General features: G+C 45.3%; 2 protein-coding genes across 4 annotated transcripts; one reads left to right on the top strand and one right to left on the bottom strand.

Moving 5' to 3' along the window:
- Window positions 1-17,570: 17,570 nt before the first annotated feature.
- Window positions 17,571-35,804, bottom strand: LOC139052755 (ankyrin repeat domain-containing protein 16-like). The gene is made up of 5 exons (XM_070529814.1): window positions 35,466-35,804; window positions 35,246-35,404; window positions 34,700-34,822; window positions 34,539-34,636; window positions 17,571-17,650 (listed from the first exon to the last, which is right to left on the bottom strand). The coding sequence occupies exons 1-5, from the start codon at window positions 35,672-35,674 to the stop codon at window positions 17,610-17,612; spliced, it is 630 nt and encodes a 209-aa protein (XP_070385915.1). The 5' UTR covers window positions 35,675-35,804; the 3' UTR covers window positions 17,571-17,609.
- A 4,672-nt stretch (window positions 35,805-40,476) lies between these two features.
- Window positions 40,477-53,109, top strand: LOC139046770 (uncharacterized). Of its 3 annotated transcripts, none has more exons than XM_070529815.1 (11): window positions 40,477-40,638; window positions 44,107-44,295; window positions 44,395-44,592; window positions 45,487-45,539; window positions 46,897-46,969; window positions 47,125-47,195; window positions 47,868-47,925; window positions 48,137-48,351; window positions 49,690-49,849; window positions 50,602-50,728; window positions 51,590-53,109. In XM_070529815.1, the coding sequence occupies exons 1-11, from the start codon at window positions 40,623-40,625 to the stop codon at window positions 51,699-51,701; spliced, it is 1,272 nt and encodes a 423-aa protein (XP_070385916.1). In that variant the 5' UTR covers window positions 40,477-40,622; the 3' UTR covers window positions 51,702-53,109. The 3 variants fall into 3 exon arrangements, with proteins under 3 accessions (XP_070385916.1, XP_070385917.1, XP_070385919.1); XM_070529818.1 differs by lacking the exon at window positions 40,477-40,638 and adding an exon at window positions 40,742-40,763; XM_070529816.1 differs by lacking the exon at window positions 40,477-40,638 and having other exon boundaries at window positions 40,679-44,295.
- Window positions 53,110-63,162: the final 10,053 nt, after the last annotated feature.

The following is a 63,162-nucleotide window of genomic DNA, read 5'->3' as shown; positions in this document are numbered from 1 at the left end:
TTGGTGGAGAGGACAGCTACCAGACTGCCCCATGTGTGGCAGCAAAAGTCAGTTCCTTGCTATATAGTGCTGGAAAAAGTGGTTGTCCAAGAATTTCAGGCCCCTATCTACTCTGATTGCAATCTTATGAGTTATGTGTGGGGTGTGGTGAAGCAGATAACCAACCATCATCGTGCTAGTAACACAAAGGCCCTGCTTATCACGAAGATTCGGGCAGCCTTTGCAGCTCTCCCTGGAGACAATGTGAAGGTAGCATGCACCAAATCCCGCAGTCACCTCATAGCAAATGTGGATGCTGAGGGTGACTTCTTTGAGTGATTTCACTTTGTCATCTTTATGTCCCCTTTTCATGCGTCCAATAAATTTCCTTATGTGGAATTTATGGCTCCTTTTCATCTTTCACCTACACTGTCAAATTTACCCCGAATGGATGCGAGCTCCAACACCGACACGCTGTCGTCACTTCATCTCCTTCATGCCACTGTGATCACTCCTTTTTTGTCATGTCATTGTCACCCTTCCACCGTCTTCACTCTGTTACCACTGCATTGTCATATCAGCACCAAACCGGCATCAGTGAGCCATCGTAATTGTGTCATCTTCATATAGTTGTCATCATGCTGTCGTGGTCCTTCTATGCAGTACTGACATTCTGTTGTAGCGATTCCAGGGTCGTCATGCCATTGTAGTCATGGCCTCATTGTCACACCGCCATCATTAAATTATTGTATTGTTTTCTCCTGTTAAGAGACAAAGCCGGAAATATCATTACTAATATGGATGAGATAGTTCAAGTGGCTGAGGAGTTCTATAGAGATTTGTACAGTACCAGTGGCACCCACGACAATAATCAAAGAGAGAACAGTCCAGAGGAAATTGAAATCCCACAAGTAACGCTTGAAGAAGTAAAGAAAGCCTTGGGAGCTATGCAAAAGGGGAAGGCAGCTGGGGAAGATCAGGTAACAGCAGATTTGTTCAAGGATGGTGGGCAGATTGTTCTAGAAAAACTGGCCACCCTGTATACGCAATGCCTCACGACTTCGAGCGTACCGGAATCTTGGAATGCTAACATAATCCTAATCCATAAGAAAGAGGACGCCAAAGACTTGAAAAATTATAGACCGATCAGCTTACTGTCCGTTGCCTACAAAGTATTTACTAAGGTAATCGCAAATACAATCAGGAACACCTTAGACTTCTGTCAACCAAAGGACCAGGCAGGATTCTGTAAAGGCTACTCAAAAATAGACCATATTCACACTATCAATCAGGTGATAGAGAAATGTGTGGAATATAACCAACCCTTATATATAGCTTTCATTGATTACAAAAAAGCGTTTGATTCAGTCGAAAACTCAGAAGTCATGGAGGCATTACGGAATCAGGGTGTAGACGAGCCATATGTAAAAATTCTGAAAGATATCTATAGCGGCTCCACAGCAACCGTAGTCCTCCATAAATGAAGCAACAAAATCCCATTAAAGAAAGGTGTCAGGCAAGGAGATACGATTTCTCCCATGCTATTCACAGCATGTTCACAGGAGGTATTCAGAAACCTGGATTGGGAAGAATTGGGGATAAGAGTTAATGGAGAATACCTTAGTAACTTGCGATTCGCTAATGATAGTGCCTTGCTTAATAACTCAGGGGACCAACTGCAATGCATGCTCGCTGACCTGGAGAGGCAAAGCAGAAGGGTTGGTCTAAAAATTAATCTGCAGAAAACTAAAGTAATGTTTAACAGTCTCGGAAGAGAAGAGCAGTTAAGAGGAATAAGAATTAGTGGGGGCGCATTTGGCAGGCATTCTCAGATCATGAACAGCAGGTTGCCATTATACCTCAAGAGAAAAGTGTACATTATGCAAAATAGAAGTGAGGCGTGCAGACATGACACAAGAGTAGAGAAGTGGACAACACGAACGCCGACTATCAACTGAAGAGAGCACTGAGGCGAAAAATGAAAGAAGACACTAACTCATCTGCGCATGCTCAGGAATGGTAACACCACGTGTCAATCGGGTACACATGCTGGTCTACGTGAGAGATAACTGTTAAGGCACTTAATCTCTTCCTTATGTAAAGTAATCGAAGGCTGACTCACGCACGCACTTCCACCATTATAGATATGCCATGCCTCTACCATAAGACGTGTATCTTCATTCTTATGCCTGTACAATATTGCGCATTCATCTAACTCTGGCTTGCAGTTACAATCTCGACAATGTAGCGAAAGATTAGAAGGCGATCCACCAGTTAACGACCTTTTATGCTCCATTAGCCTCTGATTGATACCCCGTCCCGTTTGCCCTACGTAGAACTGGCCACAGCTAAGGGGAATTTTATAAACCACACCCATACGACATTCAGTATAACTGTTGTTCTATGTGCTTCACTGGACAAATATCTGTTCGTTTTTTGCCTTTTAGCCGCTCCTTTTTATTCCGTACGGCAGCACATATCTTACCTAGCTTATTGGGAGCAGTGAAAGCAACATTAACATCATATCTACTAGCAACTTTTTTAAGCCTGTGCGACACTGAATGAATATACGGAATAGCCACTACTCTTTTTTTGCGATTACTGCTTTCTGTAATCACGTCCGTCCCTCTCGAAACCGACTTCTTTAGGCGCTCAGCCACAGTGGCCACCGCTACACTAGGATAACCTGCTTCTACTAGGCGCTGGACCGGCGCATTGAAACTGGCACTAATTTTGTGCATGCAAGATCTTGTGAGGGAAGACTTAAGGCACGACATGGCAATTCCGTTTTTCACTAATTTAGAATGCTTGCATTGAAAGTTTAGCAACGGCTTCGAAGATCTTGGGGAGTACTGCCAACAAACATGATTTTGTTCGAAGATCAAGAAAATGTCAAGAAACTGAATTACGCATCGCTGAGGAAATTCCTTGGTAAACTTTAATCCTCCCCCATAAAGTTTAAATTGCTCACTTACTGAGGTAGCAGCAGAATCTAATTCTTCCCTATTGCAGAAAGTCAGGTAATCATCAACGTAACGAAATATCTTGATGACACAATCACCTAAGGCAGAATTTCTCTAAGCAGTTGTCAACCTTACTTAGGTAAATGTTGCTAAGAATAGGGGCAACCTTTGAGCCAATGCAAATGCCTGATTTCTGCAGAAAAACGCCATCTCTCCACCCAATCAGCGTCGACTTCAAGTACATTGAAATCATTTCTAGAAAAGCTCCCATGGAAACACCGCATCTGTCACTAAAAGCCGACTCTTGCACTTGTTCTTTAATGTACTCATTTACGGAATTTATCAACCCGTCATGCGGCAAGGAATAATACAGGTCTTCGATATCCATACTAAAAGCTGTACAATCACCAGGATTTTCCTCTCTCAAATACTGAACTGGTGCCTGAGAATTACGTAGGCAAAAGGGATCTGAAAAAATTTGTAAGCTAGGCAGTTCTGTATTTAACTAGCGACACAGACCTGCCATGTCCCTTTCTCTGACACTATAGCACGAAAAGGAATTTCTTGTTTATGGGTCTTGGCCGAGAAAAACAGTTCTAAGGTGAGGGATTTAGCTTTCTTGACATTACAAACAAGCCTTTTAAGATTATGTCTTGACAAGAGGTCAGCCGCACGTTGCTTAACTACCGAAGGCTTGAGTTTGACTGGCTGCAAATTCTTTTCTATGGCTGAAATTGCTTTTTCTGAAAACATGTCATCTGGCATAATTACGAAATAACCTTCCTTGTCAGATATTACTGGTCTAAGTTTATGCTCCACAAGGTAATCAACTAACAGTCAGACAGGGTCAGGCGTCTTAAAATGAGAATTACATTGTTTAATGCTAGCAATGCAATCCGAAATACAGCATGAGCGTTCTTCTTTTGGGACGAACCTGATTATGCAGCACGGTATGCTTAAAACGTCAACGGGTTTTATGTTAGGCTTAAAACAGTGCTTAGGACCTAAAGCAAGGGTTCTTCTATGGTTATCACTTACGATGGCGTCTCCAAGAACCAGTACGTTATTTGACGGTGAATTATTAGAAAGGTGTTTCCTCTTACTTTGTTGAAGCTCTGGAAGTTTCATCCTCCATAGGAAGTCCGCGTGTTGCACGGCCAACTTATTCCAAACATTGTAGGGGCGGTTCCAAAGGCGACCGTCTCCCATCCTCCTGGGCATGCCAGGAGGATTGGAGCTATTCTTTCCGCTGAATCATGGCGCCAAGTTAGGTTCTACCAGGAGTGTCTAAGGGTCCGTTGCGCGGCCCTGGGAGATGGTCGCCTGGGAGACGGTCGAGACGGAAGTCCGTTGGCTTGCGAATTATCCGCAGTCATTTTGACGTGTGTATGCCGAGGCGGTTAGTAAGTTGTCAGAAGAGTGCACTCTTGAACTGTCGGCCTCTATCAGTTGTAATCTCTGATGGGACACCAAATTGTGACACCCATGCGCTTATAAGAGCATCTGCAACAGTTTATGTCAGAATGTTTGGAAGTGGTGTGACTTCAGGACACCGAGTAAAACGGTCGACCATAGTTAAGGCGTAGCAATTTTGTTTTGATGAAGGAACAGGTCCAATGATATCAATGTGAATCTTCTGGAAACAATAAGTGGGCGGGAGGAATGACTGTAGGGAACTTCGGATGTGGTGATGTATCTTAGCTCTTTGGCCAGCCAGACAAAAGCGTGCCCATGCTTGCCTGTCGACATTCATGCCTGGCCAGATGTAGCGCTCAGTGACAAGCCTTTCGAAAGCCTCGATTCCAGGGTGAGTGAGAGAATGTAAATGTCCAAAGAGGCGTCGTCTGAGATGATGCGAAATGAAGGGACGATAGTGACCAGTGGACACTTTGCAAGTGAGAAGAGCGTCGCCTTGAATGGAAAATGTCGCAGGTCTAAGCTGTTTGGTGTTCATCTTAGGTGCTGAAGTTCTTTGTGCTTTTGCTGCGCGATGGCCAATTCATGCAAAGCACCTATCGTTGCAATGGCTTTGACTCGGCTGAGCGCGTCTGCTGGAATATTTAATGCTCCTTTGACGTGTTGAAATTGTACCGAGAACTCAGTGAGGTAAGCCAGTTTTGTTATTTCACGAGGGGAGTATGTTATTCTTTGAGCCAGAATCATGGATGAGGGGCTTGTGGACTGTAAACAGGGTGAAACAGTGGCCTTCGAGAAAGTCGCGGAAGTGCTTGATGGATAAGTAAGCTGCCAAAAGCCCCCAGCCGAAAGCGCTGTACTTTGTCTCTGCTAACTGATTTTTTTTTTTTAGAAGAAAGCGAATGGATGCCAAATGCCAGCATCGACAGCAATGCTGGAAGCATCCACCATGAGCGCAGTGGGGGCCTCAGGTGCTGGGTGTACAAGCAAAGTCGTATTTTCCAGCTGCGTTTTAACCTCAATGAAGGCTTTGTCTCTTGGCTTTAAGGTGATGTGGGCTTGGTGGCATTGAGAGCTTCCAAAGGTTTGACTGTAGCAGCGCAAGATGGAATAAAACGTCTGTAAAAGTTCACCAAACCGAGGAAATGTCATAACTGCCACATTGAAGTGGGGCGAGGACAGTTGGTGATGGCCTCGACTTTGGAAGGAAGTGGTCTGATGCCTTCGTCATTCAAGAGATGGCCGAGGAACTCGACAGAAGAAGCACTAAAGTCGCAATTGGTGACGTTGATGACAAGGCTGTGAGACTAAAGGCGATGGAAGAGAAGCCATAGGTGCTCAATGTGTGTCTCTAATAAGGCACTGGCCACGAGGATGTCATCAACATAGGCGAAAATGAACAGCCATTCACAGACTACCTCATCAATGAAACGTTGAAATGTTTGTGCAGCATTCTTCAGGACGAACGACATCTGCAGGAACTCGAAGACCTCAAACAGCATCGTGATGGCTGTTCTGACACGAAAGTGTTTTATGTCAGGGTCCACGCTTGACTTTCTTTATCGAATGTAACATCAGCGCCAAGTAGTAAAATAGCTGGTTGGATGTAGCACTGTGGAAGCTACATGGATTCTTAGCCAATAAGAAGGCCGAATGCCCCTCGCGATGTGCTCATCCATGCTGTGTCATCTGCTCAGCATCTGCTTGTCATCATGTTACATGTTCCATGGTTGGTGGATTGGCAAAAAAAAAATGTTTTGACACCATAAACGTAAGCTATGTTTACATGCATACGACAGCAAGGCTTTGTTTTCCCTGTATGCTTTTCCTGCAGTTATCTTGCACCCTCCTTCACAAGTAGTACGGGCAAATGCCCTTACAAGTATTCATTTGCGCCAGAGCATCTGCTCGCTGTCTACTTGGCATTTGCTCGCTACTGTCACCACATACCATGATAGAGTGGGGTAGTAAATTAATGATGCAGTGAACAATTACACTTTTATAGCGTTCGGCACCATCAACGCATCACCCGTGCTAATGCTGTAGCGCCATCTAGAAATCTAAAGTTCTAAAATCTAAATAGAAATCAAACAAGTTTTACAGCTTGGTTCCCCGTCTGTAGTTCTAGCAGCATGAAAACAAACAGTCGATCTCAATAATTAAGACAAAACATGTCTAATGATTCGAACTTAGCTTGAGATGAGATGAGATGACGGATTTTGCCGCTTGTTTCTTGCTGACAGGACAGAGAGCCAGTAACAAGCACGAATTCGGATCGTAGTGGGTGGTCTGGGCTGAATTGGTGCTGCCATGTTGGCTGCATAATGATGGTTAGGGTGGCTAGTACGGTTAATGGCAGAAAGTGCCACAGTAATTGTCATTATACAATGTGCATTTGCATACGTAGTAACATGTCATGTATCACTGTACCATACCATGTAGCAATCAAAAATAAAACTCTCTGGTGTATACCCAATAATCAGCCAGTTATGCCAGGAACTATATACCGCAGCACAACGATATTACCTGTGTGTGCCTCGTACCTTCGGCAGTGCTGCAACCAGCTTGTGAGATGGAGATCGCAGTGTTGAAGTTCTGGATCGTGACACTTACGAGCGCCAAGAGGGAGCGCTGGTAGTCACAGCGCACTGGAGGCTCCAACGCGGTATAGCCTGGTGCTGGCACTTGCAGCAGATGGTTTCTCTTTCACGTTGGATTAGCCTGTGGCACTATGCTGCCTACAGAGTGCTGCTTCAACATGCATCAACAGTGCTTACATGCCAACTACTGCTTCACTTGTGATGGCAGCAACTAAGAAAACTGCTGCACTAGGCGGCACAGAAAGACAACGGCGTCGGCGGGCAAATCTCGCTCTGGACAGGCAAGACACGCTAGCATGAAGCAGACCGCATTCATGGCGCATGCTGCACACTCTGCCACTCGCATTCCTGAAGCTGAACGCGTTGCAACTCAACTGGCTGCCCAAGACACTATAGTCAGACCAAAATGCTCATACTGTCGCCGAAGCAACTCGGCAGCTGGGTGCTGCATGCCAAGCCAGCCTGCAACACGGTCGCTGACCCGCAAATCGTGCGCCTTTCGCTGCAGCAGACCGTGAGTTCACAAAGCAAACATGCAACAGCCTCTGTGAAGACGTGTTTCACTTTCGTGCTCCACCAATTCCTATGAAAGAGGGATCAACCCTAAATTTCGTTATTGATGTGATGTCAGCAATTCACGCACGCCAAGAGCGCATGCGTCAAGGCCTGAGTGACATGACGTCACACCAGAGTTTGGCTACTTAAACGATTAACTCAATAAACGTAAGGTTCATTCCTGTTCCTGCGTCCATTACTTCAGTGGCGACGAGGATTAACCCCCACGGCCAGGGTAAAGCATGGCGATGCAAGCCGGTCCGCCTATTTTTTACGAAGGGGACGACAAGTGGGATGCATATCAGATGCGATTAGAAGCTTTTTTCGAAGCCCACGAGATTGTCGATCTGAAAAAGCGTCGGGCCTTACTTGTTGCCGCCCTTAGTACCAAGACAGTAGATCTCCTGGCAGGCCGTTGTGCGCCTGGCAAGATTCAGGATCTGACATATGAAGCAGCAGTTCAAAAACTGGCCGAGTACTTTGCACCGAAAGGCAGTGAGATAGTGGAGTCTTATCAGTTTTTCACAAGGAATCAGCAGGCTAACGAGTTGATAAGCGACTTCATTGTCGAGCTACGGAAAATGGCTAATAGGTGCAATTTCGGCCAGGTGCTAGAGAGAATGCTGCACAACAGGCTTGTCTGCGGTCTACGGGATTCTGGAGTGCATTGTAATCTGCTAGCAAGGCACACGCTCATGCTGCAGGAAGTGGAGGATGTGGCGCTAGCTGCTGAGATGGCGGCACGCAATGTACAACAGATGGGAGATGGACCAATTGGAGAGGGCATCCACGCAGCGCAAATGAAGCAAGAGCGGCAGAAGTTCTTCAGAAGACCATAGCCAGACAGGATGGCAAAGTTGAACGATGAAGTACAGACCGGCTGCCTTTGCTGTGGAAGCGACACCCACAAGACCGCCAAATGCAGGTTCCACTGCGTTGAGTGTTTCTCATGTTGGAAGAGGGGACACCTGGCTTCAATGTGCAATTCCAAGCCACGCCAAGAAAACGTAGCTCACTGTGAGGAACCTTCGTCGGACAAGTGGACACAGGGTCACCAGTGTCAATAGTGACATGGCCAACTTATGCCCAGCAGCGCCACATGATGACAAGACAGTGAAGTCAATGTTGAAAGATGAATGGGAGTACGTGCTGCTAACAGACCATCTGAACACAGGGGTGGTGTCGTCGCACAATTTGGCCGAAATGACGGCACGTGATGGCACATGCACTCATGGCAGTTATGCGTTACGTTCGGGAAGGCTGGCCAAGGAAATTGCCGGCAACACAAGAAGCATTACGACCTATGTTCCACAAGAAAGACGAGTAGACATGCAGCCATGGTATTCTTTATTGGGGCCATCGGGCCGTGATACCTGCCGCAGCTCAAGAATCAATGCTGCAGCTGCTGCACGATACCTATCAAGGCATGTCGGCGATGAAAAATCTGGCACGAGCACTTTTCTGGTATCCCAGACTTGACAAGGATATCCAGAATATCGTACACGCATCTGCCGTGTGCCAGCAAAACTGCAGCATGCCACGCGCGCAAGAGCCAGTTCCGTGGCCGGACACATTCGAGCGATGGCCTAGAATCCACCTTAATTTCGCAGGACCAGTCGAAGGACGAATGTAGATGATCGCAGTGGATTCGCATACCAAATGGTTCGTGGTTGTTCCGCTTAAAGTAACCAGTGCAGATAACACTGTTGAAGCGTTGCAGAGCATTTTCAGCAGATCTGGGTTGCCACGAACACTTGTCTCCGACAACGGGGCCCAGTTTACAAGTAGACAGTTCTGCCAATTCGTGGTAGATAATGGCATAGTACACCTACGATCTCCTCCATATCATCCGCAATCCAACGGGCTGGCAGAAAGGGCAGTACGCACTGTTAAAGAAGGTCTGCGCAAAAACGTGCATGGTACCCTTGAAAGGCGCCTGGCCCGATGGCTACTGCGTTATCAGCGCACCCCACTCCAAAACGGAAAGACACCTGGCTTCTTGCTTCTTGGTTTCGAACCACGTACTTTGTTGGATAATGTGGTGTCACAAACTTTTTCTGCTGCAGGAGCACTTCCGCCCAGACACTCGCCCGGACAACCGGTCTGGTGCAAGGACTATAGGGCAGGTGACAGCTGGAGACCCGGAGTGATACAGAATACCAGGGGCGCCCGCCTGAGCACGGTCAAGACGGAGGATGGGGAACTATGTGAGCATCATGAAGATCAGCTACGACACCGCGCGGAGGCTCAACAACCAACATCGTTGGACGAGGAAGGCACTGAAAGAAACGGAGGGTTAGCCCCACCAAATGAAGATGCAGACCCTCTGGCGGGCTTTTCGAGTACCAGCCCCAATTCCTCGGCTAACGAAGAGCCCAAAATGGGAGCTGCCAACACTGGAGTTCCGGAAGAGCACGACACGAGTACTGCCAATGCTGGACCCCTGGCAGTTCCAATTTGCCGATCAAACCGGCGTCGCAAGGCGCCAGACCGTTTCTAGAGCTCCTCTTAAGGGGAAGGAAATGATGTGATGTCAGCAATTCATGCACACCAAGAGCACGTGCATCAAGGCCTGAGTGACATGACGTCACGCCAGAGTTTGGCTACTTAAACGACTAACTCAATAAACGTACGTTCATTCCTGTTCCTGTGTCCATTACTTCAGTTATGTCCTTTGGAGCCATAGGAATTTGATGGTAGGCTCTGGCTAGATCGATCTTGGAACAAATCTGGGCACTATAAGGAATGACAGTGAAGTTTTGGATGTTCCGTGGAGGGTACCAATCAGGAATTATAGCAGTATTCAGCATACGATAATCTCTGCAAAGGTGCCAATCACCGGTCTTCTTGGGCACCATGTGAAGGCTGGAGGGATGAGCAATTCTGATTTCTAACATATGCTCGAACTCCTTCCTGGCGATACGTAGCTTCTCTGGTTCAGTTTCAGTTCAGTTTATTTCCTTAAAGGCCCCCATTTCAGGGGGTGTTACATAAGGGGTGGGATTATATTTCGAATAACAAAAAACAAACAGCAAAGATTATTTAACATTGAAGATGATCAGTTACGCGTTCTTGAAGAATAGATGATGTAGCGATGCGAACGATGTCATAGGGTAGGCCATTCCAGTTTGTAGCTGCTCTAAAAAATAATGAAGCAGAAAACATAGTAGTGTGCGGTGGCAGATGGGCAACTTGAAATGGATGACTTGTGCAATAGGATATGCATGCTGCAGCTGTAATATACGGTGTTTGATTGAGAGAAGAATAAAAAAACTTGTGAAAAAGGGCAAGGCTAGCAATGCAGCGGCGATAGCAGAGGGACGGCAGTCCCGATTGTGCTTTCAAAGATGAAATCTGACATTGTATGAATATGAGGAATGAATGAATTGAGCGGCATGATTTTGAACGGCTTCCAATGCTGTGATTAGATACACCTGATGCGGGCTCCAGATGGCAGCTGCATATATTAATTTGGGTCTTACAAGGGCTTTATACGCAAGCAATTTAACATGTGGTGGGTCAACGCAAAGGTGGCGCTTTAGAATACCGAGTCTTTTGTTCGACGTTGAAATAATGTTACTAATATAGGGGCGCCATGATAAATTGAAAGAGAGGGGGGACTCCTAGGTATTTATATGATTGTACTAGTTCAATCAATGTGTTAGAAATTGAATAATCAGAGCGATAGGGATTGTGACGGCGAGAGAAGGACACGAGTTTACATTTTGTAGGATTGAGGGACATTAGCCAATCATTGCACCAATTTAGTACGCTGTTAAGATCTGTCTGGAGGATATGTTGGTCATAACAATTAGTAATGGTGTGGTAAATGACACAATCATTGGCAAACCTCCACTCCACTCCTCCACTCTTGCTGGCAACATGCTCACATCAGCACTTGTTTCCATGAAATGTTTCAGTCCATTGACAGAGTCAGGGATGAAGGAAAGGTGACTGGAGTTTTCTCAGGGGTCACTTGTTGCTGCTAGTGCTCCCGGAGATTGTTTCCCATCCACGAATGAAGCCGTGTACACTGGCATGCCCAAGTGGAAAAATTTCGATGGTACCAGCATAGGGATGGCAGCAAGTCAGAGGACTGCTCGTGAGAAGAGTGGTGAGCTGGAAATGGTGACCTAAAAGGAAACGTACGGCGAGCAAGCAGGTTGGTGGACATACCGTTAAATGCAGCAGGGATAAGATCTCAGAGGTGTCAAATATCCTTGTGAAGGGTTGAAAAACCATCATGCTGTGGAACCGGAGGATTGGCCGTGGAATGCTGGTTTGTAAACTTTCGCAAAGTAGTTGGTTGAACCCTGGCGCTGTCGGTTTTGGCCATGGTCACTTGGGAAGCAATGAGGTGTGGAAGCTGACACCTTGTCGAGTTTATCGGCCAAGGAAGCCAGAGCAGAAAGGCTACGATCTGATGTGCCTAGTAGCAATATTTGGATGGGAATTGGGAGGCATTGGAGGAACAGGTGCTTGAGATGTGCCTCATTGAAGATGGAGGCTTGTGGTCCAAGTAGATGCGGTATAAGTCAAAGGAGCTGGAACGGCTGACGATCCCCGAGCTCTGTGGTGGATAGGAGCTCTTGCAGGTGGCATCTCTCAGAAAGGGCTATGTGCTCCAGGATAGCAGCCTTGAGGGTGTCGTAGGGCGTTGGAGACTGAGGTGCAGACTGGAGGTCAAGCACCTGGAGGAGGGCGTCACCGGGTAGGGCAACTAGTAGGTGGGCGTAGTGGGTCTGCTGAGAGGTTACGTGCGTGGCCTGGAAGCTGGCCTCCACCTGAAGGAACCAAATGTCAGGATGCTGGTGGCTATACGGCGGCATCTTGACAGCATAGTGCGCCACAGGGATAGAATGAGGAGCAGCAATGTCATGCTGAGCAGGTGCCATTGAAACGTGTGGCTGCGTCGATAGTCCAACATCCCCAATGTTGTGAGAACAGGAAAGACCTAAGACACAATCTTCTTGCAAGGCTAACCCTTCAGACTCATTTTTATTTTATTTTGAATGCAGAGCTCACGCCTCTTCTTTTGCCGGCACCGTGCGCTCCGTGGCCAGACTTCGCCGCACCTCAATAGGTGCAGTTTACAGAATAGTGACACTGAGTAACAGAGTTGGAAACTTTATGCTTTTTCTTTTAGGTTTTGTAATTTTCAACAATTTAAAGAAAAAAAAAACTTATGGCCTCAATATAGTCAGCTCTAGTTGGTAGATTTTCTTTTAATTGCAACAAACTTAATAAAATATAGGTAGTGCAGCTGATGCAGAGCAATACAATTTCTCCAACCCTACATATTTAGATAGGAGCTCCAGAGGTAAAGCTTCCTCTTAAAGGGCCCCTCACCAGGTCTGGCCATTTTGAGCTGACAACCGCAGAGCATACATTGCATGATAACGATCACATCTGCAAAGTATTACATCGCTGCACGCCGCGCAAAGATCTGACATTTCAAACCGAAGGCCGTCTTTCCTTCTTCTCACGGCCGTCGCGCTCCAAGCCGGAGGATGACGTACTCGCGTCCCTACGCCTACATACTTGAGTCTGCAGTGTGATGTCGCTCGTGGTGACACGTGACTTCGAGAATTATTCAAGGCACCATGTGTTATTTAGAGAAATGACAAAACACACAAACGGAATGTCTGCGCGTTTCTTGCTTTACTTCGCACCGAAGCAAGAGATGTATTTCTGCTTCGTCTGCTTGTTCCCACGGTCGTGCGGTCACGTGAGCAGGTACCGAAACTATGCCATTTCCTACCGTGTTCCAGCGCATGATCACGCTCTGCGATCTGCTTGTTCTGCCTCAGTATTCGTGTAGTACTGAATTATACCGCTACTCATGTTTCCTTGTGCACAGCACGCAAAATCGTGTGCTACGCGAAATGATAACAGCTCACGCACAACTCTGCCAGCAGAAGTGCGCATCGCCGGAAAAAAAAGAGAGAAAAAAAAGTTATGGCAAGGCTCGTGACGTGTGTGTCATGTGAGCATCGAGGTCCGGCATGGGAGAATGCAGGGAAGGAATTTCGCTTGCAGAAGCTAGACGAGGCGAGTGGAGAGAGAGTCTCACTATGCAGTAGAGCCCGCCTGCTGAAATCAAGGGTTCACGGCACTGAAATATTTCTATCTCGGCTATTAATGAGCCGACTTGAAAAATTTTTGTAGCAGAATATTCCCTAGAGGACACGTAACAACTTCCAGCGTATAACCAAAATTTGCTATGGGACCTGGTGATGGGCTCTGGGCAACTCCGGCAATTTTTTTTACCATGTCAAGGTAATGGCAGTACCATGCTCCTGAGACTCTCCTGTCACGCGTCTGATAGTACAATTTCTCTGCAAATTCCGAAATAATTTTAGATACGCAAAACAGCATAAAAATGAAACTGAAACCTGGCCAAGCAATCGAGGGAATCCCTTCTTGTGACAGGTGCACAAGGCCTGCCAGTTGTGCCAGCACTGATAAAACTTGCAAAGAAGCAGAGGCCGATCTGATTTGTGACAGTGCCAGACCGTTGGCACAATGTCCTTGGGTAACAATGCGAGCTGCACCAGCTCTTTGAAGCTGTCAAACAGTGACAGCTGCGATTCCGATGAATTCAATAGTCATGAACTGCCATTCACATACAACCTGCCACCATGGGCTAGCACACAGTGCAGCATATCGCGCTGCATCATGATGACCAAGGTAGCCTTAACCACCGATTTAATATGTGGTGTTTGTTATTTTATGTGTTTTACCCCTTTTCAATGAAGAGTATCACATACTCAGTATGGCATGTCTTGGAGCACTGCTTTCCGCATTCGTAGGTTGATTTATAGAGTGCCCAATTTCCCCGGGAGAGAGAGAAAGAGATGCAAATGAGAGAAAGGCAGGGAGGTTAACCAGAGTTAAAGTCTCCGGCTTGCTACCCTGCACTAGGGGAAGGGAAGGGAAGGGAAGGGAAAGTAAAGTCGGAAAGAAGAGCAGGGACCAAAAGAAAGGCGTGAAAAAAAAGGGGAGGGGACGGTATGGGATCATATAGTCTTTCTAATAGGCCACTGCCACGTAAAAAGGTCAACAAAGCCTTGACTGACTTTCGGTGCGACGACAGTTCATGTCAGCATTCCAAGACCGTCTACTCTGAAAGTGTTCTCTCATCAAGGCATGCCAACACGGTTGCTAGTGACAGCCGGTGCACACTGTATCGAGGACAGTGGCAAAGTACGTGTTCTATAGTCTCCTCACCATCGCAGTGACTGCAAGCCGCGCTCTTGTCCATACCGACTTGGAAGGCAAAAGATCTTGTGAAAGGGACACCAAGCCACAGTCAGCAAAGTACTGCTGTCTCAAGTTGTGAGAGTCCAAATGGGGGTCGAAGTCGAAGGGATGGTTCCAGTCAGTGTAGACGTGTGTGCTTCAAGCTTGGTGTGTTCCATAAAGATCTTATGGCTACATTTGCAAGCACATAAATTTTCACTCCTGCCTCTGTTCTTGCGAATGGATACGATGTTTCTATTGACGGTCAAAGCATACCTTATGTCAGGACGCACCGATTCTTAGGCGTAATCATTGATCGTGACCTCTGCTAGAATCCTCATGTGGCCTACCTAAAGAAGCACCTGACGGATGTTTCTAATGTGTTCAAGCTTCTTGGAGGAAGAGCCTGGGTACATGCAATGATGCGACTATACAAGACGCTCTTTCTTGGGTATTTGCAATACAGCTTGCCTGTGCTGACCAACACCTGCAGAAATAATATCTGTAGATTCAAAAGCGTCCAGGTCCAGGCACTTAGAGTGTGTCTTGGATTGCTGTGGTGCTCGTCAACGGCTGAGACCAACACGATAGCACACAATTTCCCAGCCAAGAACCATATATTCATGGCAGCGCTCAGAGCACACGTAAGACATCTTGCTCGAGCCCCTGCCCATCATCAAGCCTCACTGCCAGAGGATCGACCACATGCCTCCTTTTGTCAGACAGTCCTGCCCTATTGTACATACGTTCCATCACATTATACAGCTCCAGCGAGAGTTCCATTTCCCCCATGGTGCTTGGCTCAAGCAAAAGTTCGACTAATGGTACCAGGAATATGAACAAAAGCTCAACTCTTGTCTCCAGCACTCAAGCAGCTTCAACTGCTCTTGCTGTATGTGACATACAATGAGCGTCATCATCTATATATGTACTGGCGCTTCAACCACGGTGAACGGGTCTGCAGGATCAGTGATCTTTCCTGCAAAAACCTTCACCATAAAGATTTGACTATCTCACCAGACTACATCAACTGCCAGAGAACTCACTGCTATTCATCGTGCACTTCACGTTATTTCTGATGAACTGCCCAATAAATGGAGCATGTTCAGTGACTCCAAGGCTGCTCTTCATTGTTTGGTTTCTGCCTTATGCCGCGGGTACCAAGAACAACTAGTTCTAGAAATCCAACTGCTGCTTCACCATCTCATCGAGCAAGGACACGACATCACGTTACAGTGGATTCCAAGCCACTGTGGCATAATGGGCAAAGAACATGCCGATGCAGCAGCATGATCTGCACATGAGGAGGGCTTGCAAGACTCCATACCCCGGAAGAACGCTGCTGACAGTCCAAAGCAATTACCCGTGCATTTGTTTACAAAAAACATGCAGCTAAAGCGACCACCTGTCATTTGCTTGAAATATAATGCAAGCCGCACATTGATGACATGAAATAATGTTAGAACATATCAAAATATGCTATTTTACATGTGTAAGCACTGTCACATCACTATGAGTCACGCTGGTATAAGCGACCGGACACCTTCGAAAACAGGGATTAGGTGATGTAGTACGCACTGTATACTGCCTACTTATCATTCTTTGTAGTCTCTTCACACACAAATTATGTGTTCTATAAAGTAGACATAAATGAAGACCTTTCAGCTATGATCATTCATTGAGAGAACAGGTAATTTTCTCATGGAAACACTGATGCCAATTCCAACACCATTGGCAGCTGAACAAGGTGGTTGTTTATGCTGCTGTATCAAAGGTATGAAAGCCTCTAACCCTACAGCTAGAATAGAACTGGCAGAACTTCCGAAGTTAATCAACAAGCATAAAACAGCTGACATAAGAAAGTATAATATGGATAGAATTGAACACGCTCTCAGGAACAGAGGAAGCCTAAAAGCAGTGAAGAGGAAACTAGGAATTGGCAAGAATCAAATGTATGCGTTAAGAGACAAAGCCGGCAATATCATTACTAATATGGATGAGATGGTTCAAGTGGCTGAAGAGTTCTATAGAGATCTATACAGTACCAGTGGCACCCACGATGATAATGGAAGAGAGAATAGTCTAGAGGAATTCGAAATCCCACAGGTAACGCCGGAAGAAGTAAAGAAAGCCTTCGGAGCTATGCAAAGGGGGAAGGCAGCTGCGGAGGATCAGGTAACAGCAGATTTGTTGAAGGATGGTGGGCAGATTGTTCTAGAGAAACTGGCCACCCTGTATACGCAATGCCTCATGACCTCGAGCGTACCGGAATCTTGGAAGAACGCTACCATAATCCTAATCCATAAAAAAGCGGATGCCAAAGACTTGAAAAATTATAGACCGATCAGCTTACGGTCAGTTGCCTACAAACTATTTACTAAGGTAATCGCAAATAGAATCAGGAAAACCTTAGACTTCTGTCAACCAAAGGACCAGGCAGGATTCCGTAAAGGCTACTCAACAATAGACCATATTCACACTATCAATCAAGTGATAGAGAAATGTGCGCAATATAACCAACCCTTATATATAGCTTTCATTGATTACGAGAAAGCGTTTGATTCTGTCGAAAGCTCAGCAGTCATGGAGGCATTACGGAATCAGGGTGTAGAGGAGCCATATGTAAAAATACTGAAAGATATCTATAGCGGCTCCACAGTCATCGTAGTCCTGCATAAAGAAAGCAACAAAATACCAATAAAGAAAGGTGTCAGACAGGGAGATACGATCTCTTCAATGCTATTCACAACGTGTTTACAGGAGGTATTCAGAGACCTGGATTGGGAAGAATTGGGGATAAATGTTAATGGAGAATACCTTAGTAACTTGCGATTCGCTGACGATGTTGCCTTGCTTAGTAACTCAGGGGACCAACTGCAATGCATGCTCGCTGACCTGGAGAGGCAAAGGAGAAGGGTGGGTCTAAATATTAATCTGCAGAAAACTAATGTTTAACAGTCTCGGAAGAGAACAGCAGTTTACAATAGGTAGCGAGGCACTGGAAGTAGTAAGGGAATACATCTACTTAGGACAGGTAGTGACCGCGTATCCGGATCATGAGACGGAAATAATCAGACGAATAAGAATGGGCTGGGGTGCGTTTGGCAGGCATTCTCAGATCGTGAACAGCAGGTTGCCATTATCCCTCAAGAGAAAAGTGTATAATAGCTGTGTCTTACCAGAACTCACCTATGGGGCAGAAACCTGGAGACTTACGAAAAGGGTTCTGCTTAAATTGAAGACGACGCAACAAGCTATGGAAAGAAGAATGATGGGTGTAACATTGAGGGATAAGAAAAGAGCAGATTGGGTGAGGGAACAAACGCGTGTTAATGACATCTTAGTTGAAATCAAGAAAAAGAAATGGGCATGGCATGGGCAGGACATGTAATGAGGAGGGAAGATAACCGATGGTCATTAAGGGTTACGGACTGGATTCCAAGGGAAGGGATGCGTAGCAGGGGGCGGCAGAAAGTTAGGTGGGCGGATGAGATTAAGAAGTTTGCAGGGACAACATGGCCACAATTAGTACATGACCGGGGTTGTTGGAGAAGTATGGGAGAGGCCTTTGCCCTGCAGTGGGCGTAACCAGGCTGATGATGATGATGATCGAAGGGGGAAACCGCTTGTTGCCCATTTGGTATAAGATGCTACCAGTGCATCTCGGAAGTCGAAAATAATGAGTCGGCATAAGTACACCCATGTATGTAGTCACATTTAATTAGTGTGAATTAGTGTAATTAGTTTCTGGCCTTCCGCTTGCTTCTCAAGTGCAGAAAGCCCCACAGGTCCTAAACAGGTCCGGCACAGCAGCGGTGCGGTGCAGCAGTTCCCCGCAAAAGCCTCACGCGGTAGCCGGCACTTTGGACACTCTTCCAGTATTTCACGCAAGGAGGCTTCTGTACTCGCTGACAACTTTGTGTGGCAACGAAGGGAAAGCTACGGAGGCAAAGCATGCACAAGTGAGAGCGCTTCTGAAAAAAGTCCCGTGTTTTCATCCACGTTAGTTTAAGCTGGGGAAGAGAAAACATAAACACCTTTTTAGCAACAGTTAAATAAGATAAAACATACCAATGAATCTAAAAGTTTACTTATTTTGTGGTTTTTCCCTTCCACGTCTGGGCAACCGCGAAACTGTCGCACGTGAAGCTGCGTCGATTCAGTGTCTGTTCCGAGCAGCCAAAAGTGCTGTTAAATGCTGGCGGACTACTTGGTGCTTTGACACATGTGCAGCAGCCATATGCTCGTAGCTTTCCCTTCACTGCCACAGAAGGCTGTCGGCGAGTACAGGCCACTCTAACCATACAGTTTCATACAATAATTAGTAGAGGGAACTCTGGAGCTAGTGTTTAGGGGGGCTGCAGTGGGAGCGGTTGTACCAGCATGAGTATTATGGGAAGTACATGGATTTGCCTAACCTTCGTCATTCTGGTTTCAAACGGCTTTGTGACTTTGTAAGCTCGTAATTTTCAACAATGTAGTGCGGAATAAATAATAAAATGAACATTATTAAAATTGACCGATGGCACGATTCGAACACAGGACCTCTAAGCACACAAGCCTGATACTGAAACCATTAAGCAACGGGTGCTTTCTTTTTCTTTATTTCCAGCTTGGCTAGAAACCTCAAAGGAGTTTGTGATCACAGGTCACACTTGTTTTATATGTGTTAAGGTATCCAGCATTGACACCACATCTTCATCACAGTCGATCGTTTTGTACACGTTACATACTTTCACAACCATTCCCATGATATATTCATACACAGATCGACCTTTAACATCACAGTATCTATATGCTAGCAGACTATGCCAGACTGTGTGCAGCCCGAGTAAAAACAAAACGTCCATCCGTTCAAAATTGCGTTCAGCAGGCAAAAAACGAATACCATGATGACTGAGGGTAGGTCTATCTTTAAAGTTCTCTGTAATTTAACCCCAAAAAATATGGCATCATTACAATCAATGAAAACATGTTCGATCGTTTCAGCTTTGTTGCACAGAAAGCATTTGCTCCCCCATGGCACATAAACCCCCCTTTCCTCTAAACATGTTTTAACAGGCAAGGTTCCCTTTTGAAGCTTGAAGAAAAATGTTTTAACATTTGCTGGTATCCACATATTTTGAACCCTTTTAAGCATGTCTTACCCAGGTCCTCAAAACATTAACCGACACAATGGTACAGGGAACACACTCTCAATAAAATCCTTTATAAGACATTTTTTTTTTTACATTGGAGATGTACTCAAGATTAATCCACGGATGCATGCGTCAACAGGCATGTGAAACATACTTATGAATTTATCGCGAGTGTGCCAGTGCCTTGAGATGCTTGGCGCGTTTCGATTTGGGCATCTCGACAAGCTCAATCGTTGCAATTAGTGCGCCTTGAGCATGTTTGCAGTGCCTTCTGCACTTCGAAGAATATAGATTGCTCTGAAATTTAAGACAATGAAGGCATGTAAAGCGTAGGAAACAAAGCTACAAGAATGTCTGAAACAACAAGCTCGAAGATCAGACAAATCCATGTCATGTCATCAATTCTATGGTGGGCCGACGACTGCAGCGCCAGAGTTCCCTCTAGCATATTGTAGGAAACTCTACGACTCTAACCATGCTCGTGTCCCAGACTGCCGTGTGAATCTCTGCATGGCTCCCATTGGTCGAGTTAATGCAGGCGCTCTTTCCGGCGCTAGCGCCAAGGCGCCCTTCAGTTATGGCCCTTACGGGCGGGCGATACTTTATGAAAGTGGTGGCGCACATGATTGTTTACATCTTCGTGGCAACAGGAACAGCAGCCGCACAACACCTCCTCTCCAAAGTAGCTTTTTTTAAAAATTATTATACCGATCTGTCCGGCTCGCTACCCACTCTGCCCCCCACTCATGCTGCATGCACAGTTGTTGTTTTCTTTTTTTCTTTTGCCTCTGCCCACGGCGCATTCTTCTTTATGCCCGTGCACTACGCCGTGAAATAGATTTTTTTTTTTCGTTCAAATACACACCAAACGGATGGCACGCCAAGCGCGAGTACACAAATTGCGGCAATGCGTCCTTCAAAGCATAAGGACGCATTGGAATTGTTTGTTCTAGACTCCAGTGCTGTGAAGACAGGACCCCATACAGGATATAAAGAGAGAGAGCGCTGCTGTGTAGATAAGAACTCTGCTTCTAACTTTTGTAGTTGCTGGCATACACTACGGTGCTCTGTTGCTCGATGCTCAGTTGTTTGTAGCGATGTATTAAACCAGTTTGTTTTACGTCGTCTCGTCTACCTGCCGTTCCCTCCTCGATGATCAACAAGGGGCAAGCTTCAAGCGAACGCTGTTGAAGTTGGCGGCCGCTCGAAGTCATGAAGTTATTTAAACTTAAAGCGTTAGTAACGGCAGGACTAAGTTCATTCCATTCCCTATTCGTTTAAGAAAAATATGAGTATTTAAAGCAATTTAAGTTAAAAATGTATTCATTAGGTGTTCTAGAATGCTTGTGGCATGTTGACCTAGAACGATTAAAAGAACTTCAAATGGATGTGTCAATGGTCTTGTCATTATGAATAAATTGAAACAACTTTAGTCGTGCTAATTTTGCCCTACTTTGCCGTGGTAATAAGCCAGTTTTTTTTTAAATAATTTATTCAATGAATCTATTAACTTGTATTTATTATAAATGAACCTTATTGCCTTCCTCTGCACCCCCTCTTATGAGTTCTTTTCTGTACGTATGTCAAACAATACTGGCATACTCCAGCACTGATTGAACAAGCATGTTATAGGCCAGCAGATTTGTATCTGCGGACGCGAGACGAAGGTGTCTTCTCAGAAAGATGAGTCGCTTTAGTGCTCAGCATGTACATTAATTTCCACTTGAGGTTATGTTGTTAACATGGATTTCCCATCGGAGAATGCGTGTTAAAGTGACACCTAAATATTTACCCTGAAATACACAAGTGAGAGGTGTTTCATTAATAATGTAAGTAAAATCAGATATCTGTTTCTTTCTGCTTAGTGTTAGTGTTATTGATGTTTCACTCCTGACACCAAGAAAAGGTAGAATTTTGTATAAAGTGATCATCATTGCAATCAATTTCGCATTACGAAAACAATCATCAGCGAATAGAAGGATGTTACCATATAATCGGGAAGGCAAATAATTTATGTATACAAAAAAATAAAACTGGGCCCAAAACACTGCCTTGGTGCACTACAAATGTAATAGATGATAAATTGGAAGCTTCGTTATGAATATACACGAATTGTCAGCCTCCTGAACGAGCCGGACGTAACCACCAGAAGAGGCAACAGTGCCGCGAGGGACACCACGCCAGACCTGTCGTGGTTATCAGGCACGCTAGACGTCTCCTGGAGAAGCGAAGAAGTGGACCTGGGGTCTGACCACAGCGTGATCGGCATCACGATCCGAGGCTCCCGATATCGGGCTGTGCTGGGGACGGCACGGATCACGGATTGGGACAAGATGAAAAAGTTTACCCAAGAACAAGAAGAGGCGTCCGAGGAAGAATCGGGACAAGCTGAAACACAAAGGACCTACACCGAATGGGCGAGGGACCAGAAGAAGGCCCTCGATAAATTTACCCAAGAAATCGCAACGACATTGCAGACACCGTATGTGGACGCCAGACTGACCCACATGTGGGCGGCCCGACACTCGTTAACGCGGCGGTGGAAACGTCACAACAGAAAGCTGGCCAAGCGCATAGCAGTCTTGAACAAAAAGATCGCCGAGCACGCAGCCAAACTATGTAAGGAAAATTGGCTGAAGACCTGCGACGGCCTGCAGGGCAAGCTCTCGACGTGGAAGACGTGGTGTCTCTTGAGACATCTGATCGACCCGCTGAGTAGCAAAACTGCGACCAATCGCAACCTCACCAAAGTATTGAACACGTACAAGGGAGACGGCTGCAGGCTCCTGGAAGACCTGAAGGCCAAGTACTTAAAGACAGAGAAGGGCCAGTACCCGGTGCCCGAGAGGTACGAAGGACCCGACAACGAAGAACTGGACCGGCCGTTTACCATGACGGAACTGTGGGCAGCGATAGATGACAGTAACAAGAGAAGTGCACCTGGCAGGGACGCCATAACTTACAAATTACTCGGTAACACGAGCCGTACAGCGGCCAGCGGCCTCCTAGAGCACATTAACGAAGCCTGGGAGAGCTCGCAGTTGCCGAAGAAATGGAAGGACGCCAAGGTCCGCTTCATTCCAAAGCCCAACAAGGCCCTCACGATAGACAACATGCGGCCCATCTCTCTCACATCCTGCGTGGGGAAGGTGATGGAGCGCATGGTCCTTCGCCGGCTGCAGAAGCACCTCGAAGAAACGGATCAGATGCCAGAGACGATGTATGGCTTCAGGCAACATCTCAGCACCCAAGACGTGATGATCCAACTCCACGAACTGGTCGTCAAGCCGGCAACGAGGCACGTGCCGCGCGGGATACTCGTTCTCGACCTAAAGGGAGCGTGTGACAACGTGTCCCACGCGAGCGTGTTGCAGAATCTAAACAAAACCCGGTGTGGCCGAACACATTTGGCTACATAAAAGATTTTCTGTCAAACCGAACGGCGACCATCAGGATAGGGGAGGAGAAGTCGGACCCTGTCGAACTCGGCGATAGGGGCACCCCTCAGGGATCGGTCTTGTCGCCCCTGCTCTTCAATCTGGCCCTGCTGCCCCTGCCCGATCTACTCAAGCAAATTGAAGGCGTGGACCACGTGTTCTACATCGACGATATTAAGGTGTGGACGGCCCGAGCCGGATCCGATGCCTGGATGAAGGAAGTCTTGCAGCGGGCGGCAACGACCGTGCACGAGTACGCAAAGTCGTGCGGACTGAGCTGCGCTCCCCAGAAATCAGAGCTGCTCATGATCCAACCGGGAAAATCCAAGAAGGAGCTGCCGCCGAACGTGATTATCACCATCGCCGGAACTACCATCAAGCCAACACAGCAGATTAGGATTCTCGGCCTACTACTTCAGAGCGACGGGAAGGCACAGGCCGCCATCACAAAGATCAAGACTTCAACCGAACAGATACTTGGTATGATTCGGAGGGTATCTAATAGAAACCGAGGCCTTAAAGAGGACGATGCCATGCGCCTGGTACGTGCGTTCGTCGTGTCGCGGGTTACCTACGCTGCACCGTATCTCCAGCTGACGAAGGCGAATAGGGACACCCTAAACACGATGCTTCGTAAGGCAATGAAACAAGCACTGGGCATGCCTATTTACTCGTCCACTCAAAAACTGCTAGACATGGGCGCCCACAACACGGTGGAGGAGCTCATCGAAGCCCACCTCTCTAATCAGAGAATCCGGCTCAGTCACACAGAACACGGACAGGCCGTCCTACGCAAAACAGGATGGCAAATCGAGCCAGTACCCATAAAGACGGCTGTTACGGAAGACTGGAAAACGATCATTCAGACAAAACCTCTTCCCCGGAACATAACGTCGGGCAAGGACGACGAGAGGTGCACCGCACGAGCTAAAGCACTAGCCCGGAAGCTGGAAGAGAACACCAGGGTCCTCTACGCGGACGCCTCACTCCGAAAACACAGTGACCGTGCAGCGGTGGTGGTTACATCAAAAGACAGGCCGATCGTCAGCGTGTCCCTGAAGACAACAGACCCCGCAGTTGCCGAAGAAGCGGCCGTGGCCCTCGCACTCGCACAGCCGAGCGTGGACACCGTAGTCACCGACTCAAACACAGCCTACAGAAGCTTCCGCAGGGGGGTAATCTCCTCTGCGGCCCGAGCCATTCTAGCCAAGCACAAGCCTCCGGGAAGAGCCATAGAGCTCGTGTGGGTCCCGGCTCACTCGCAGGTAGCAGGCAACACTATCGCCGACTACCATGCCCGAGAAATGTCAATCCGGGCCGAGTATGAGCCGGAAGAGCTACCGCACCCGGTTACCAGCTTTCGGGACATTACCCGGATGTACCAAGAAGAAAGGTGCAGACTGCCAGAACCGCACCCCAGACTCACCAGGCAACAACAGACGATCCTGCGTCGAGCGCAGGCGGGATCGCTTGCGCATCCCGTACTCATGAACCGCATGTACCCTGCGGAATACGATACGTTCTGTCCTTTTTGCAGAAGAGAAAAGGGCACCCTGCCACACGTCTTGGCAGAGTGCACAGAACTCAAGACCCCGCCTCCTCCCCTTCCCACCAACACCCCCAATCCCCAACCCCTTGAGCGATGGGAGACCTTGTTATCCAGCACCGCCCTACCGATTCAGCTCGCACTGACGGACAGGGGCCAGGAGCTGCTGGAAACATATGGGTCCCGTAACTAGGGAACCACCCCGTCTGGTGCCTGTGTGCACCACCGATTTATTTCGGTCCCAGCAAATGTTGCTTCATCATCATCGGTGGCACACTCACTCATGAGTGCACTCACTCATGAGTGCACTCACTCACATTCACTAGCACTCATTTCAAAGGCATGAGTGCGAGTGATTGCCAGTGACTGTGAGTGAAGGTGAGTGCGAGTGTGAGTGAGTGCTAATGAGTGTGAGTGGTTGAGTGCCAGTAAGCGTGAGCGGAGGTGAGCGCGAGTGGAGATGCATGCGAGTGCGAGTGAGTGCCAGCGAGCGTGAGTGGAGGTGAGTGCAAGCAAGGGCGAGCGAGTGTGAGTGGAGATGAGTGCAGGTGCCAGCGAGTGTGAGTATACGTGAGTGCGAGTGCGAGCCAGCGAGTGTGAGTGCGAATGAGTGCAAGTGTGAGTGAGTGCCAGTGAGTGTGAGCGTAGGTGAGTGCGAGTGAGTGCGGGGCCTGGAAAAATTATGGTGAGTGTGAGAGAGTATTCTCCCACACTGCCGACCTATGGGCAATGGTGAATTGCATTGCATTTTCCACATGTCGCATTCATGTAAGCTCTGGTAATGTGCTAGAAAGTGAATTAATGCAGCTTTGACGTTTCTCTGCACTGCAAATAATAGCTGTGACATTGAGAGGGCCTTTACACAACCATGTTACATTTAAGAAAAGATGGCTGATTTGTCTAGCTTTAATTTATTTGATTTTGTTGGAAGAGCATATATAGGGAACCAGTAAAACATGATAACAGACATCAACAAAAGGCCCAACAAGTGTAGGATTGACAAAGGAATGCTCCGAACGCCCAGGACAATGCACATAAACAAGGGTTTTTTGATAAGGAAAAACATCACACCTCCTGCAAAGCATTCCTACCGTGTGCAATAGTTTTCATACTACTTTTCTTTGTTAAAAGGTGCTAAGAACAAAGCAAAGAAGAGATAGCAAAATCCTTCTCTATATTTGCAGTTCTTGTTAATGTGGTTTCATTTAAATATATTAACAATGCCTGACGAGGACTTGCAGAGAAGAGTTTGTCACATTATTTGCCAGCAGCTGTCTTTGTCATTACCTGTTCCTGTGAGTGATTTCACTTGTTGAAATATGATGGCTGCATTCAAAAGACCATTGCTTGCGTTAATCATTTGTAAAAGTCACTAGAAAAATCTTCAACTTTAGGCTGTGAGACAATAAAGCCGTCGATTTCTTTTCGGTTTTCATTTTTAAAAGTAACACCCAATTTTTACCCCCCCCCCCCTTGAATTTTGAAAAATATAAAACCCGAAAATGGAGGACCTTATGTATAATCCTCAACCCACCTTGACTGTTATATATTTCGAAATTCTTGTTGCGAGTATATGCAAAAATATGGTGCTACCTTACCTGCCATGTTACTACAATTTGCGCTACCGTCCAAAATCTGTATTACTGTAAATGCAGTGCTGCTGCTGCCATATGAAATATTAACTGAATCTATCAACCTCACATACAAGTCAGAGGTTGACTTCGAGGCTAAGGATTCTGTGAAAAATATCTCGCCTTATATTCACAAAAATACATTATCTCACTTAGTGTCACCCTGGCCCCATAACTTATTTGCAGAGGTGGATTTCAACGTACCTCCTAGTGCCTAATTTTAAGAAATTTGTGAAGCTTAATAGTGATCACTCCAAATATATCCATAAATATATCTGCCAAGATTGTGACAAATAGCCAGGCAGCCATGTCAAACATCGGAAAGTAGAAGAAACCTTCACTTTAAAAATGCTATATATGTACATATATATAGTCACCTACTTTATGTCCCTTTTTCGCTTACGTCTTCCTATTTTTTTATGCTTATTGTAACCTTCTGTTCCCCTATCTTTACCTTAGCCTGTTTCTCACAATCGCAGAACAGTTTAAGTGTCCACTGGGAAGCGAGACAGTTGTGATGCCCATGGTCCTTCATTATGTTCCTCCTTTTTGCCTTTAATAAACTGCTACTACTTCTAGCAGCATTGCCTTTCTGTACAATAACAAGGACAACACCCTGGCATGCAGTTAGAATGCTCCACCATCTACAGTTAGAACTCAATCTAACGAAACCCGATTTTACGAAGTTCCCGATCTAATCAAGGAATTTACATTCCCCGGCAGGTACCCATAGGGTTCAATGTTACCATCAACCCGAATTAACAAAACAAACTTGGCCGAACTCAATTTAACTCAGTTTTTTGTGAAATAAATGAGAAAAAATGCGGTGATTTCTTTCCAATTTTGACATGTACGTGTTCTTCGAGAGAGAGAGAGAGAGAGTGTAAATTTTACAGCGAAGAGCACACGAGCGCCGGTAGCTCTTTCGCTCTGCAGTGGGTGGTCCCCTCAGTCCAGAAGTCCAGCAGCCTTAGCTGCCCTTCTCGCTTGGTTGACTAGGTTGAGCTGGTCCATCGAGTCTGAGCAGTACAGCGTTGCCTCCCCTTGCTTTGTGGTGGGGTGTGTTATGGGTGTGAGCTGCGGTGCGCTTGTGCAAGCCCATACCATGTGGCAAAGCATTGCGCATTGATTGCAGTGTGGGCATTTATAGGAATACAGTGCAGGGTGTATGGCGTGGTAGAGACTCGAGAGAGGATATGTGTTTGTTTGGAGTTTTTGCCATATTACATTTTCCTCTCTCGTCGGAGCATTATGAGGTGATGGTAGTGTTCTTCATGAAAGGTGATAGTAATGTAGGATGTGCGTGTAGGTTAATGGTATGGGCTCGGGGTGGAACTGCTGGGCGTGACCCTCTTGTGGCTCCCGGTGTACATGCGCTCAGGCGTAGGCGTGTGCCTGCTGATTGCCGCGTAAGGATTTATGCCCCGGAGTCCACATGACTTGCATGTATGGCGGGAACTGGTGCACCTCAATCAGAATGCGATGTGTGGCCCTGGAAAAATTTCGGCGTGCCGTCTGAGAGTCCATCAGAACTATGACGTACTTCCAGTGCAGTCTCATCATGATGGCTAACGCTATCACTAATTCCTCTGCCTCTGCAGCGCTCACTCTGGAAACTGACGATGCCTTTATTTTGGTCCCGTGATTGTCGACTACGCTGGTGACAAATGCAGTGCTTCTTGTGGTGCTGGCCGCGTCTACATGTAAGACATTGGGGTGGTTCTCATACTTCCTCGCGAGCGCCTGTGCTCGGGCATGTTGCTGTCCGATGTGGAAGGTCAGGTGCATGTTTCTGGATGTGAGACATACATAGTTTCCTGTATACGTATTGGGATTTTTGTCAGTGCGCTGGTCTTCCGTACAGAATATCCAAGACGCAGTGTCCCCTTGTTGTGCACTGTAGCCTTAACTTCTGGTTTACCAGGTGGGCCTCTATAATTTCCTGTGCGTTGTTGTACAACCCTGTCTCCTCGAGGTGAGAAGTAGCCGTTCTGGGTGGGAGTCCGAGCACTCGCTTATACGCCTTGCGTATCAGCCGGTCGAGTACCTTCACTTCCATATTGCTGAAATTTAAATCCTTCGAGCGTGTGCTCTAAAGCTACCACATTATAACACCTAGGTGTCATGGTCACATCTCTAGCTTTATTTTGACGCGGCTGCACACCACGTCAACGCACAGAACAGTCGACTCAACACCGCCTCGGTAGGGACAGCAATGGTTACTTTCGTTATTTCATGGTTTATGCAACAGATGGCGACATTAGTGGCAAATACAATGCCGCAGTAGCCTTCGTGTGTCACTAGGTTACAATTTTAGATTTCGAAGGACCAACAGTTCCTCTCTATTTAACAAAATAGTTTAAGCGTGGTTATCACTTCGTTAAATCTGAACTGTAGTAAGTTCAGCATGATACTATGACACTGTCATGGCACTAGGAATGCATAGTCAGCTGAAACAGGCACCCCTTGTGCACATGTGCAGCCTAGACAGTGGCTATGTGCAGGCGGTGAGGTTGCTATCCAGGCCTACTGCAACTGGAAACACTATGTTAGAGTCACCACAGTGAGACACAGCAAGCCCTACTAGCAGTGGTTGCCTTGATTGTCATCACTTATGAAGCTACGTGCCAAGAACCTTGCCATGTTTTATATGCTGAATGACAGTTACTAAAAATGTAATCCTTCATTTCAATGTTCACAATGCATATATGCTAAAGGAATAAGAAGCATAGAGACTTTACTCTCTGTCTGTTCATCACTTTCTTAGTGTGTGTGCAATATACACGTCATAAAAATTCAATGTTAACAACTTACTTAAAGCTTGGATGCTTGCACACTGCAGTAATCTCTCTTTGCATGCTGGATACTAAAGTATCTAAAATTGTTATAATTAATATTGACATACATGGTTTAACTGGTACTTAACCGGTACTTTGGCAGTGGCGACGGTGAGGAAAGCACATCGGTTAACTTCTGCTGTGTTTTAGAGGCACTGACTTCGAAAACTTCGATCTCCTGTGGCGCCCCGACCCAAGACTTTGCCTACAATCGCCTGGACTGAACTTCAAATTTCCCGCGCCCATTCTGCCTGTCTGCCTGGAAGTAACTGCGTCGTTTTGCAGCGCAGATTATCAGCGAACAGCAGCAGCACCACGACAGAAAGAGACTTTGACAGGGGCGCGATTTTGGCAGAGCACTTTGGCAGTGGCGACGACGAGGAAAGCACGTCGGTTAACTTCTGCTGTGTTTTACAGGTTGGTTAAACTTCTCATTCTCTTTTTTTTAGACTTTTTATTCACTGCGCTGCTGCCAAGCGATTTGTTTTGGTGATGAATGACTTAGGGGCTCAAACTTGACTAAGTGCTGCAGTTGCAGAGCTGAAATTGAAGATGTCGCGAGTGCTATTGTGTGCAATGAGTGCGAGTTCTGTTTTCATGCTTCAGTATGCTCAGGCATAAGTGAACAGGAGTATGTTGAAAAGAAAAAGTTGGGTAAAAGAAGAGCGTGGAAGTGTGAGGCCTGCAGGCCGGGGGTACAGAAGAGTACCACATGGCCCGCTGATCAAATCGGAGATGCTCAACCTAAGATTACGATCATGGACATAGACAAGAAATTAAATTCTCTACTTGCTTTGAATGAAAAGGTAGAGGGAATAGATAGGTCAATTCAGTTGCTGTCGGATAACTTTGATAAAATTCAGGAACGCTTGAGCGGGCAAGACAGGTAAATAAAGAACATAAAATGCAAGATCGACAAACTTGAGAAGGAGGATACAGCCAAGGGTCTCGCCCAGCTTCAGATTGATTTTGATGACCTCGAGTGGCGCAGCCGACGTCTGAATGTTGAAATACATGGAATTCCTGAGACTGCAGGTGAAAATCTTTTAAATAAGGTAAATGATCTTGCGAAAACCATGAATTTGATGGAACTTGCTCCGACTGATATTTACACTATTCACAGGATGGCATCAAGGCCAGGTAGAGAATGTGAAGTGATCCTTCGCTTTGTCCACCAGGACCGTCGAGATATGTGGCTTGAAAAAAGAAAATCCTTGAGGCAGAAACAAGATCATGTTTACATAACTGAGAATATGACCAAGCGTTCCCGGGCTCTCTTAGTAGCAGTGAAAACCTGGGCTAGGAGAGTTGGCTATGACTTTGCATGGCATTCAAATGGGAAGGTCTTGGTGCGTAGAAAGAGTGGAGAACCTGCGCAGGTCATCAGGTGTGAGGATGACTTGTCAGCGTTGAGCAATTGATGTGTTTGTTTTTGAACTGTTCCTTAGTTTTTTTTCTTTTACTGCTCTGTAAAATGGCTGACGTCAGATATATCGCGCTTCGTGAGTTAGTGAAGCGGTTTGAAAGTGTACAAAGAGGATTTCTTAGATGCCCCCATTTAAATGTACAATCAATGGGAAACAAAGTAAATGAACTCAAGTGTGTGTTTAACCAAATGAAAGGTTGTTTTGATGTAGTTATGCTAACAGAAACCTGGCAATCAGATATTTCAGAAGAATTTGAACTACCTAATATGAAAACACTCTCTGTTTTTAGGTGAAGTCGTCGACAGGGTGGTGTCACTATGTTACTTGATAATTCTTTACCAGCCGTATTACTTGAAAATTTTATTTTAGTTACAGCTCATGACGAGATGTTGTGGGTTCACTTTCAAGATGTCATAGTTGCTGTATGTTACCGGCCACCTGATGGTAACTTGTCTGATTTTTTTGCATTTTTAGATGTTTTCTTAACATTTGTAAATTAACACCAATACACCGTTATATTGGGTGGTGATTTCAATACTGACATGGGGCATGACGGCACGAAAAAGCGTGACTTTGAAACTACTATTGCATGCAATGGTTGCGAAAACATCATAAATAGATCCACTAGAATTACTCTGTCTTCAGAGACCACCACGGACTTATTTATCACAAACTGTGATCTGCCGTGTGTGACCTGTGCCGTCCTTACGTATCCTATTAGTGATCACATGCCGATATGTTGTTCTGTAAAAACAGGTGCACCTACGTTAATTCAGAGTGAGATTCCTTATAGTTATCAACATGTCTCGCCAGCTGCTTTAGATGCCTTCTGTTCAGAGACTGGCACTTTGCATAGGGACAAAGTTTCTAACTCAAATGATGCAAATACAGCCTATGACGCTTTTGTAGAATCCTTTATTTGTATAAACAAAAAACACTTCCCTTATATACAATGGAATAAACGCAAAGGTTGTCGTAAACCTTGGCTGACGCGCGAACTCCTACGTAAAATTGACAAAAAAAGACAGATTATTCCGGAAATTCATGCGCATGCGCGTCGAAACGGACCTAATTGCTTTCAAACAGTTCCGAAATGCCTTAAGTAAAGAAATTAAGAAATCAAAGGAGCTGTATTACATACAAGCATTTACTTTGTGCTCAAAACGAGCAGATGTTTTATGGACTAAAATAAACTCTTTGATGGGCCGAAATCCGAGAACAAATTAAGGAGGTGCTCCATGATGGAAACTTGGTCAGTGGAGAGGATATGGCCAATGTTCTTAATGATTACTTCGTTTACACAGACTTTAACGACAGATCACCCGCTGCTTGCCGAACTCTGGGTTCAGAAACTACAAACACATTTTTCTTAGCAGGTACTATTGAACTAGAAGTCCGCACAGTATTCCTTGGCTTAAGAAACAGACGCAGCTGTGACGCAGATGTCATGCAAATAAAACCAGTGAAATATGTTATTGATCAGATTAGTCCAGCACTAAAACACATATTTATTCTGTATTTCGACAGGGGTTTTTCCTTCAGAAATGCAAACAGCACGCGTAATAGCTCTCTGCAAAAAGGGGAACAAGCATTACGTAGCCAATTATCAACCGATATCTATTCTCCCCGTATTTTCTAAAGGTTTCGAAAAAATTATTTTTAGTCGTTTATCCTGTTTTTGCACCAAATATGTCCTGACAAAATCGCAATATGGCTTCCAAAAACATAAGCCTACAGAACTCGCCCTACTGGATCAAAAAGAATACATCTTACAACAGTTCGAACAAAAAAATAATGTCGTCGGAATTTTTGTGGATTTCACACAAGCATTTGACTACATTCACCAAGGTATCTTATTTGAAAAATTAAACCATTATGGCATTCGTGGGCTCCCACTCGTGTTACTTAAAAGCTATCTGGTGCATAGATGTCAATTTGTTTCTATAAATGATTTCGTATCAGATAAGAAGGCAAATTCAGATGTACCACAGGGGAGCATTCTTGGTCCTTTATTGTTCACTTTATATATTAATGACATAGTCCATATCTCCCCAGAAGTTTATTATCTATGCAATGATATATTATGCAGATGATAGATGATATAAATGAATATATTTGTCACCTCAGCATCAGATCTTATTCTTTCTAGTAAAGCTAATGATGTCTTACAGAAGTTAGACAACTAGACAAGTAACAATAAGTTAAAAATAAATGCAACTAAAACAAAAGCCGTAGTTTTTCATTCGAAAGGTCAACAAGTGACCTTCCAGAATAACCTTGTGATTTAGAGGCTCAGATATAGAAATAGTGAAGTCGGTGAAAGTACTTGGGGTACATTCCTCCAGTTCTTAGCAGTGGGATGACCACGTCAATATTATTCAAATGTGTCAGCACGTATGTAAACATGAACACATACTCATTGACCCAAGTCCGTCCGATGTTAGGTTTCAAACCCTATTACTTCAGCACAGCAGCTCAATGTGCTACCCATTCAACCACTGACTAGCCTGTGACACAGGTAGGCTGGAACACGGTTAGATACACAGATACATAGATAGCTTCCGGGAAGTGCCTGAAGCTATGCTAATGCATTAAAATGCATTAGCATTTAGCATTAGAGGCTCAGATATAGGAATAGTGAAGTCTGTGAAAGTACATGGGGTACATTTCGTCATTTCTTTGCAATGGGATGACCACGTCAATAATCAAATAAAATTAAGTCAGATAACTGGAATGTTAAGCCATATCCGGTACCTTATCCCCAACTCAGTGAGGTTATTGATATACAAATCACTGTTTAGTTCTTATCTTAACTACTGCTATTTGGTTTGGAGAACAACTACAGAAACAAACTTAACGAAATTACTGAGAATACAGAAGAAAATACTGAGGCTGATAGACAACGCTATAGTTCTAGCACCTATAGTGACCCACTATTTCAAAAATATAGGATAATCAAAGTGAATGACCTATATCAATACAGACTACTAAGAGTACTGTCTTAGCTGCAAACGCTCCAACTTTTTGTTTGTGGAGATGGCAAATTTTTGCTTAAAGGAGAAGGCCTATGAAACAAGAAATACAGAAATGTGGAACGTTCCTTACTTTCGTACCATTTATGGCTTTCAGATGCTTCAATGTACCCTTCCGCGAATTCTAAATAATTACGCTAGCAAAGGTATAGATGTGTCTCGTTTAAGTGTCACAGAATTAGTGGATCTTTTTGTTGTATAAACTCTGTAGCAATTTATTTAAATGCAGAATATTGCAGCAGTTTTCTTCGTTGTATAAGCTATGTATAAACTATGTTTTCAGTTTTCCTTTATGTCTTGATCATTACGTAAAACAATGTGTCACTTTAAAAAAAAAGGAAAAATTGCTGTGATATTGTGACGTCCTTCAGCTGCTGCCATTGTTCACAAAGGGGGCGGAGGATCCCTGAAGCCGTCATTTGAATGGCTTTTCCCTCCGCCTCCCGTTACGCTGTACTGTGACGAAGCAAGCAAACAAACAAACAAATAAATGAATAAATAAATAAATCGCTACCACACAGGCAGCAAACTCTCAAGCAGACTAAGTGAAACATTTTGCTATGACCACTTGGCCAACCTGAAAGGCACTCACATCTCCCACCAGTCATCCCCAGCTGGCATCCGTTTCTCATTTAAAGCCACCATGCTCAGTGGATCTCAAAATACATGATGCATGCTCATATTTGACTTGGCACTCCTGTTTAACCTTACAGCATGTTCTGCACAGACACATACCAGCTGTGTGAAGTGGCGTTCTTTTGTTTTTGCTGCTAGTGTTCCATGCATCTGGAAACATGTCCAAGATGCAGGACATTATATGTACATGGCCTTCCCTGCAAAAAGAAGAGGGTCACATCAGAGCTGCCAAGTGAATAAAGCTGTGGATAAAATGTCACCTGCATGAGATGTGAAATGGCGTCCAACCATCCTTATTTCGAAGGTTTGTATTGGCACCCCTTGCAACTAGTGTTTGAACCACTTCCAAGTGATTCTTTGTACATGCCAACATAAGTGGCGTCCTGCAGGCAAATAAAAATAAGGTACTGTTTTCCGAGGGCATTTGAAGAAACACACACACGCGCGCGCACACACACACACACACACACACACACACACACACACACACACACACACACACACACACACACACACACACACACACACAATATATATATATACATATATATAGTCTGCGGCATTATTTAACTTTACATTTATTCCGAGTACAGAGGCAGAGCGAGAATTATATAAGTTATAACAGTAAAAGCTTTAGAATTAACAGTACCGTATCGTTTGACGACGAAAAGCGCTTATGAGGTCATACACGGTGTAGTCATTGAGTAAATAGTGGATGTGTTAACTGGAACAATAAAGACTAAACGACACAGAGCGATGTGGTGGCATGGACACCACAGAACTTCTCGTTCAGAACCATATCTCACCAGTCAGCCCTTTTTAGAGGATCTATCTGGCATCCTTGATGAATAAGAAACTGCACTACATCAAGTCGAGATGACTGAGCAGCTTCATGCAACGGCCTTTTGCCGTCGTCGTTTTGGCTTTCAAGGAGCGTCAGGCAATTGACTTCCTTGCAGATGAATCTGCAACAGAAGGAATTTGTTTTCTAGTCGTAGCTCGCAACCCGGGCCGGCCCTGCCTTACCGAAGTACTTTCAGGGATCCGCATCGAGATGCAACGTGAGCCAAGGTGTCGCCACACTTCTCGTAGGTGATTTTTTGCACGTACTGCGCAATCTGTTCGACACTGTCGCCGCATTCTTTGCTGAGAATGAGCCTCATATCACTTATGCTATCACGCTGTGCATGCTCCATAAGCCTCTGTTTTGTTTGATCTGGGCTGCAGTACAGCATATCGAATACGACGGCGGATGTAATATCATGTAATATGCACAGCACGCCCAAAGCTAGAAGGCCCAGCCCAACCGCCCAAGCCCAACACCTACCGATACCTCGATACGAAACTTTAGACAGTTTTAGTTTAACGTATGCAACTATAGCGTACGCTATACGCTATAAAATAGCGTACGCTAAGCGGCGCACGTTTCTACAATTTTAGTTGGCCGACAATATCTTCGGATCTCTGAGGCCATATTCCGTCGTTGCGGCTATTTCGCGCCGGTAGCGATAGGTGGCGCTGACATCTTGAACGTTTCTTTCGCTTCAAAGTGTTGTTTACACTGGCTTTACTCAACTACGCCCTATTGTTTCTTTTGTTGGGTCGCCGACATACAACTTGTCTAAGCTTTTGGTTGAAATTTTAAAGCCGCTTGCGGAAGGGAGCACGTTCACGGTCAAGAATTCTAAAGAGTTTGTTACCGCGGTACGCCAGCAGCAGCTTCGGGACGACGATGTTATGGCATCCTACGATGTAGTGTCCTTGTTCACGAATGTGCCGATAGCATTGGCTACGGATATTATTGAGAAACGCCTGCAGGAGGACTGTACGTTAGAAAGCCGTACTTCCCTGACTGTTGACGACGTCATGATTCTGCTTAGGTTCTGCTTGAAGCAAACATATTTCTCGTTTGCCGGTACCATATATCACCAGATAGAAGGCGTCCCGATGGGTAGTCCTGTTTCTGTAATCGTGGCTGATCTGTTAATGCAACACGTGGAAACGGCTGCGATGACGTCCTTACCCTTCCCTGTCAAAATGTACTGCCGCTATGTAGATGACACCTTTGTGATTGTCGAAAAGAAAAACCTGCGTGCCATGCATGAGGCGCTAAATGCCGTCCATCATGCCATTCAATTTACATGTGAGACGGAGAATAGTGGCAGCCTAGCCTTTCTAGACGTGCTGGTACAACGGAGCGAAGGAGGTTCGGTGGAGACAGCCGTATATCGCAAATCTTGCGATAGCGGGAGTGTGCTGAGTTTTGACTCTCACCACCCTATAGAACACAAACATGCCGTGGTACGCACTCTCCTGTCTCGTTGCGATGCGCTCTCGTCAACGCAAACTTTGAGGGAGCAAGAATTAACGAATGTGGCCACTCTATTGCATAAGCGGAGTTACCCTGAGCACTTGGTCAATGATACGCAGCGCCGCATGCAAAAACCTCGTGAGAGCAAGGCCGAAAGGCCAGCTTCCTTTGTGTGCATTCCGTATGTCCGCGGTGTATCAGAAGCAGTGCGCAGGGCTTTACGGCCTTTAGGTGTTCGAACTGTGTTTAAACCCTCGTACACGTTGGCAAACGTGTTCCCGAAGCCAAAGGACCGCACACCTCCGGACGAACAAAGTGGTGTCGTCTACAAGGTCAACTGCTCGGACTGTGATGCCAGCTACATTGGCGAGACAGGGCGGCGACGTCGCACCCGTATCAAGGAACATCTAAGAGATGCTACGAAAGCCACCCATGCTACACGTGCCAAGACAGAATTGGTTGATCATTGTTTATCAAAGGGACACATGTTTGATTTTAACAATGTAACCACACTAGCACGGGAACACCGATGGGGCCCAAGAAAGTTCGTAGAATCATGGTTCATCCGTCGTAATCAATCTTCATGTAACTCTAACCGTGGCCCCCTGCCGGATGTTTACGGCACTTTCATAGATAAATAGGATGTATTTCTCATTTGTTGCCATTGTGTACTGACGATGCCACCCGCATAGGTGGCGAAACGTCTATGTTTTTGTTATACTTTGTTGAGTAAAGCCAGTGTAAACAACACTTTGAAGCATGAGTTCCCCTGGCTTTTGGAACATTTTCTCACGTTTCTTTCGTTAGGCTTTGACTCGCCCGAAACGAGAAGCGATCTCGAAAACACCACGAAGTTATCCATAATACTCTGTCGTCGAAGTGGCCTGAGACTAAGCGAAAGCCGTTTACACAGTCATTTGCTACGAACGAAGTGCATTTTACAAAAGCAACGCCAAATTCAATTCGAAGCGGGCAGCCGGGATCGCCGCCATGTTTCCCGCAAACTCCGCAAACCCCGCAAAAACGCTCGCTAACTCGTTTGCGTTGCGTACGCCCGCTATACCCGCTATTTCGTTTAGCGTTGAGCGCATGCGCAGTGACGACCCGCTATTTTTTAGCGTACGCAATGGAATAGCGTACGCTATACTAAAACTGTCTGATGCCATGGCAGCCGCGTTGTCCGTAAACTCGGTTCCTGGCCCTCTCCCTTTACTTTCCTCCGGATGGATGGATGGATGTTATGAGCGTCCCCTTTGGAACAGGGCGGTGGCTTGCGCCACCAAGCTCTTGCTACTATGCTGCCTAATATCCTACCTAGGTTAACCAATGAGAAAAAAAAACACTATGAACTACCACGTACAAATTTTCTGATACCCTATTGCGAACTGTGCTTTTGTACGTCTCCGTCCTTTGTCGTTTCCCTACTTTTCTTCCACCAATCCTCCAATCGCCTCTTACTGATGTCTATTGCGGACCTGTTTGCTTTACCACTGCTCCCGCTGAACCCGAGGTGTACCCGAGGGCTTCAAGGAGGCCAGTGGTGCCTAAATCGACCGCTGGATAGATGTCTTCACATTCTAATAAAATAGGCGGTAACTGGTGACACGCGCGTGGTAAAAGCGAAATGCCATACCAAAACGCTGCTGCCACGCACGGAAGTGACGTCACAGTTATGATGACGTTGTTTAAACAAGTATGGCGTGTTCCGGTTTATAGTTTTGCGCGCGCTGCTGGAGCTGCTTCAGCGTTTCAGCTTAGCTAAAACACAATTTTACGGTTTCTTACTGTGTTGTGTGATAGAATGTTGTTCTAGTTAGTTGCGCTGAAAGAACCGGATGGTGTTCGAGCTTGCGATCTCGAGCCACACTTGGTTGGTAGTGTGGTCTTGTGCAGCCCCTGTTATGTTTTTCAGTGCTGTTGCTCTTGCTTGTTGAATTTACTGATGTGAATGGAGCATATGTGGGCTCTCAGTTTGGCAGAACTTTTTGCTGTTATGGTAAAAACGTTTAAACTCGTTCCAAATGCTTGTTGCTGCAGTTGCCGCTTAGTGTTGTGCATCGATCGCGGAAAAAAAAAACAAATGTTTCATCCTTCGTAGGATTGCTGTTGCAGATATCGCCTAAGTAAGTGAGCTGTTGCAATTTTTATATGGCGCTCGATGTCGCATTTACCTGTACTGTTTCTTGTCTTGCATGTTCATACTGTTCCCTTGTTTATCGGATTTTGGCGGCTAGCGAATCGCGACTTGCTTGAGCACCTGCTCGCCACAGTTCTAAAGGAACATGTTGAGCAACCCCAATGTTAACTATGAAGACAAATATTGCAGAACGTGGCCCAGCCGCTCATAGTTCTACTTTGGCTCAATACATCGACGTCAATGCCGACGCGCACCACTTCTGCGTTTTCGAGCTCGAGAGCAGTGTGTCGACGTGGTGTCCAAGGCCAAACAGACATCCGACTTTGCCAGAAGGCGTACACACAACTTAAAGAATCGCTACATACGACACACCCTGCAATATGCATGATCCGTGTCGACACCATATGCAGTCGGCGTTGTGCTACAACGACTCTTCGAAACCGACAGTCCAAATGAGGCGACATGTCGTGCTGTTTCGTGGATGCAGCACAGTTCGTTCGAAGCTTCTGTAGCTTCGTAACGGCAACGTTATTCGTACTCGCCGATATTACACAGTGATTCAATACTACAGTACACACCACACAGCCACAAGGAATCGCAACGGTCCTCCCATTGCGTGCACGCGTGTGTAAGCGCCGACAGTCATTTTCGATTTTCAAACGCAGCACAAAATAAATGCTTTATTTATTTAGGCGTAGTGTATTTAACAACAAAACGATAACGTTAGCATTTCATGTATTTTTTACTAAGTTTTCTTTTTGTGACGTCATAATGTGTGGCAGCAGCGCACTCCACTTGGGGTCGTCTGCTGCCACGCGCGTGCACCCAGCGCCGGCCAATAAAATATGCTCCGTCGTTTCCCTAGCTTTACCGCAGCAAGCACATGCTTCTTCTTCCTTCTTATATCTCGCTTTATACGTGCGTGTTCTAAGGCATCCCGATCTGGCTTCGAAAAGTAATGAGCTTCCCCAGTGACAACACCAGCTCCCAGGGATATCCGAATCGTATCCGCATATCCCAGCTCATTTGCGTACTTCCGCAGGATGTCCGTGGGAAGTCCTCCTTTTAGATGTCCTGACACGATATCCCCTGGATATCCCGCTCGGGTTATAATGCGAACACTTACTTGATATGCATTCTTAGCGCAATTTTGTGCAAAGTTTTGTAAGACCTGCTCTCGCAGTAGCTTCCTTTACCTGGATATATGTTCACTTTTAATATCAGGTGCCTTTTACATGGATGCATGTCTCTCAAATAACCTGCCCAATATATTTTCGCCGCATCAGATATGTAATAAACACTGCGGCCTTGAGGGGAGTGTTCGAGTCGTCTCTTTGCTTTTCGATCAATCTGGCATCTAAACACGACCTCATGTTCAGCACGTGTGCAACGCATTCTATTTATAGGTTTTTCCTCGAAGTTTGAAGTTTGCCGCGCTCAGATGTCGGCAGTGGATAATAAATAAAAATAAATACCAAACTAAAAAATACTTGGACACAAATTTAAAAACAAATGCGTTTTTTCATTTATGTCTACGTTAAAACAAATTATAACTGATGCATATATGAAGCATTTGACGTGCTGCGGTCCTGCCGTGTGCCGCTTTGTTCCTTTCGGCAGCGCGGGCTGCGTGTGTTTCGGCGTGTCCGGCTTTTGGCGGGCTTTTAGTTTGTCTGCGTTGTCTACGCGCGCCGCAATTGCAAGACGCTTTGAAGCGAACGGCGGTGGCGTGGCCATGAGCACGTCCAAAGGCAAGTAATTTTTCGCATCTTGTTCATACGCCTCCTTTGCACGCAGGACCTAAGGTGGCCATGGAGCCGTTATTTAGTCTTAGTCCTGTATGGCGTGTTGTATTCGTCCCAAAGGAGCATGACATGTATGCATTTGTTGTTTAGCTGCATAAGATCACCGCGGCACCGCGACTCGCTATGCATGGCGTTTCTTTGTAGAGTTCCCGCGCAAACTCAACTGCGGCAGAGAACGCTGGGCGGAAGCCAATAGCCAATTATATTGACGCGCGGCAAGTGCTTGAATTTCTGTTATGTCCGTACGGTTGCATGGAACTGTGGCGCCAGGTATGAAAGTGTAGAATCGTAAACTTTGTGCGGAGCACAATTAGGATAAATGCCTCTCGCTTGCTGCGCTGCAAAATTGTGTACAATTTGCCAAGTTTTCGAGCGCCCAAAATAAACTGGACCACTACAGATGACTTTTTTTGCAAACACTTCCTGGTGAATCTCGGCTTGCATGGCATACCAAATCGGACAGAGAAAGCTTTCACTTTTTGAAAACCGATTTTTTAATACATTATTTCTGGTTTGAAAGCCACTTCTTTTTCAAGAGCATCCTTGATTGATACGCAGGACACGACACGGGTCAATCTGGACGTTCATTTCGGCGTCGCGTTAGAGGCGCTGTAGATGCCAGCCTCGAAGCTGCGTCATCGCAGCTGTTGTGCACGAGCTTGCAGGCGCCGTGCGAAGCAGAAATTGATTCAGACTACTCAGACGGAGAACCTGAGTTACGTGATTCTTTCTCAGACCTTTTGCCGTCCTCGGCGCATGTTTCAGTGGCGTGCACGCCCCAGCATGAACTCGATGCATGTTTATCGCCTGGTGCTCTTCAACGCTCTCGTGTGCTGCCGCCGGTGATGGTTGAGTGTAGTGTAAGCGACAGGAAAACAGAGTGCCTTAAAGACCGTTTGAAGTCTTGGGCAGTTAAATTCAATGTTTCACACCGCTGCCTCACAGCGCTTCTGAAAGACCTCCGAAATTCATCTCCAGCTGTATTTACTGAACTGCCAAGGTCTGCTGTGTCGTTGCTAGGAACGCCCAGGCGAATTGAAGGAATAGTCACTATCGGAAACGGACAGTACTACCATTTTGGTCTCGTGGCTGGCATACAACATGCTTTGAGGGAAACGTGCACCATACCTCAACTTCTAGAACTCATTGTTAACATAGATGGCTTGCCTCTCACTAAGAGCACCAAGGCGCAGTTTTGGCCCATACTGTGTCAATTGAAGAACGTTGAAAGTAGTGAGCCTTTTCCCATTGGTGTGTACTTTGGGCACAGCAAACCTGCAAATAGCAATGAGTTCTTGAAGGAGTTTGTTTCAGAACTCAGTGAAGCACAAGAAGGAGGGGTATTTTTTAGGGGAAGAGTCATCGAAGTACAAATCCTTGCTGTAGTTTGTGATGCCCCTGCCCGTGCATTTGTGCTGTCAGTAAAAGGACACAGTGGATACAGCAGCTGTACAAAGTGTGTAACAGAGGGCAGGTTCGTTAATGGCCGAATGTGCTTCCCAGAACTGAATGCGGCCCCTAGAACAGATGTCAGCTTTAGGGAGCACACTGATGAGGACCACCATATTGGCACATCAATTCTTGAGAACCTCTCATTTGACTTAGTTAAACAGGTTCCTCTTGACTACATGCACTTGGTGTGCATAGGAGTTATGCATAAGCTGCTGCGGCTTTGGTTTCAAGGTCAACATTCATTCAGAATGGCCGCTCAAGTAAAAGATGAGATTTCTAAAAGAATTGAAAAGCTTGCAGCTTGTATCCCATGTGAGTTTAACCGCAGACCAAGGCCACTGAGTGAGCTAGACAGGTGGAAGGCAACAGAGTTTCGACTCCTTTTGCTTTACCTGGGGCCTGTAACTTTTTATCACCTTGTACGAAGTGATTTGCATGGGAACTTCATGGTTTTACATTGTGCAATTACAATCCTAGCTTCCCCTAGATTGTGTGTACAGTTTGTACACACAATCTATGGTGAACAGTTGCTTCAGCACTTTGTGACCACCTTTAAGGGCATATACGGGATAGACTTTGTGTCTCATAATGTCCACGGTCTTATACACCTCGCAGAAGATGTTAGAAACTTGGGGCATCTAGACAGTTGGAGTGCCTTCCCGTTTGAGAATTTCATGCAGAGATTAAAGAGGCTTCACCGTAAGCCCGGTAAGGCACTAGAGCAGCTCTGCAGGAGAGTTAGTGAGGAGAGGGCTGCATCTAGCAGTGCACAGGCAAGAAGGAAGCAGGCAGAGCCAACATTGCTTTTCCCTCATGATGACGGTCCTTTAACAGATCATTTGGAGGGCCAACAGTACCGTAAGCTTGTAACACACCAATGTTTCACTTTGACTGTGGCATGCCCTAACAACACGTGCCTCCTTTTGGATGGAACAGTGATTGATGTTGTGAACATTGTGGTGGAATATCACTCTAGAGATGTGCTTCTTGTTGGTCATAAGTTTTCTGTTAAACGTGACCTTTATGACTACCCTTGCTTGTCATCACTTCTCAGTGTGTTCTTTGTCTCTAACCCCTCTCCTCTTCATGTGTGGCCATTTTCTGAAGTATTGTGCAAGTGTGTGAAGCTTCCATTTGGCAATGGTTTTGCCATTTTTCCTCTTTTACATGTTCAATAATGTTGCCTTGGTGTTTCACTTAGAATTGTTTGCTTTTCTGGATATGCCTCTTTTTGGGAGATAAGTCAGCGAAGTCATGTTCAGTAATACTCGCAAATCTCTCCTGGCAGTGAAGCTTATAAATAGGGTTTAGGCTTTCCTCTTTCTATGATAATTTTGGTTTTTATTCCACAACACCTTGTTTTTTTTTATCGGCAAATATTATTTTCTAGGGATGCCTTGCTGTTTTTTTTCCCGGCATATATGTGAGCCTGTACAGTTGCTATACCAATAAATAATGTACATATGGTTGTCTTACTCTAAACTATGCTTGTAAAAGGATTAGCTATTTTCATTAAAAAAGAAGCGAACAGAAACTAAATGATTGGGTTGCTGGACTGCAATTAAAGTAGTTTAAAAATACAGTGGTTGTATTATGAGTTTGGTTGCACGGACTTGAGCAAGTGGGCAGGGAATGATGTGTGAAATCAGCAAAGGCTATGTGAATGTTTGTAGTGTCATGTGGCAACCATAACCAGTAGTTCTCCCCTTTTGCCTAAGTGAGGCTCTGTTTCTTGTTCTAGTTAAATATACCACCGCACAATCTATTTTTTTTTTGCAGTTGCTTGTATGTTGAATTTTCACACCCTGTTCCATATTGCATTCATTTCATTGGTTCAGAAAGGTCTTTTCATGTGAATGACTGCTATCAGACTACTATGCATCTTTAATTATCAGTGTAATTTCTTTCGCTTGCCACTGAGCGCATATCATTTGTAAAGAATGTTTATTGTTTTCTTCAAAGATGGAGATTTTGCCATTGTCAAGTTTCCTGACGAAGGAGATGCTGTTGCTGTGGTACGACGCAGCTGGATACGTGGTGGAATGTGTATGTGGCCACAAAAGGCTAAAAATGTGCAAGAGATGGTGAGAAGCTGCACTGAGCCAGGTTCAGGATGGATTCAAACCACATGTGTGGTTCTTGGTATGTATGGTAAGTTGTGCATTTTTATTAAGGAAATTTGTACCAGTTTGTTCAGCACTTTAAGGTTTGCTTTTTTTTATAAATAATGATATCTGTTTTTTTTTCTAGATAATTATAAAGAAGCAAGAAATAAGCTCTCCAAAGCAGAGCTCACGTCAAACTTGGATACAGACCCTGACGAGCCAAGGAGGAGGAAGAAAAAGCGACAGTTCGATAGCAGCTCAGATGAGTCTGTTGAGCCATACAGTCTTCCAACTCCACCAACACCTCCCAGAATGCCTTTTGCAGCCTGTGAACTGCTAAGTGGTAAGGATCTGCAATTTCAGTGCAGCTAAGGCAATTAAAAGAATGTAAAAATGTAGTAATAGATTTGTACACACAATATATTATTGCGTGAACCTTTGCACACTAGCTGTTCAACTAAGCTGAACCAAGGTTTTAGAAAGGACGTGTTCTAGGTGACGGCAACCTACTGAAAATTGTTGAGAGGGAGATGTATTGCAAAGTAAATTAATCGGGATGAATTAAATTTCCCATCTTTGGTTTCATGAATACAAAGTTGGGGATCACATTAAAAGCGTTGCGTTAAAATATTTTTAACATTGTTCCCATTACTCATCTGTTTGCAGCATACAAAAACAGCCGCTTGACAGTGGCATTGGCAGCTGCAGTGCATTTTGCGGACATTTTTTTCAGGTCAGAAAAGACATGCCTCAATGGTATTGGGTTGGAAACAGCTTAGATTGCTGTTTCTCAGTGTGATCTACATTTTCCTGACTTTTTATTCCTGAACCCTGTAATTAAAGTTAATTTTTTAATCAACCACTTTTTCAAAACTGGAAATATTGTAGACAAGGTCACTACTCAACATTGCTGAGTTGGGTTGTTGCCTAGGACATTCCGTCTAAAGCCTTAGCATTCTAAACCATAAGCATGTAGACTGTGTCATGGGGAAATTGTGAAGAAGGGGGTGAAAGAAAGAGGAGATAAATGGGCACCCTAGTGGATGGCTGCCGTGAAGTTTCAACCGTCTGGGGTTGTTTAATGTGCACTGACAATGCACAGTACACAGGGACGGGTAGCTGAGAGCCAGATCCATGAGCCACTGCAGCAGGCAAAGTTTGTTTCATTTCATGGATAATAAATTCAGGGTCCAAATTTGAACTCCTGTTTTAATTTATGCAATATTTATTTGCGCAGATTCACAAGAGGAGTCTCTTCCTTGCAGTGCCGGTGCCTCGACAGCTATGTGGGTGTGTTCTTTTTCCACTCTGTCTTTTCATTTCATATTCACCTGTGGGCAACTGTGTGCTCAGTATATCTGATTTAAAGGATGCTTGGCTAGATACACTGAGGCCTGCAAATTCACCTGTATGCGAACAACTCTACTATATAATATTACATTACCTTGGTACCACTCTAGCTAAACACTTCATTCGCTTTGATTTGCATCTGGGGTCATTCAAATGCAAATTGTACTGAAATGCTGTAATGTCGTTCATTAGAAGTTGTACTTCATGGCCTAATACTTTTAACCACTCAACACTGAGCAAGGGTTTTGAATAAACTATTTTGGTAATATACTCACTGTTAACAAGTCATGTTCAAAAGCGTAGTACTTTGTTGCAACCAAAGCCACTACAAGAAAAACCTGGGTATTTGCGGAAAAATGTTTTTCCCTAAAGAGTATGTGAGCTTCAATAATGCAAATCTTACGTTATTATAAGGCCAGTCCTTAATGCAACCAATATATAATACTTTGGCAGTCTTGAACCATTACTTGCATGACGTCAGGCTTATTGAAAGCAGACAAAACAAGTTTCATGCATCGTTGATATGCTAGCAACTTTTCATCTTTCACCTTTGTCTTTAAATGCAACTTGTTTAGGAGCACCATCGCATCAGTCATTAAGACAGCAGCAGTGTAATACTTAGGTCATCTGAGTTTATGACTATCTTGTTTCTGGCATTTCATTCTCAATCACAGTTTACAATAACCTGCATAGGATTGACCAGAATTTGCTTGCAGCCCCGCTGCGGTGGCTCAGTGGTTACGGCACTCGACTACTGAGTCGGAGTAGCCGGGTTCGATCCCGACCATGGAGGCCGTGTTTTGATAGAGGCGAAACGCAAGGTGCACGTGTACTGTGCGATGTCAGTGCACGTTAAAGAACTCCAGGTGGTCGAAATTTCCGGAACCCTCCACTACGGCGTCTCTCGTAGCCTGAGTTGCTTTGGGACGTTAAACGCCATAAACCAAAACATAAACCAACCAGAATTTGCTTGCATTGAGCCTTAAAACAGTTAACCATGCACATTTATTCTTGCCATAATTTGCTCGCAGCCATTAAATGTATTTTCTCACATTGTTGCTACATGATCTCTGACATACCAGATCGTGTTTGTGGTGTGTATATTACTGTGTTATATTCACTATAATGCATCCTCTGATACAACTATTCATTCCCCCTTCTTTTTTTCGCCTGCTGCACTGAGCCAAGCTAGGTGCTTGATTTTGCATAAATGAAAACTGCAGCCTAGTCTCACTTTCGTTAAGTATACCAAGTTGACCAACATAGGGCAAATGATCTGACAGCCGTCTGCTTGCAGGTAAAGCAGCCAAAGAAGCAACCTTTAGTGAAAAGAAGAAAGGGCCCACTCACCCAGATTTCAGCAGCTACCGGTAATAACATTTAATTTTCATTTAGTGAACCTTGGCTGCACTGTGTTCGAAGCCTAAATGCCATTAAAACACTGTGCTTTGGTTGGGAGGGTAAGCCATCCTAAGTGCACCTTCTTAGGTCAACATGAACACATTTCTTATGCAACAATCTGCAGGCAGCAAGGCCTCTCCTCGTCACTGCACTGCTCCTGCTGGGACATCGCGCCACAGCAGCCAGAGTAACGAGGTTTGTACTGCTAATTACAACGTAGTGCCATATTTGGCAGTTGCAAAGCCAGAGGCATAAATCAGTGGGCTACTATAGTGTGCAATGAAGTACTTTTGATGAATATAGGAGTGTTTAAGAATTAACACACTGAATGCATGTAAGCATTCAATAGACTGCATGTGTTACTCTTTAGGAACTGTGTCATCTTTTTGTAGTTTCATTAACCTCTGTCTTCAAGTGCATGTGCAAATAGTACTGCAGACAAACCTTCCATTTCAAACATGACATATTACCCTAGTTTTTATTGCATGCGTTTTCTGTGCAAGTGAAATTTGCTGTGTAGTGTGCTGAAATTTTTAGAACTGATTTTTTTTAATGCGTTATTGCCATCAGTTCTGTGTAGCTATAAAAAGAAAGTTGCTTTTTTCACTGATTTTCATAGGTGGGCTTATCTTAATTGCACGAGCTGTCTCCTAATGCCTTTCTCTCAAAAAGTAACCGGCTCACTACTACTAACATATGGGGAAACATTCCTAGTCTCTGCGGCTGTTAAGCTTGCTTTGCTTTTGATCCCCAATTTTTTTTTTGCTCTGCAAAGCCATAAACATTACTAAAATTGCTTGTAATGATCTTTACATGTATGTTGAGGTGACTGTGCAGAAGAGTGGTATTGTTTTCCTCTGTTTGTAGGTTGCTAAAGAATCTACGCGAAGGAAGGACATGACACCAGCACCAAAATGTGACCAAAGTTAGTATTGCAAGCTCATTTGATTTGAATGCTAGCATATTAGTTTTGGACTTATTGCATGTCCAGAGGTGGTATTCTATGGACATCAATGCAGAGTGCATCACAAGGGCTTGACAGGCATTGCAAGAAGTGTGCACACATATTCAGGATAATTGAACTGTTATTTTGAAGCTTTTTCTTTCTGATATTAATGTGTTGTTGCAATGTCTAGGTGCACTACAGCCAGAGCTTCTAAGACTGCTTCATGGCATTCGGTACCGGCAGCTTGAACATTCGTCACAATTGAACTTCCTGACATCCTGGGTGAGATCACGGATGAATAATCTGGACGATGATGTGGATGACATAGAAGTGCCGCAAAACTTGGACGCATTTTTGGAATTTGATGATTCGCTGAAAGGTTCGGCATCCATGAAAAAGCAACTGGTAACTACACTTTCCTAGTTACATAACATGATTCTGCATGCCATGTGCAAAAGGCAGTGCTGAGCATTTATGTTTGCGTGGTGCTTGCTTTCAAAAGGTGTTCATGCGAGGTCACATCTGTACAACTCTTCATGCTACTGTCTGTTGAGGGAGTGTGAGGAGAGCTTCTAACTAGTTGAAAAATATTACTTCGAAAGCTGCTTGGGGAAGCTATACTTGGCTTCGTCCTCAGCGCTACTTGTAGCACTTGCTGCATTGCGTCTGTGGCTGGAAGTGGCACAAAAAGATTATGAGACGGGCATATAGAGCGCTTGTATTTTGCACTACCTTTGTTGGCTTTGACTTCTTACATGACCATGCACAGCTGATTTCTTTGATTGGGTGACCACACCATGTATGCAGGCTGTACCTTGTGTATCATGCAAACGTTGTTAGGTAGGGAACGCCATCATATATGCTGCCAAGTTGCTCTTGAGATGCTTTGTGCACATGCATGATTTTCAAGTACTAAAAAAGCATAGTAACAGCTATGCATTTGGTAAACACCTGCATAGTACTCTGAAGAAAGCGATGACTGAAGCTGGAAAAAGGAATTTTGCCAAGCCTGGAGGCAAAACCTTGTGCAAGCTGCCAAATCAAAGGCAAGGTGCAGAGAATGCATTGCCAAGGTTGTCTCATCAATGCATTTCATTAGCACTTTTGTGCCAACTTTCAAATGCTGTCACATAAATGTGCAGTTGTTAATTGCAGAAACACAAAACTGGTCACAGTCATCAGTTAACCATTGCACCAAATCCCATTACCTCCAAGATATGAACGTCAGTACAGAGAACATCGGCACCATTGTTGCAGCTTGTGCAGGTACTTAGTCAAGCTTTGCTGCTTATTACAGTAATGCAGCTCTTGCTGATTAGTGTGATTCACTCCCGACTCCCAATTTTTATTTTTATTTTCCATCCTATCATCTGCAGTTTTAATTTTCCTGAAGGAAGTAGTTGTAAATTAAAAACGAATGACTGGATGACATGAATATGTTCTCTTGGACATCATTCCTATTTTAGGAAATGTATTTCTCTAGAAAGCTGTGGCTAGCATGGCAAAGCATCAAGCTCTGGCCATTATGTAAGCACGAGCCAAAACCACTTCATATCTGACTAGAGAAATGAAACTGCTTGTGTGGCAAGATATTATATAATAGAAATACTTGGGTAATCGAAATTTACTAAAGGAAGGCTTGGCACATAGATTTGTCAGTGGGTGCTTGGTAGTGTTTTTCTTGGACAGGCTTTTTATTGTCTGTTAACTCCGTTAACTCACTATGATGCACTTTTTTTGCAGAAGACACGATGGAAGAAACTTGGGGGAACTGACATCGTAGATGCTACAAGGAGGGTCCTGAAGGACCTGCTTTCTGATCACGTGGCTATGCACTACAGTTGGCAGGGAGGAAAAGGCAAGCGCCACTTCAGGGAGACAGCATGCTGCGAAGTGATGCTAGGTATGACCATATACATGTAATAAATTTGTTGATTTGTAAAAGAATTTGTCACTACTAAGGTGTCATAAATTCAGAATGACTGTACAGCACCACTGTTTTTATACACACTACTGGTTGATAGAAAACTGCTAGTTCTATTTGTGAGAAACGGGCGCCTTAAGTTTACAGGACATGCATTATTAAAGATAACCTTATTTAACATTTAGCAAATGCATAGCAAACAAAATATGAAAGCTTTAAGCGGGCCAAAAAGAAGGAATAAGTTGCCTCTGCCCGCATACCATGACGGATAAAAGGAGGACTGAATGTTGGTGGCGGTTCACAAGACAGTGCAAAGGTCAAAATTGCATTCTTTGTTTATTCGCTATTACCAGGTAGCCAGCTATTTGGTAAACCACTGTGATCTGTTAGCTCGTCTTCCCTGACGCCTGAGGTATCAAATAACTGTGCAGACTATCATATGATTGTTTCACTCAGTGTCTAAATAAATCTTGTATAGTAGTGCGGGAATTTCATGCACATAGTTTAAACAAGATTTTTCTGCCTTATTTTTCCATGTATCATTGTTAAATGAGGCTAGTACTAATTTCAAAAATGTATTTTCTGTCCTGATGCTACAAATTGGATGACGTGGAAATTATGTATGATTTAGGTAATATCCACAACAAGCTGGTGCTCTCAAGCCATTCGCTATCATTGTGCAGGAAGGGTGTCATGTAACAGTAAATTGAAGCGCGTATTTATTTTTTCAGATGTCCTAACAAGCAGAACTACTTGTGATGGAACAGTGGCTGAAATAGAGAAAGTGACAAAGTCATGGTTGCGACACGCAAAAGAAAGAATGGAGCGCAAGGCTGTTAAACACCCAGATAATGGCAGGTATGGATACAAATCTAGTGAGCCGGCACCAAAGCTTGTAGGTGCCAGTATCACTGCCTGCTTTTCTTCATTGCCAGTCCATTAATGCTTTAACAAACAACGGAGAGTCAGGTGTTATCCTCTGTTTTGTGGGACTCTGTGCCCAAGAGAAAGCAAGCGTAGCAGGAGGCGGCAGAAGGTTAGATGAGCGGATGAAATTAAGAAGTTCGCAGGCATAGGGTGGGTGCAGCTGGCAAAAGACAGGGTTAATGGAGAGACATGGGAGAGGCCTTTGCCCGGCAGTGGGTATAGTCAGGCTGATGGTGATGATGATGTGTCCAGTTTACAGCTAGTAAGGCTCATTCATTGCAGTTGTAGGGGGTGCGTTTATTATGTGTCTTCGGAGACGCGGTGTGGAATCTTGCATAGTGCTCAGGTGTAACGAGCACCAAGAGAGCGGGGCAACTGCGTTGTCTTCAGGCACAGAGTAGTGTCGGCGCAAGCCATTAGCAGAACAGGTGACAGTTGATACACTATACCATCTATTCTTCACCTGACAAATAGTGGCACAGGTATAGAATGACTAATTTGGTGCAAATGTAAAAAAAAATGTCCGGTAGGGTTTAAATCATTGGCAGCATGTCATTGGCCAATGATTGTTCACAGGCATGTATACTCATGGTGAAGACTTGTGCCAAATGCGAGTCTTGCCGCTTTCAGGATTGTTATTGGAATGAAAACAATGCAAAAATTCTCTGATTTAAAACAGGATGACATAATTATTATGTGAAGTCGAAGGTTGTATTTTAAATTTACTTTGCGGAAATCACAACTACATACTTGTAGCACTAGCCTCATGGAGATGTTGATGTTAACTTGCAGAACCAATGACGAAGCAGCACTTCCAACTGACCTGGGAGAAGCAAGCATCATGGAGGAAACGTCCCACAGGCTGCTGGACATAGAAGCGGACAATGACGATTCTGACCTGTAAATTTAGCTCTATTTTCCATGTTGTATGCCACTAGTCGTGGACAGTATCTTGCAAACAATCTTGCTTTGCATATTTTCTTGGGTGCCCCACATTGTACTGATTATTTTGTAATTATTGTTTACTTTTAAAATGGGGTAAACTGCTTCTTTTGATTTTTTTGCATAATTGTTTCCTTGTGTTGCAGCGGTGTCTTGTGGTTCCTTACAGACTACCAAGAGCACTGGCAGTGTAAAACTATTTTTTACTGCATAATGTGTGTCCATCCCCTTGTACTTCACCTTAGCCTGTTCTCCTATTAGCGGATCAGGTTACGGCTTGTTTCTCAAGTTTTATGGCAGTCCCAAACTAGCAAATGTACCTCACCTGAATACTAAAAGCCTACCAGCTCTTGCAAGTGTTTCTGTGAAGCCTTGTTTATTTTTATGCAGGATGCTGATCAGGAATGCAGTGGTAAATACCCTTCTATGGAGACCCTCCAATCAATGGTGTCGACCAGATTTTGCATTATTCCCATTTACCGCCACCAAGCTACTTGCAGTCACCTGCGATTTCATGCGAGCGGATTAATCGCGACATTGTCGGAACTGGTCGATGCCATTGGCTGAAAGGCCTCATTTGAAAGTCCTTTGTCGCTAAGTTCGTAATTGTATCTATTATTGTTTTTCATTCAGATCATTCAATTCAGTTTTTATTCAGTTGGCGCGTTTTTAGCATTGTATTTTCGATGTTGTCCTTTTCTTGCACATTTCCTGGTAGGCTTTTGCAATACGTCAGGAATGTTATATCTTGGCATATTACAAGCACCAATATAGCTGCCGCATTTTGATATTACGAATGCCGTGAAATTTCCTTCTGTTACAAGGTGTGCACAGATTTTGGTCTGCTTTTGCTAGCCAGAAAGAAATTCCTGTCTTTCGACCCTCTCTTTACTGTGTGCGCCCCACTCCTAGTCAGATAAATTTTTTGTAGCAGCTAGCCTGATGCTTTTGACATGAAAACAGTGTCTATGCAATGTGTGAAACTAGTCCTTTCCGCTTCTTGTGAACTGTTATTGCATTTATTTACATCACAAGCGTGTCAATCACTGCCAATAAAAAAATGGCCTTTCTGATGTATGCACAACCTTTGTACCCCTTTTGAATGCCAAAGCTTTACATATTTTCTTAAAATTTTATTTCTGTAAGTTTTTGAGATGGTAGTTTTGTTCACAATATTGTTATAAATATGCTGTTTTGAAATGTGTTTGTGTGGAAATATCATTGTGCAGTTTACAAAATGACTAGTTACTCGTAATGAAAGTGCACATGGTATGCACAAGTTATGTGCAGAGCTTTTGATTAGTGTGCGTGTCTGTCATATTGACTGAGAATTTTGTAATTCCTAAAATAAAATTATATTTGATGTTGAAGCTCTGTTCAGCGAGGTATATATACCTCGAAATTTACTGGAACTCTATCAACACTACACTCGTATGAATAGAATTATGACTGCTACAAAAATTATGTACTCATGTTTGCCACGTTTTGCATGCAACTTTCTTGCATTTCTAGTGACTGAAGCAACCTTCCGACATGGCATATTTGTACCCATTGTTAGAGTTGTGCAGGCAAGGCAACAATATTTCTATTTCCTTTTAACTGCTCACACTGCTTGGTCTTCCTGGGTAGCTTTGGGTGCCTTTAATGCATCCAAGCTGCCTGCAAGAATACCTGTTTGTCTACAAGAATCATTTACAACTATGTCCTTGTCGAGTCCTGTAAAAATTCCCATGGACATCCCATACCACTCGACAAAAAGGATGAATATGTTCTCTTCAAGTCCTGTAAATATCCTATAGGACATTTCATATTTGACCAATGTCCTCATCAAGGCCAATGAAAATCCACAGGGATTTCCTGCGGACCTCCGTGGGATACAGAAACTGCGGCCAAAAAGATATGCGAGGGATGTCCGCGGGAGTTTCTTAGCACGTCCTAGGGATATCCGCATATCCTTTCAAGATTTCCCAAGGACATCCTGTGGATGTCATTGTTGTCACTGGGATTTGAGTTATCATAAATGGTTTCTTTCCTAATTTCGTTTTTTCCCCTTAAGTAGTTACTTATGGCAGGTTTCTTTTCCATTGCCGCCACACATGAGATTAATTCAGCCTCTCTGACTTTCCGCTTGACCTTCTTTGTTGCTGTGTTGCCCACCCCACAGGCCGCATACTTGCTGGTAAGCTTCCTAGTTCTTTTCCTCCACTGTGAATCAATGTTTTGCCTGTACAGATACCTGAACACTCTCCCAGCCCATTTACTTTCCTCCATATTCCTCAGCCGTTCTTCATACTCAATTTTACTGCGAGCTTCCCTCACTTCAAAACTAGTCCAGCCCATATCCCCTTGCACAGCTTCATTTGTAGTCTTCCCGTGAGCGCCCAATGCGAGGCGACCCACTGACCTTTGGTTCCCGTCGAGTCCTGATTGTACCCCTGATTTAAAGCAAACAACCGCATTTGCAAAAGTAAGTCCTGGAACCATTACCCATTTCCACATACCTCGGAGGACCTCGTACCTATTGTATCCCCATAGCGCTCTGTGCTTCATTATGGCTGCATTTCTCTTCCCCTTGACTGTTATGGTTTTTTCCTGTGTTTCTATATATCCGTTTCCTTCGTTTATCCATATACCAAGGTATTTATATTCTGTTACCCGAGGTATTTCTTGGCCCTGTATCTCCACTGTCTGTTCACTGTTTTCATTGAATACAATAACACCTGATTTTCTAACACTAAATTTCAAACCTAAATTGTTGCCTTCCTGTCCACAGATATTAGCCAGACGTTGCAAATCACTTTGCTTGTTGGCGAGCAACACAATGTCGTCCGCATAAAATAAACCTGGGAGTTGCTGCTCTATTACTGTACCTGCCTGTTTGTATGAGAGATTAAACCCGATATTACTGCCTTCTAGCGCCCTCTCCATCCTCACCATGTACATCATAAACAGCAGCGGGGATAAAGGGCACCCCTGCCTCAGTCCCTTGTTGATATGAACTTTCTCCGCGCTCCTCATCCCTTCCCATTCAACGCAAACAGTATTTTCTAGGTAAATCTCTCTCAAAAGCTGTATACAATCGTTACCTAAGCCTTCCCCTTCCAGAATATCCCACAAAATGCTGCGGTCTACGTTGTCGTATGCTCCTGTAATGTCCAAAAAGGCCACATACAACGGTCTGCTTTCTGCGTTTGATATTTCAATACACTGAGTAAGAACAAACAAGTTATCATCCAAACGCCTACCTATTCTAAAGCCATTCTGAAGCTCTCCCAAAATGCCATTATTTTCTGCCCATGCTTGAAGCTTTAATTTGATTGCCTGCATTGCTAGCCTGTATATTACCGATGTAATGGTCAACGGTCTATACGAGTGAATTCTGTCTTTCTCCCCCTTGCCTTTATAAATTAAATTCATTCTACTTTGTCGCCAACTGTCTGGTATTCGTCTATCTTTCAAAGTTTTTTCAACTGCTTTCACGAGAGCTTCCTTACTTTTTGGTCCCAGTTCATTTATCAGCCTAACGGGAACCTCGTCTAGCCCTGTGGCTGTGCGCTTAGGAATTTTCTCTTCCGCTTTCTTCCAGTTTAAATTTGTAAGCACTAGCTCCTTTCCCCCTTGGGTCTCTTTCATGCTCTTTTTTTCTTCAAATACAACCTCGTCCTTGCCTTGGAAAGATTCGGCTGTTACTTTTTGGATGTAATTTATTGCTGCTTCTCCTTCCAGTCTGTTTTCATCTTCGTCTAGGATATGTTGTTGTATTGTTGTTGATTTCCTGCCTAATAATTTTATGTGATTCCAAAATATTCTAGGTGCGGCCTTCTTTTTCTCACGTATATCTGACAACCAACTTTCACTTTCACCTTTTAATTTTGCTTGCACCAGTATTTGAACCATAGACTTTTTCTCCCGGTATATTTCCCATTTACCGGTTACTTCATCCTGTGACAACTGCGCCTTCTTTGCCTGCCTGTGCTCTCGAGATGCTTTCTGTCGTTCGGCGATCGCTTCTCGTATCTCCTTGTTCCACCAGCTTTTCGGTTTCTTTTTTCCTTTCCAATGAACATGTTGTTTCTCTTTCCGTATTTCTGTCGTTACTACACTTAGAAGCTCACCATATTCCCACCCCTTACTTGGCGACTTGCCAATTTCTTCCTCCACTCTAGTGACTATATTTGCTATTTGTTCAGCGTTCAAATTTGGGCTGGCCATTTTGCTTTCGTTGCTCTCTTTCCCAACTACATATCCCATTTTCAAAATGATGCGTTTATGGTCACTCCCTATGCTGTTAAACCCTTCCTCATCGATGACCATTTCTCTCAACTTATCATGAATTCCTTCTGTCATCAGACAGTAATCAATGGTCGATTGCCGGTTTCCCACTTCCCACGTGATCTGTCCTTCACACTTAGGCCCTGTATTCACGATCACGAGGTTATGTTGCTCGCAAAGGTCTAGCATTGACTTCCCGTTATTGTCGGTATAGCCATCTAAATCCTGTATGTGGGCATTCATGTCACCTAATAGGACTATCTCAGCACCATTCCCGAAACCCCTAATATCAGCGCTTATGCATTCCACTAACTCTTTATTCTTCTCTGTGCAATTTATTCCGGTCCACAAATACGTAACTCCAAGCCAAGTTTCTTTCCCACTCATTGTACCTGATAACCAAAGATGCTCTTGACATTGTGAATTTACTCTTTCCCATTTGGCTCCCTGATTGATGAGCATTCCGACTCCCCCTCCCTTTCTTTCCGACTTAGTTCTGTTGCACCCTTCCCATACATAATTCTCAATAACTGGCGGCTCTTCTGAGTCTCTAAGGTGCGTTTCTGTAACCGCATACACCCCTATTTGTTCTCTATGTAACTGCTCCTCAATCTCTGCCCACTTTTCCTTTCTTCTGCCGCCCTGCATGTTTATGTAGCCTATTGCATGGCGAGCTCTTGTTCTTGCTTTCCTCCTTTTTCTCTTATCGACGGCGATGCTCTTCTGCTGTTCCCCTAGGGGACCTTCTTTATTACTACCTACTCTGACCTCCTGAGCGCCCGCGGGCCCCCTAAAAAAGCAACAGCGCGACCCCCAAGTCGCCAGCCCACTTCTCGTGCTAGCCTGTAATTGAAGTGGATCTCATCTCGTTTAAAACCACCACAACTTCTCACTTCCCTGTTTACTTCGACAACCTCGAAGCCTTTCTCTCGGCTCATTTTCCATATTGCCTCATTGGCAGCCATTACGGCTCTTTGTACGTGACTGTCACGCACAGGCACCTCCGGCACCGTGCACACCACGATCTGCACCTGAGGGGATAGCTCGCGCAAGTCGTCCACCCCCTTCGCCAAGCGCTGGGCTAGTCCTGGCCCTTTCCTGTTCAGGACGTCATTTAGCCCACCTGCTACTACGACAAGGTTGCGCACGTGGGCATTTTCCGTGAGCTTTTCTTTTGCTCGCTCCATGACAGAACCCAGTGTCTGCCCTGGAAATGTCCCTACCGCCACTCTTTTGTCGCCTTTCACCCTCTCCACAATTGCTTTTGAGCACCCAGCCATGTTTGAGTCGCCAGCGATAATCACCCTTTCACTCTCTCCTACCTGTCCCTGCTTCCCGGCTTCCTGTGGCTGCAGCGTCGCCTCACTCGGGGCGTGTTGCGCTGCTTCGCTATAGCTACGCCGATTCACCGGCGGCGAGCTGGCGACCGCTTGCTTTGGCTCCCTGCCTCCCACTTCGCCCTCGCTTTGGCGTCCTGACCCGACATTATCCGCTGCCCGAGTCTCAAGAGCGTCGAGCCGCCTTTGCAGTTCGGCGCTCCTTTCTTTCGCCTCCCCAAGCTCGGCCACAGTCCTCACCAACTGCGCGGCCTGGGCCGCCTCCACCTTGACGAAATTTTCAACCTTCGCCTGCAGTGCTACCCGCTTCTCCTGCTCCTCCCTCAGGCTTGCCTTAAGCTCTTCAAACTTAGCCGCCCAATTCCCTTCCAGTTTTTGGACGGCTTCCTTGACGCCCTCGCACGACCTGCACGTGAAGCTAGACCCCACGGCTTCTGCTAAATCCTGGAATTCAGTCTCGTCGAGGAAGCACCAGCGCAGGCACTCGTCGCACTGCACTTGCTCCCCGTTCCCCGCGGCCTTCACGTTTTTCGATTTCATCGCTTGCTCGGGTCCCTAGGCCCAACGAGCACGTTCGCCGAATCACTCACGCAAACCCGACCTCGACCGCTATCCCAAACAAAAACAAAGAATTATCACTCCCTACTCCATGTAAACATCCGAAGAGCTAGCTGAAAGAACTACCAAGGTAAATATACCTGGTTACGAAGCTTCCATAGGAGCCCATACGTTCAAAACATGGCGGTCCATCGCCGGTTCATGGGGCTTAGCGCCATCTGTATGTGGTGGGAACACTTCCGGCGGAAGAAAAAATAACGTGACGCCATGTCCGTTAAAAGCAGAAGTGACGTCATTTTGTTTTCGAAGGCGCGAACTTTGTTTTGTTGTTCTTCCTTTGGAGCTATATATTCAAATGCCCCGTGGGCATTTCGAGCTTTCAGCGTGGAAAGCGATGCAGGAAAAGGCCAGCCGTACGGTTGTCGAGATCGCATCCCTGCGCAGAACATACTTTCTTCGGAAGCCGACGAATGCTTTAGGTGTAGAGTGCTGATCCTATTGTCGGATGCCAAGTCCGTCGGCCAGCGCAGTCGCACGAAAACAACTACACAATTGTCTGGCGGTCGTAACTCACTACTTTAGACTGAACAGATTAAGAAGCAGTGAAGCTACCCGCGTCACCAATTTCAGACAAACTTCGACAAGCAAGAAAGCACAAATTGCGAGGGGGGCGTATTTCAACAGGTGATACGAGTGCGCCTTTCTGTCCATTTCAAGACGTGCATTGCATGCGAGCGAGAGTGGCGTCAACGCCCCCTGAAGCGATGGGCACTGAAAAGAAATGCATTTATTAATAATAATAAAATTAAACGTATTTTCTTAACTCATCACGAATATATAAAATTGACTAGGAATTTTATTTTCGTTGAGTGAATCTAACTGTGTCTCGTTTGAATTAAAAAACGCGTTTTTCTTTCCCAATGTTTGTTCCCTCCAAACATAGTCGCGCTTCAATCGCTGCTCCCATAACCCCCCATGCTGATGTCGGTGACAATCTGTACTGAACCGCTTTTCGCCCGAAGCTTCGCGACCTATTTGGATCGACCTTGGAACTACCCCCTAGGCCTAACGGGGGAGCCGCCAGACCTAGACAAAGCCGGTACGTTTCCTACTCCTACCAAAAATTCAAAATTTGCGCCCCTACTCCATGCAAAAGAAAACACTTCAAAACACTAGCTAATAAAGATAAAAGAGCACTTAGCTACGAACGAAGTCGCTGAAGCCTCGTCCACAGGAGCAAAAAGGTAACGAGCGCCGCTTGTGGCGGACGTCTGCGTCACGTGCTGCGGCCTCGGAGATTACCATGGCGTCTGTTGCCATCTCGGAGGTCCGCATCCGCCGGAAGTTGAAAAGGCAACGAGCGCCGCCTCACGAAATTTATGCTGAACTAACTTCAACTAAGCGTGGCCTTCGCGATTGGCTCCGGCGGCGCGCCGTTGCTGCGAATCGCGGAGGCCACGAACTAAGGGAACCGCCGCCGCAATGGGAAAGTGAGCAACGCGGCTGGCATCTAGTAAAGGAGGCATTGCCATGGCCATAGAGTTGTAGGAAACTCCATAGAGTTTCCATAGAAACTCCATGTCATAGAATGAAGAACCAACGTTACAGAAGGGAAACTGTACTTTCCGCAGTGGTACGAAAATAAGCAGCGGTAGCGCATGGAACTTAGCGGAGCAGACGCCAGATGGCGCTGCTCAATCAGAGAGCGTAGTGTTCCTGTATATGCTCCCGCAACGGGAGCATATACAGGAACACTAAGAAAGCGTAGAGTTACTGCATATGCTCCCAAAGGTAGCATAGCATATTCAGTGACTCTAACCCCCGTACGGAGAAATGCAACTTAGGTCAAAGCACATGCTTGACTTGATTTAGATGACGCCTGGCGTTAACGTGCCTACAGATGCTCACTGCGTTTCCTTCGGCGCGTTCCCGATAGGCGTCACTCGGATCAAGTCAAGCTCCCGCAGGGAGCAGAGTTGCGCATAGGTCCGCCGTCGTGATCCAGCTCTGCAGTGAAGCCACTCCTCGCGCGCGCAGGAGCCAATTGCCGCGCGGTGTTCCGCCTTTTTCTGTAGTGGTCGCGAGCTACAAGCGCCAATTGTTCGCAGGCGCTTAGCAAAGGGCACTTCTTAATACAGGCTACACTCGAACGAGTCATTCGTGCAGTTGGAGGGGGTGGGCTTCCAACCAACCAAAACTTTGTATGTACCTATGTAAACACGCATATACAAACACACACATGAACGTACAAATAGGGGGTAGGACCGCCTTCGATTCCGCAAAATAAAATACTCCCGTGGCTCGAAGAGCTCCGAAGTTCGCTCGCAAACGCGCAGTACGTTGCCACAAAAGGCGGTGCAATGATTTTCAGCATGCATATGAAGTTGTTTTATCATTGTCAGAAAGCAAGAAATGTTTTAAAGAGTGTTTAAAACTTCACACACGTAAGGTGGACACTTAGCGCATTTTGGCTGCCGAAACCAGCCGAATAATGACCGTCGCCAAGAGAGCTATCGTGCCTGCAGTTATGTCAGTGACCGTTAACAGAGCGTCATTTATCACTAACCATCGTTCACAACAGCTGCACGTTTTCGATACATGCGGTGCAGACACAGATTTAAGCGCATTTCAAATGTTCACATGCGCACATTTTAAGCAAAGCTTACTTTTACGATTCATTCATACCGCAGACTAATCAGCTATATAGTAGCAGCAAATCTGCAAGTAGAAAAAGATACAAGATGCAAGAGCTTCTAGATCAAATTTATTTCATACTAGGGAATGCATGAACGGCTGCTGGCAGCAGGCCAAGTGTGCTGGTTCTTGCAACCTTGGGGGCAAAATTCAAAGAAACTGGAAAGGCAACAAGCTATTAGGAGTAACAACAGGTTATTTTTATTGCACTTATGACATCAAGATGGCAAACTTGCAGAGTAATTATTCACACAGTGCAGACTGTAATCTGACAACATATTTTTCTTGATCTCTTACCACTCAGAGAAAAGCCAGCAGTTGAAGACACTGTATCAAATCAATGAAATCACTGAAGCAGGCTTTGGCCAAAAAGCCAGGTTACAAAGTTTTGTGACCTATCGCATCAGAGGCAAGGAAATTTTACGTCATTGAACAGTGCATTCACTCCTCTCCCGCCCACAGGAAACAGCATTCGCCAAAGTACAACGTAGATTGCTAGCGTGTTTAATTGAACGACAAGTTTTTGTTCCACTGGCTGATACATGATGCTCACAAGCTAGCACACATACGATTGCGGCTTAGCTTCGATGGCAGCAATTAGTTAACAAAATAAATAAGCCTATGCACTTCAAGACAATAAATTGACTATATATAGAATCAATTTTACTGTTCTCAAAACTTCACACGGAGAAGGAATATGTTACAATTATTACATCTAGAGAGCTAAATATGCATATGCCAACATAGCACCCGTTTTGTCCTCTTTCTCTTGTGTGCTTTCTGCAAAGACGTACTACCTCTTCAGAAATTGCGGTTGACGAGAGAGGTACATATTATTCATTTCAATTTTAAGCTCTGAAGGGTGCATTCGAAGTCAAGAAGCCAAGACTTGTTTGCAACAACACTCTCACTATAGTGTGCCTCCAGCTAGTTTGCTCGGCTGAAGCATTTACTCCTATGGCTGAATTCCGTGCGGTTTGTGCGGTGTGGTGCGCTGCACTTCGTCATACTGGAATACAAGTGCCAGTACGATGCATTTCGTATCACTTCACCAAGGTCCTTGACTTCACGTCGTCGAATACCGTACCTGAAACCCGCAGCTGCTCCTCTCAACGCGGCACGATCGACGGTCCGCTAATTGCAATGGCGATGGCACTGACGGAAACGACGAGTTCGCATGAGTCGGCGATGCGCCCGTAAAGTTGGCTTCGCAGCGGAGCGGATCATTTGACGTCATTTTTCGCGCTCGGCCAATAGCGATGCGAGCGGCGCCGGAAAAGGTATGCGCAACTCTGCTCCCTGCGGGAGCATATACAGGAACACTAGTCAAGCATGGGCTTCAACTTCATCGATCACCTTGCCCCGGGGTTGCCCCGAAACCAGAATGGTCCCAGCATGGGAATTATGGGAAGTACATGGATTTGCCTAAACTTCGTCCTTTTGGCTTCAAACGGCTTTCTGACTTTGTAAACTCGTCATTTTCAACAGTTTATTGCGTAATAAATAATAAACATCATTAAAATTGCCCGACGGCAGGATTCGAACACAGGGACTCTAGTACAGAAGCCTGATATTGAAACCATTAAGCCACGGATGCATGTATCGACAAGCGAATGAAACGCACTTATGAGCTTCTCGCGGGCATGCCAGTGCTTCGAGACGCTAGAGACGCTTGGCGCGTTTCGATTTGGGCACATAGACAAGCTCAATCGTTGCAATTAATAGCAATTGTACGCGTTCCCGGCGTCTTCTGCACTTCGAAGAATATAGATTGCGCTGAAATATACGACAATAAGATTTATGTAGCGTAATATACAAAGCCACAAGAACGTTTGAATCCATAAGAACGAAGATCAGACAAATCCATGTACTTCCCATCATTCCCATGGTAGGACAACGACTGCAGCGCCAGAGTTCCCTCTAGTAATTTTTTAGGAAACTCTATGACCCATAGGGCCCATGAAACTCGGGAACCGCCACGGAGGAAGGAAACTAAGGAGAGGCCCTGATGTCACTCTTTGTGAAGCAAAAGTGAAGCCGGAAGTTGGCGCTGCTCATGGCGATGCTCCGCCTTTTGTGCCACCCTCCTCTCTTGTTTACATCTTTCGCGAAACCACGCCGCGCTGCGCGTGGTTTCGCGCGCGGAGCGCGCGCGCTCGCGCATCATCCGGCAGAGCACGGTGCAGGTAACACAGCGCAACAAGACACGGTGACTAACGCAAACCCGCCCACACAGCGCCTTTGCCACGGCACGAAACCTACCAGAGCAACACGTGTGAGCGCTCAAAAAATCAGAACAACGCCGCCATTGTGGCCCAAAAGGCGTGGCCATGCAGCAAAAGAAATAAAAGAGCAGCAAACAAAATGAGAACCTATACGTCTTTCCGCCACACTTTTCTTCTAGCGCGCGGAGGGGGTATCCTCTCCTTAGTTTCCTTCCTCCGTGGATCTAGTACACTGTATCCGTGGGAACCGCAAGAGCGCCGCCATGTTGCTACGCGCCGAGGTTGCCAGCTCATGAGACGCTTGCTAGACTTGGTGACAGTAGTCAGTTTAATTCCG

The sequence above is a fragment of the Dermacentor albipictus genome, unplaced genomic scaffold, assembly GCF_038994185.2.
Source record: "Dermacentor albipictus isolate Rhodes 1998 colony unplaced genomic scaffold, USDA_Dalb.pri_finalv2 scaffold_32, whole genome shotgun sequence".
In the NCBI taxonomy this organism is placed as follows: domain Eukaryota; kingdom Metazoa; phylum Arthropoda; class Arachnida; order Ixodida; family Ixodidae; genus Dermacentor; species Dermacentor albipictus.
Note: the sequence above shows the minus strand (reverse complement) of the source record. Positions and strands in the feature narration are given on the sequence as shown.

Bases quoted from the DNA above. Each gene is read 5' to 3' on its own strand.
- LOC139052755 (XM_070529814.1), bottom strand. From the start codon at position 35,674: ATGCTGTACTGCAGCCCAGATCAAACAAAACAGAGGCTTATGGAGCAT. The intron at 35,405-35,465 runs GTAAGGCAGGGC...CTTCTGTTGCAG, and splicing joins GGATCCCTGAAAGTACTTCG to ATTCATCTGCAAGGAAGTCA. The intron at 17,651-34,538 runs GTATGTGTCTGT...TTGCCTCTCCAG, and splicing joins AACGCCACTTCACACAGCTG to GTCAGCGAGCATGCATTGCA.
- LOC139046770 (XM_070529816.1), top strand. From the start codon at position 44,085: ATGTTTATTGTTTTCTTCAAAGATGGAGATTTTGCCATTGTCAAGTTT. The intron at 47,196-47,867 runs GTTTGTACTGCT...CTCTGTTTGTAG, and splicing joins ACAGCAGCCAGAGTAACGAG to GTTGCTAAAGAATCTACGCG. The intron at 50,729-51,589 runs GTATGGATACAA...GTTAACTTGCAG, and splicing joins AAACACCCAGATAATGGCAG to AACCAATGACGAAGCAGCAC.